The 58,004-nt window shown below is 37.8% G+C and overlaps 3 protein-coding genes across 8 annotated transcripts; 1 reads left to right on the top strand and 2 right to left on the bottom strand.

Moving 5' to 3' along the window:
- Nucleotides 1-7,375: 7,375 nt before the first annotated feature.
- Nucleotides 7,376-12,643, top strand: mmadhca (metabolism of cobalamin associated Da). Its single transcript, XM_056265865.1, has 8 exons — nt 7,376-7,436; nt 8,035-8,074; nt 8,167-8,311; nt 9,139-9,356; nt 9,447-9,555; nt 9,638-9,759; nt 10,554-10,640; nt 11,930-12,643. The coding sequence occupies exons 2-8, from the start codon at nt 8,066-8,068 to the stop codon at nt 12,146-12,148; spliced, it is 909 nt and encodes a 302-aa protein (XP_056121840.1). The 5' UTR covers nt 7,376-7,436; nt 8,035-8,065; the 3' UTR covers nt 12,149-12,643.
- cep70 (centrosomal protein 70) lies at nt 12,253-24,753 on the bottom strand. 4 transcript variants are annotated; one of them, XM_056265856.1, is made up of 18 exons: nt 24,655-24,753; nt 24,164-24,186; nt 23,641-23,740; nt 22,887-23,010; nt 21,595-21,775; nt 21,017-21,192; nt 19,848-19,907; nt 19,658-19,772; nt 19,497-19,585; nt 19,263-19,340; nt 19,093-19,195; nt 18,427-18,525; nt 17,905-18,063; nt 16,027-16,176; nt 15,781-15,949; nt 15,582-15,696; nt 12,639-12,718; nt 12,253-12,439 (listed from the first exon to the last, which is right to left on the bottom strand). In XM_056265856.1, the coding sequence occupies exons 2-18, from the start codon at nt 24,170-24,172 to the stop codon at nt 12,381-12,383; spliced, it is 1,866 nt and encodes a 621-aa protein (XP_056121831.1). In that variant the 5' UTR covers nt 24,173-24,186; nt 24,655-24,753; the 3' UTR covers nt 12,253-12,380. The 4 variants fall into 4 exon arrangements, with proteins under 4 accessions (XP_056121831.1, XP_056121830.1, XP_056121829.1 ...); XM_056265855.1 differs by having other exon boundaries at nt 12,253-12,718; nt 24,627-24,753; XM_056265854.1 differs by having other exon boundaries at nt 12,253-12,718.
- A 6,496-nt stretch (nt 24,754-31,249) lies between these two features.
- On the bottom strand, nt 31,250-57,509 carry adarb1a (adenosine deaminase RNA specific B1a). 3 transcript variants are annotated; one of them, XM_056265850.1, is made up of 11 exons: nt 54,835-54,935; nt 51,418-51,444; nt 47,263-47,331; nt 37,281-38,218; nt 36,318-36,432; nt 36,066-36,234; nt 34,825-34,976; nt 34,547-34,715; nt 32,070-32,251; nt 31,804-31,982; nt 31,250-31,685 (listed from the first exon to the last, which is right to left on the bottom strand). In XM_056265850.1, exons 1-11 carry the CDS (start codon nt 54,932-54,934, stop codon nt 31,509-31,511), a joined length of 2,277 nt encoding a protein of 758 aa, XP_056121825.1. In that variant the 5' UTR covers nt 54,935; the 3' UTR covers nt 31,250-31,508. The 3 variants fall into 3 exon arrangements, with proteins under 3 accessions (XP_056121825.1, XP_056121826.1, XP_056121827.1); XM_056265851.1 differs by lacking the exon at nt 54,835-54,935 and adding an exon at nt 57,477-57,509 and having other exon boundaries at nt 31,251-31,685; XM_056265852.1 differs by lacking the exon at nt 54,835-54,935 and having other exon boundaries at nt 31,251-31,685; nt 37,281-38,264.
- Between the last annotated feature and the right edge of the window lie 495 nt (nt 57,510-58,004).

Here is a 58,004-nt window from a genome sequence, read left to right as displayed (position 1 = left end):
TCTTTTGACAGTGAGAGAGACAATGTCGCGGTTTATGAATTTGCTGTCTCCTTTCTCGTCTTGTGTGTGTGTGTGTGTGTGTGTGTGTGTGTGTGTGTGTGTGTGTGTGTGTGCGTGCGCGTGTGCGTGTTTGTTCCCTGCCTGTATCCGTTTTCCGTGTGTTATCCCGTGTTCAGCACTCCATGGTTCTACACGCAGCGTCCCTGTGCTGCCAAGGGCTTCATACCGGACATTTACACACCTTAACTCTCCCAGCATCTGACCAGCTCTCAATAAACATATCTGTCATTTTGCAATTGAATCTTCTGATTATTTCCTAATAGACAAAGGCCAACCGCGACGAGAAATGTAACAAAAGAATACCACGAAATTCAGTGTGGTCAATATGACCGTCTATGGCCGAAATAGGTAAATATGTTCATTTGTTTTTTTGCCTTATGTGTAATTTATATTAAAAACATTTTAAATGAAAATACAGACACTTTTAGGAAAAGTCAGGTACCAGCAGGATTTTATTTATTTTATTGCAGTTATAAAATTCAAAACGGTCAAAATGACCGCCGTGGCCGTTCTAGTGTTAATTACAATGTAATTATACGTTTATAACATTGTAATACATTTATTAGTGTTATTATACATTTATTAGAGTGTTATTATACATTTATTACAGTGTTATACACATTTATTACAATGTAATTATATGTTTATTACAATGTAATTATACATTTATTACAGTGTTCTTATACATTTATTACAATATAATTATACATTATTACAATGTAATTGACCGTTCGCAGGCCCCTCCCCCAAAACGGCTATTGTCCAATCACACATCATAGCAACCGTTACTAGGTGAGCAGGTCCGTCAAACATTGACTCCAAGCAAGATGGTGAAGCGGTGCGCCCACGGCGTTTGTAAATCGGACACTAGATACCCCGAGAGATTGTCTGTAGGAGTTGTGTTCTTTCCGTTTCAAAAGCCGAAAACACAACGTGCGCGGTCCCTACAATGGATAAAAACAGTGTGGACGGCCCCACTCCCAGTTACATGTGTCGAACATGGTTAACTCGCGTGCAGCGTGCGTGAGACTGAGACAATGAGGTCAAAGACACATGGAGAAAGCAGATCAAGAGGATCCAAAAAGGAAGTACGTTTTCTAAAGTGTTGTTAACATGATATTTTAGGGGGGAAATGAGCAGCAGTCACTAGCAGTGCAGACGTTAGAGGAGTGCACGTTCGCAACGGGGAACGCATGAAGCTTACTTGACAACATCAGTTCATATCAATATCGTAACGAATAGAAATAATGGTTATCTGCATCTTTCCGTCTATTATGTATAGTTACTTTTTAAACACGAAAATCGCATTCAGCATGACACGCAAGCGGTTGCCGTGGTAATGAACAACCTGCTTGTTAAAGCGAATGAATAATCCTGTATCTGAGGCAAAATTACTAAATATGCAGCGCGAGTTATATATTTCTAACTCCAAACAATTAGCCACTGAAACAGCTTATAAAATCTTCTTCAAGGCTGTGCTGGTTGCATTTGAGGAAGCTGCTACAGGTCATGGGGTTTCTCAGATTTCGCTTGAGACCGGTTTGAGAGCTTGAGAGCATTATTAGCCTCGATAGTAGTCGTGTCTCCTTCATTGCGTATTTTTATATGTTGAATAGCATATCCCTCCACTGCATACTGTAACCCCCTTTGCCTCGATCTGGAGGATATCGCAGAGGTATTGCTCCAAAAAAGGTCACTGACGCACCTCTTCCCGTCATGGCAATCTGTGGCGCTGGTCATGTTTGACCATTTGTTTGACGGGCGTAGCAACAATAACTAGGGGGCGTGGCTTTTGCGAACGGTCAATTATACGTTTATTACAATGTAATACATTTATTACAGTGTTATTATACATTTATTACAATGTAATTATATGTTTATTACAATGTAATTATACATTTATCACAGTGTTCTTATACATTTATTACAATATAATTATACATTTATTACAATGTAATACATTTATTACAATGTAATTATACGTTTATTACAATGTAATTATGCATTACAGTGTTATTATACGTTTAATACAATGGAATTATACATTTATTACAATGTAATACATTTATTACAATGTAATTATACGTTTATTACAATGTAATTATGCATTACAGTGTTATTATACGTTTATTACAATGAAATTATACAAAAAATACAAAAATAAATGTTCAATATCTTCAATTGATGTGTCACAAAAAGTACATTTATCACAAACAGTATGACAGTATTACAGTGAATAATGTTTGAATAATGTTTATTTTGGGGAGTGGCCAGTGACCACTCAGTGTGCAGTGTGGAGGGGGAGTGGCCACTCAGTGTGCAGTGTGGAGGGGTAGTGGCCACTCAGTGTGCAGTGTGAGAAGGGGAGTGGCCACTCAGTGTGCAGTGTGAGAAGGGGAGTGGCCACTCAGTGTGCAGTGTGGAGGGGGAGTGGCCACTCAGTGTGCAGTGTGGAGGGGGAGTGGCCACTCAGTGTGCAGTGTGGAGGGGGAGTGGCCACTCAGTGTGCAGTGTGGAGGGGGAGTGGCCACTCAGTGTGCAGTGTGAGAAGGGGAGTGGCCACTCAGTGTGCAGTGTGGAGGGGGAGTGGCCACTCAGTGTGCAGTGTGAGAAGGGGAGTGGCCACTCAGTGTGCAGTGTGGAGGGGGAGTGGCCACTCAGTGTGCAGTGTGGAGGGGGAGTGGCCACTCAGTGTGCAGTGTGGAGGGGGAGTGGCCACTCAGTGTGCAGTGTGAGAGGGGGAGTGGCCACTCAGTGTGCAGTGTGGAGGGGGAGTCGCCACTCAGTGTGCAGTGTGAGAGGGGGAGTGGCCACTCAGTGTGCAGTGTGGAGGGGGAGTGGCCACTCAGTGTGCAGTGTGGAGGGGGAGTGGCCACTCAGTGTGCAGTGTGGAGGGGGAGTGGCCACTCAGTGTGCAGTGTGAGAAGGGGAGTGGCCACTCAGTGTGCAGTGTGGAGGGGGAGTGGCCACTCAGTGTGCAGTGTGAGAAGGGGAGTGGCCACTCAGTGTGCAGTGTGGAGGGGGAGTGGCCACTCAGTGTGCAGTGTGGAGGGGGAGTGGCCACTCAGTGTGCAGTGTGGAGGGGGAGTGGCCACTCAGTGTGCAGTGTGAGAGGGGGAGTGGCCACTCAGTGTGCAGTGTGGAGGGGGAGTGGCCACTCAGTGTGCAGTGTGAGAAGGGGAGTGGCCAGTCAGTGTGCAGTGTGAGAAGGGGAGTGGCCACTCAGTGTGCAGTGTGGAGTGGGAGTGGCCACTCAGTGTGCACTGTGGAGGGGGAGTGGCCACTCAGTGTGCAGAACACCAATTTGAAAACGGTGTCATGCGCGCACATATTACATGTTTAGTCTATAAGCCCGTAGTATTTCTTTACAAAATGACATCGCCATCTACTGGCCTGGCAGCATAATACAGCGTTTTTAGTCATTTTCGTGGATCCGTGTGAACGGGGATCATTTATCTAAGGAAAAACGTTTCCGTTTTTAGTACATCGTTGTTGTGTAAACAAGAAGCATTCAAGTGGCCCAGCTGAGACAGACAGCTGCATATTTCGGCCCAGAGGTGACCAGATGGTAGAACGTAAACCCTCATCAGCTGTGAACCTTCAACCAGCTCTACACACATCACACAAACACCATCCAAATCTCCCCAAGAGCGCAAGAGTTTCTTGTCAAGGGTTAAACAAGTCAGGGTGTGGAAAGAGAATGAGGAATGTGGTTCTTTTTCTTTTCTACCTTTCATCGGTGAAGCACATGTTGCTGAGGGGAAAGATTATAGTAAAGACTCGTTTCCTGTCAGTCAGCTTTGGTTCAAAGACCCGCTGCGGTTAAACTTTTATTCGGATGGGGTGAATAGGAATTAAGATTGCGCCGTTTACCTGTAATGACATGGAAAGTTGGTTTTCAGCCTTGTGAAACCAACATTAGTCCTATCCCGAAAGTTCTCAAGCAGCTCCGTGGTACATGTTTTGCTGCGACACATACAGTCGGTTCTCACAGCAAGCGACTATCGCGCTCCTCTGAGGGCTGCAAAAAATCAAATCAGGCGAGTTAATGAGGCTCCAACAGCCCCCTACCATCTCTCCTGAGAGAGAAAAAAAGAGGGAGGACGAGGCAGAGAAATGAAACGGCCCTGGAAAAGTGCTGATTCTTGGCACTGGGGCTCTCTGAGCTTGACAGCGCAGCAATAAAAAGCCAAGTTCTGACTTACTGCGTTTCTGCCACACTCCCCAGACCAGAAATACGAAGAGTTTGAAGTCAAAACTGTCAGAGTGACCTAAATACACGCTTTTGTCTGTGAGATCAGTCCATTTGGAAATGAACATACTACAGACATGGCACACCCATTTTACTTCTATAATGTGACATATTGTTGCATGAAACTGGATATTTATGGTGGAGAATGTAGGCATTTTAAAGTTATCCATCAGGATTGATTGGATTGTGATTATGTGGCCATTACAAACGAGAATGGACCAAAAACGACAAAGCTATCTGTTAACGCCTAATCTTTTTTTTTTTTATTGCACACAGAAGCAGCTAAATCCGTTATTCGTTTTATTTACAATGTCCTACAGCTTAAAAATGTCCTTCAGACTCCATAATGGAGTTTCTAGTGTGATGAGAAGGAAATCATATACAGTTTAATATCTGCTGCAGACAAATGCCAAGTAATTAAGATTCTGATCACGATTCAGATTTGAACTAGCGCTGCTCCCGTGTCGTGTGTTATGAGACTCGAGCACAGCAGGCGAAGGCTCTGAATTATATTATTTCAGTGATATTTTTGCTCTGGCCTTAATCTAGCCTTGGTATATCTTTTATTAATCATTTCTTATGTTTTTTCTTTCTTTTTGTCAAAATGTTTTTGCTCATGCTTGATAGAAGTTGGCATTTCTGATTAATTTTAATGAATCAGTTCATTTGTTTTAATGAATGATTCATTGATCATTGGACTCAAATGCTTTCCCAGAAGTCTCTGCACTGTATTTTAAGTAATCTTGCTTGCAACCACTTTGCGACAAGCCTAAGACTACTCAAAACAACTTAGAAAAAAACACAAAGCAACAAATCTGAAATTACTTTGAACACTTTAGCAACACGCACATTGTCGTAGGGTTTGCATGTGAAAATGGCCTTACATTTTCTTTAGAAAGAATAATTAATTACATAAACGAAAAAATCTTATATTGACACTGTACTCATGCTCTTACGCCACACAGCCATCTTCTCAAACAGTGAAAGACATTGCGGAGCAATGAGGACACTGGAAAAGTGCCGACAGACAAGACAGATTACTTCTGATATGAAACTAAGTCTCAGCTTTCATTACCGTTTTGACATTACCGTACACGTTTTGACCGTTTTTGCTGTAGCGCTAAGTGACACGTGAACCAATCCGTTTTTCTCTTTATTACTAGTTATAGCACTAAATAAACATGAATGAACATCAGAAACTACACTGTAAAATAAAGTTGCTTCCTTAAAGTTGATAAGTTGATTGTACTTAAAAATGTAAGTCATTTCAACTTAAATTACATAAAACTGACTTGAGTTGAAAATGAGTTGAATCATGTATAAAATTTCATTCTTCAATTAAATTAAATTCTTATAAAATTTAATTATTATAAAAAATTGGCAAGTTAAAGCAATGTAATGTTGTCAACCTATTGATCATATAATTTTTTACAGTGTATGTTGAAAGACACAGTACATTTAATGAATGTTTATATGAATAAAAGCCTAAATTCAATCTGTTCATCAAATAAAGTGATTGAGTCTCTTCAGAAAATTTGGACTAAACCGCTTGATTCATATGGATTAGGCTAGTTTTATGATCTCTTTATGAACTTTTTGAAGCGTCAAAGTGTCAGTGGCGTAGCTGTCAATGGAGGGACAGAAAGATCTCAGATTTCACCAAAAAGAACTTAATTTGTGTTCCGAAGATGAACGAAATGACATGAGGGGGAGACGGGGAGTAGCCTAATAGATGACAACATTTTCCTTTTTGGGTGAACTATCCCTTTAAACGAATCGTACTGGCTATGTTTTCAATCCATACAGTAGTTTCTAGCGAATATAAATTCACAATAAACGCAAAATGCTGTCGTGTGCTTTTGCATGTTGACCTTGCAGTGCAGCAGAGAGAGATATTCTGGTCACCCACCCGTCGCAAAGTAAAGACCTGCTGACCTGTTCGTCCCCGCGTCCAGATGCCAGATGGTGGCTGCTAGTGATGCAGATGCAAGTGTGTGTATGTGTGCAGACAGACAGACAGACAGACACAGAGAGAGAGAGAGAGAGAGAGAGAGAGAGAGAGAGAGAGAGAGAGAGAGAGAGAGAGAGAGAGAGAGAGAGAGAGAGAGAGAGAGAGAGAGAGAGAGAGAGAGAGAGAGAGAGAGAGAGAGAGAGAGAGCAAAAGCCTCTGGCCCAAACCTCACTCCATTTCAACTCTGTTGTGAGGACACGTCACAGTCGTCAGGAAGACACACGCTGCCCCTTCAAACAGGCCTTTTCTGCCCAGCTGACATATTCGCTCTGTAACCTTCCAATGCAGCGACATTCACCTTATATGACAGCCATTCGTTCTTTTCTTTCTTTCTTTTTTTTCTCTTTTGATACCTGATTATTTTTAAGCTGTTTTTGTCTGCAATTACTTGGTGCCATTGCCATATTAGAATTATATTTTCTGCCACAGTTGCAGAATGACAAGCGTGTGCTTGTACTGACACCTAGAGGACGTTATCGGTCAACGCATGCGTTATTGTGACTCAATCTTTTTTTTTTCTTTTCTTTTTTCGGTCTCCAGCCTGTTTCCATTCAATTGGCCTTTTGTTTTTTAAATAACAGAAAATATAAAAAATGTGTACAAACATAAACAACTCACATGGAAACAAATATACATATATGAGGAGTGTATAAGGGAAAATAAAAACAATTTATGCCAGGGGCAACAAAATTACAAGTTAAAGTGATGAAATGCTAAGTCGTTTTTCTGTTTAATATTATCTAAAGTAGTGAAGTAGACAAAGTGTGAATACATGAATGTTTTGCTGTACTGTTTATTTATTATAAAGCATATTATATTTATTCATATTATTCATATCATATATTTCTATTAGTACGTTTATAATTAAATGTGCTTAACATTATAGTGTTACAATATATATATATATATATATGTGTGTGTGTGTGTGTGTGTGTGTGATTTTATTTATATCTTTTGTTATTTTTTGTTGTTGCTGCTTTTGTACTATGCGGCGCTCCGTCATGACGTCATGACGCGGCTCATGGTGCGGACGTGATGATCAGCAGATCAGAACCTGGAAAAGACAAACGGGGTGAGTGAGTGGAACACGTTGTCCTTTACCTTGAAAACGCGGTAAAATGAACGACACATCACTATTAAACCTGTGTCATATACATCTGTAATAGCAGAAGAGGGTGTCGATGACAGTTTGACGCTAATGTCACGTGTTAGCTGTGCTTTAATCGAGTTTAAAGTGAAAGTGAGCGGATCATAACAGTGTTGGTTTGAGTTGTTTACAAGCTGATCTATGGTGAAAACAAACTAACAATTAACCTCTGCCATGACAGTCTGTACTCATATTCATGTGCATGTGATAGAGTTTTACATTTAACCTTAATTTATGAAGAGCATGTCATTAAAGGCAAGGAAAACAATGACTTTTATGGGTATTTTTAGTGAGTAATATGTTTAATACAATGACATATAGAAACACTCAAGTCTAAAATATTTGCAAGTTACCTTATTATACTTATTTAACCTTTTTAAAGCAGTTATGTAATTTATATAAATTATGTAATTTTAGATAATACTTGTCTTTGGCAGCCAAACGTTTCTTTTTACGTGTATAGATTCATTTATTGTTGTATTTTACATGACATATTTTTGTATTTGTTCATTATTACATATTTTAATATGAAATAAGTTCAGTCCTTAAAATGAATGTTTGCAGGTTGAAGTGAAGTGGAGCTGTGCACAGCATTATGGCGAGTGTGAGTATCATTCATCATCATATGATCATTCGATGAGTCTTGATGTGTGTGTAACGCTGTGTGTGTGTGTGTGTGTGTGTTGAATAATGCAGGCGCTGTGCAGGAGGGTTAGACAGGTCAGCCAGTCGTCTGTGGTTCACACACTGGTTCAGAGGATCGTGGCTGTCAGAGGGTTTTCAGCCGCAGGTTCGTCTGGATCAGATGAGCCCTATATATCTGTACCATCTCAAAACTCAGGTCATTATGAAGGTTTCTGTTACATGAACGTGATTTATATTTATGTATATGCTTGTGGAGGGGCCATTATACAATATATATACGGTTTCATGTTTCTTGCTCTTGAAGAAAAAATATGGTAATTTTAAATAATTCTAAATAAATTATATTTATTTATATATTTATGGTGTATAACAATGCAAATGTGATTTATTTTATTGATATGTCTATATCTATATTATTTACATATTTATAAATATTTTATTAATAAATTTAACATTAATTGTTTAGTATTATAGTGTATAACAATGTCAAATTTGATGTTTATATATATATAATATGCATTCAATTCTAATAAATCTCTTTCTACATCTATATATATTAATATTAATGAAACTGTTGAAATTGTTTATATGTGGTACTGGTACATTTTTTTTATATGCATTTGGTATGTTAATAATATATATGTGTGTCTGTGTGTGAATAAAATATATATATATATATATATATATATATATATATATATATATATATATATATATATATATATATATATATATATATAATGTTTTTAACATTTAATTGTTTAATATTAATTTATAACAATGTAAATACGGATATATCTTTACGTTTATATTACTATATTTATGTATTTGAAATCTATTAAAATGTTTTTATTTTAATATATTTTTGCTTGACATAAAATGTATATCTTGTTATTATATCTATGTGCATTTAATATATGTATGTATGTGTGTGTGTGTAAATTTTTATATTAATTTTATTATATTAATATATTTGTATTATTATATTTAACATTAAATATTTGTTAATGGTCTTTCTGACAGGTCCTACAACAATATGGCCAGATGAGATGATGGGTCCGTTCGGGCCTCAAGATCAAAGGTTCCAGTTGCCAGGCAACGTGGGTTTCGACTGTCACCTCAAAGGTACAGAGTTACAGATGAAAGTCCCGGTCCACCGGACAGTCCCGGATGTTTTAACCACCCCGTCTAGCGCAGAGAGGCACGAGTTCATACTCGCACAGTTCGTCAATGAATATCAGGTAAAAATCAGTTTAAAAAAATTAATTGGTAAAAATTCTTCAGTTTTGTTTTTTATTATTACAATGACTGAGTTGATTTGTGATGTTTAGGGTAAAGAAGTTTCTCTAATGGCGCAGAGAGTCAGTAAAGCTGAACACTATTTCAGTCAGTCAAATGTGGAGTGTTCCATGCATTCCTGTCCAGAGCTGCTGAAGAAGGGTACGCACTTGTAACATACTTGTAAAGCATCTTTAAAAGTTACTAGAACAGTTTTTTAATAACCAAATCCTTGTTTTGACAGAGTTAGAGCTATTTTTCCCAGTGATGCCTATGAGTCCCATCACTGTCGTCACAGTAACACAAAAGAACCAGAAGTTGGGAACAGAGGAACTGAACAGAGATCAGGATGAACTACTGGATCATGTGAGTTTGACTGGAAAATTACATATTGTTTTAAATTATAAATATAGACTTAATTTTTTATTAATTGAATTGTGATACATATTTATTTATATATTATACATTTGATTGTTTATTAATATATTATTATTATATTCATATATTTAACATTTTTTTATATTATAGTGTATACATATAGCATATTTTGTATGCTGATGTTAATTGACAATAATTTCTGTATTACAATGATAATCATCGATAAGAGTAAGAAAAAACAAGAAAAAAAAAAACAAGAGTAAGATATTGAAGATAAATATATAATACAACATTTTGGGGTAGGTAAGATTTAAAAAAAATGTTTTTGAAAGAAGTCTCTTCTGCTCACCAAGGCTGAAATTATGGCATCAAAAATACAGTAAAACCTGTAATATTGTGAAATATTTTTACAATTAATTTCCATCAGATCCATCAGAAATCATAATATGCTGATTTGATGCTCAAGAAACAATTATTATTATTATTATCAATGTTGAAAACAATTGTTCTACTTCATATGTTTGTGGAAATGGTGATACATTTTATCTGGCTTCTATAATGAATAGAAAGTTCAAGAAGAGCATTAATTTGAAACAAATCTTTTGTAACAAATGTCTTTACCGTCACATTTGATTAAAGCCCCCCATATATTGCATTTTGTTTTGGTGTAGAATATGACCTTGATGTGGTTATGAGAAATGTTCCCATTTCGACAGTAAACTGAATTATTCCTTGTGGCGAGTCTAACATGTATGGTTGACACATGTGACATCTTGTTGCAGTTTGTCAGCGGTGCTAAAGAAATCTGCTTCACGCTGTGGAGAGGAGGATACTGGGCCGATTTCATCAATCCATTGTCAGGGAAAGCTGTAAGTACCTTTATCTCTGTCGAAACAGATGCTTGGAACTCAGGGTACATTTACACGACAACGATGTCCTAAAAAACAGAACGTTTTTTCCTTTGCGTCTTTCGTGTACAGGCGACAACATTGTCACGGATGTTCACACGGATCCGCGCAAATGACTAAAATCGCTGTACTATTCATGCCAGGCCAGTGGATGGTGATGTCACTTTGTAAAGAAACACTACGCGCTTATAGACTGAACACGTAATGTGCATGACGTCACCGTTTTCATGAATTTGCGTTTTTGTAGTTAACATGGAGATAGCGGTATCGTTTTCGCTCCCAAAATGCCGTTGCCGTGTAAATGAACGGGCAAAACGCATAAAGTTTTACAGTGTTGTGTAAACAGGCCTTAAAGGGATACTCCACTGTGACTGCTGCGCTTGTTTAACTGAGGGAACGAGAGAGTGAAAGCACCGGTTGCGCGTGCCGTCTTCAAACTGTCTTGCTCGCGCTCTCTCTCTCTCCCTCGCGCATGTTTAAGAATTGAGTTGACTGAATATCTTTGAGAATACACGATGGTATTAGGTCGGAAGACCACATTTTTTTCTTTTCTTTCTGAACTATTGGTTGTGAATTGTGCTAAAATAACGTTGCCTTATCTTCTCTGAAAAGCTTTCCACGCATTCAGATCAGATGACATATAAACCACTCTTTCAATAAACCAACAAAATTCTATCTGGTGATGAAATGTTTTCTGTGTCGAGACCATAGACTGTAAAAAATAGGTCGAGACAAATCTCGTGCGATGTCCTAAACTGCCTGGATAATCACACAACGTGTGCCGTGGTCCGTTAATGACACGTCCGATTCGCGAACTAATGACTCATTTGAACCGATTCACTTTAATGAATGGTTAAAATAAATGATCTGTCCAACACTGAACTCAAGAGACATAAATTGGAAACACTTTACAATAAGGTTCCATTTATTAAAGTGTACATTTGTTAACATTCTATTAATTAGATTCTATGCGGATTTACTCCATGACAAAACCACCCCAGTCATTCTAGAATGATTCATTCTTTCCAAATAGAGCTATTCAAGTAATCTGGTGAAATTGTTTTTATAACACAATATATCGCAGAAAAATAAAATATCACAATGTCATTTTTTACCAATATCGGTATCGGCCATAACAGCAATATTAATATCGGTTATCGGTAACGGCCACAAATTTTCACATCGGTGCATCACTAGTTTGTGTACATTCATCTATAAGTTCAGAAAAGCATGTATTTTTCTTATTGCAGTTTTTTGGCGATCAGACGGCGGACTCGGTTCTCCAGCAGGATGTTCAGCGTCACGCTGGCTTTCACATCGAGGACCTGGCGTCTTGTACGGTCATACGTCACGTATCAAAGGAGACGCCCACTTTTGTGTTGACACTAATCACTAACGCGCCTTCCAACAGTCTGATCATGGAGAAACTTCTTCAAGGACACTCCAGCTCTTCAGAGGAAGCGGACTGATGGACGTTTTCTGCACAGTATTTCTACCCAAAAAATAGTAGTTTCTTAAAATGAAAGAGATTTTGAATACGAGATGTTACAAAAACCGTGCTGTTGTGAGCCGATTCAGAAAACACAGCAAAACTGCTAATTTATTTATAAAATATGAACAAAAAGTATTTTCTAATACACAGCAACACACTTAAATTCAGTTCTGAAACCACATGGTGCTTTACAACACATCAGCCTTTAGTCACGCCGCTGACTTGAGAGTGCGTACGGTCGGTAAAACATCATCTAGAGTCAAGACGTCTGAAACAGAGAGGAAACTGGAACTCAACTAGTGCCACAACACAATGTTAATGTCTGTCTGACGATGTTTTTTAGGAGAACCTGAGATCTGCGTTTTTAATGGTTGAAGTTCAGATACACTAGAATACAGATGTACTGTATGTACTTTTCATTTGAGTTTGACTGACTCTTGTTGAACATGAATAAAGTTTGGTCTCACCAAGAGTTTGCAGAAGTTCCAGTATAAATGAGTGGAAAACCGGAAAGAATTCCTCATGTTCCTTCAGCTTGACAATGATACTGTGAAAGACAAATGTCACTATGATGAAAACACCTGTTGTCTGTTGTTCACTTGCAGTTTCCAAATGAAGAAATGAGCCTTCCTGTATTTTGTGTAAATTGTTCCTGAAACATTCTCATGCAAATTGATATTAAATTGACCAAAACATTCAAACATTTTTAAGCAATCATGCTTTCTCAAATGAACTCAAATGCAAATTTAAGACCATTTTCATATTTAATTTAATAATTTTTATAAAACATTTTTACATAAAGGAAAGCAATAAATTGTCAATTTACGTGAAAGGTTGACAACACTATAATGTTCAATTCATTAATGTACTGGTTATCATAAAATAATGAGCTAAACTTACTTCATATCAATGTTCCCTCTAAGCTGCGCGCGTGCGCGGCCGCGCACTTCTGATGCCTCGGCCGCGCACTTCTGATGCCTCGGCCGCGCACTTCTGATGCCTCGGCCGCGCACTTCTGATGCCTTGGCCGCGCACTTCTGAAGCGGCGGCGCGCAGAAAAGAATAAAATGCCACGCAGATGACTGACGCGAAATGTGTGGGGAAATCCATTTGATTGTAGTTTAAGTGAGAAATAATTGCAGTGCTCTGGTCAACCGCTATAGAGTGAAAACTGGTGAATGCAGTTTACAGGTTTCATAGAAAGATGATGTGAGCGCGTGTGATTGGCAGTGAGTCGTGTGTGCGGACCAAATAGCTCAATACGAGAGGCAACGAGAAACTCATAGACGTGCAATAAAATCACATCATGATGTTTTAAAGAAGAGTGGTTTGATTAAAGTGGTGGAAATAACGGTTGATGAACACAGAACGTTAACACACCCACCCGCGTGCAAACTCAAAATACATTAGTTTAAATAGATGTTTTTGTGTGTGGGGGAGTTTCAGGGATGGTTAGATTATAAAAGAGTTCACATTCACTTTTCTTGAAAATATTTAGCTATTAGATCTATTTAAATGCTTCAGTTTGTTTTCATATTATAATAATATAATATGTAAACAAATTGAAGCATTTAAACTGATATATTATATCACTTCAAATACTTCAATTCGTTTTTTTATATTATATTATATTAGGCCTATATTTTATTATATTATAAGCCTAAATAAAGAATCTCACAAGGGTATTGTTTAGGGCTCCTTGCCATTAAAAGGTTTGAAACCCCCTGCTAAAGAAAATATTGGAAATTCATAAGCAATAAACAATCATTTAACTTTGATGATTTAATGCTTCCTGTACACAATTAATTCACTGTACAAAAACACTTTATGGTTTTCCCAAACCATCTCAGTGTAACAGCTTAATTTTCTTCCATACTATATTCTATTATTGTAAAGAATTGAACTGTCCTGCAGAAGATTTTGTAAATTATTTTTCATAGGATTTCTTGCTAAAGACTGTACAGTTAACAGCACTGTAAAAAACAAAAACAAATCAGGTAACCTAAAATGTGCTTCATTTAGTGACTTCTTAATTTGTTAAGAAGCTTGTTTTTCGAAAATATGATTTAATACCAATAAGTTACATCAAGGGTCAAATAACATAGAAATGGCACATTCAAGTTAAAAGTTACAACTGAATGTTGAAACCATTGTGTTTCTACGTATGCTGTACAGGTCAGGTATAAAGAATATTTTTGCTCAGGTGGCGAAAAATGTCCGCCCAATAGAAAAAAGTTTTGCTCAGCAAGAAAAAAAATTAGAGGGAACATTGCTTCATATACTTATTTAACGTTATAAATTATTGTATTATGGAAACAATATATTTATAAAAATAAATACTGTAAAAAGGTTTTCATTATTAGTTCACGATACCTAATGCATAAATGAATGTAAACAAATTTAAATATTATTCTTTAGATGGTTGATGCATGAAATTAAAGAGAAAATATATGCTTTAATATTTTTTTATAAACCATTCTAAAAATAAATAGAAACATTGAATGTCAGTTTGTACAAGAAGTTGCATAATGGATAAAAGCGTCTGCTTAATGTAATGTAAGAAGTTTGTAACACTTAACAAAGTTCAATTAGCAACAGTGAATGTATTATAAAATATTGAACAAATTTAGTTAATTACACTAAAAATGTTTTGTTCATTGTTAGTTCATGATACCTAATGCATTAACAAATGTAAACAAATAGAATATTTGTTGATGAATGGAATTAAATGCGAAAATTTATATTTAATCATTATATATATATATATATATATATATATATATATATATATATATATATATATAAAAACCATTCTTGCAGAAATTGAAACATTGCATTGAATCAATTTGCATAAGCTGAAAATCATTAATTTAATTAATTTCGTTAATTACTACAAAAATAAATGTTAATTACTTGATATAGATTTTTAACATTGCACATTTTATGAAGTAACGGTATTATAACTTATGATTTAACATTATAGACAACAGTATATTTATGCATTTACTAACTTAGATGAGAGTGAATGCTGTTAAAAGGTCACCTAATGCATAAACTAATATTAACAAAATAAACTTTTTATTCTTATGAATTTTCACGTTTAATTCCATGCATAAACTATATTTATTTTTTTAAGAAGCAATTTTACATAAATTAAAGCATTGAATAGAATGTCAATTTAGTTACTACTTTAAGTTTGATGAACAACATTTATCAATCGGGTTGATGTTTTGAACATTTCAAGTTGTATAAATTAAAAAGTAGAGTTGATAAATGACGGGAAAACGCTGTTTAGTTAGTTCATGCATTAGCTTATGCTAACAATCATAAAGTGTTGCCTGCCGCATAGTTTTACACACATTTGTTCTGCATTGAGCACAATCAAAAATTCAAACAAAACATGGACATACCTGTCAATGTCGCTGCTTTCCAGAAGGCTGTGGAGCTCCTGACTTGCGACGTTTCCTGACTGGGACACAATTGCGGCTACTTTGTTGACAACCTCGCTAGGGGGCGCTCTGTCATCTATCACAAGATATGACAACATTAATTCAGAGAGGATGAGGAAGCTCACACGTGTCATGTAGATATGCTCAGACATCTCAATACCCAATTCCAGAACATCTCTGAGGTTCCTCATGGCGTTGTTCATCTCGCCCAGCTTGGTGTAGACCTCATTCATGCGAGGATAGATTCCTGTCAGCGACGGGGCGTCGAAGAGTTTCTGGAAGTGGGCGACCATGGACTCCAGGGTGTGTCTGGTGGGACTCCGCAGAACCTGAGGAACGGCGAGAATAGCATCAGCTGATGGATTATTAAGAACGCTAAGGGGAGAGTTGAGTTTAGGAGAAGAACCTTGTCTTCTGATGCCGTCTCATCGAGAAGCGTGTCGACGATAAGCATCAAGTCTTCCACCCGGACAGAATCTGAAGATGTGGTAATGCTGCTCTCGGGCTGCCATGGCAACAATCTCTTCTCCAGTCTGATGAGGGCACGATGAAGATCCTAGAAAACCAAAGCAATCACATTCAAACCCAATGATTTCCTTCTGCAGTTAAGGTGAGGTCACATTAGCAATATTTCAGTGTGAGCGGTGCTTCATACATCGCTACACCGTTGACAGTCAACAATGCACCTTTTTTTAGGGATGCACAAATATAAAGATTTTGCCCGATACAGATAACCGATAATCATTTATATTTAAAAGCCGATAACCGATATATTGGCCGATAAATCTAAATCCAAATTTTTATATAATTTTGAGAGCTTGATTACAAAAACAAAAGTCTCACCATTAAATGTCATGTCCCAAGCACAAAGTTATAATGTTCTCATTATAATTGTATGCAGCCTATATGACTTTGTTGCACTTTGTATTTTCCTTGTTTAAAGGGATACTCCACTTTTTTTGGAAATAGGCTCATTTTACAACTCCCCCAGAGTTAAACTGTTGAGTTTTACCGTTTTTGAATCCATTCAGCCGATCTCCGGTTCTGGCGGTACCACTTTTAGCATAGCTTAGCATACATCATTGAAGTGGACAAGACCATTAGCATTTCTATAAAAAAAATGACCAAAGAGTTGATATTTTTCCTATTTAAAACTTGACTCTTCTGTAGTTACATCGTGCACTAAGATCGACGGAAAATGTAAAGTTGCGATTTTCTAGGCTGATATGGCTAGGAACTATACTCTCATTCCTGCGTAATAATCAAGAAACTTTACTGCCGTACCATGAGAGCAGCAGACGTAATGATATGACGCAGCGCCTAAAAATAGGCCACCTTCCGTCAACACAACAGAACTATTTTCAGGCGCTGCGTCATATCATTGCGCCTGCTGCTCTCATGGTACGGCAGTAAAGTTTCTTGATTATTACGCAGTTTTAAACTCTTTGGTAATTTTTTTTGATAGAAATGCTAATGATCTTGTCCACTTCAATGATGTATGCTAAGCTATGCTAAAAGTGGTACCGCCAGAACCGGAGATCGGCTGAATGGATTAAAAAATGGTAAAACTCAACAGTTTTACTCTCAGGGAGTTGTAAAATGAGCCTATTTTAAAAAAAGTGGAGTATCCCTTTAAGAGATCATATTTCAAGCAATTCAAAACCATCATGTGAACAGTGCACATCTTAAGTGTCTCAGCTGAAGGAAATAATAATAAACTGAAATGACTAGATTTTGCATGTGAAGAGTCGTCCAACGGTAAATTTGACCACACTTTTAGTTGAATAAAAATTTCGGCAAAGTTTTGTGGCCACAATATATACTGTCAATAGTGTAGCGATGTATGAAGTCACTTTCAAACCAAGTAGCTTTTCTGTCGGGGTGATTCCACGTAAATCTTTTCCCAATTTCTCAAAAAGTTCCCAATCGTATAGATTCCTATTGAAATCAATGAATATTTGCCAGTGAAAATTTGTAGAACAACGGTAATTCCCACCACACCATTAATTACATTTCTGGATTTTCATTTATTTGTTTTGCAAAAAAGGTACATTCGATAATGTCAATACAAACAGCTTTCAGGTAGTCAACACGGCAAATCCACATAACAAACTTGTACCCGTTGCGAAATCTTAGTGGGGAAATCTTTCACCCTCAAGCGAGGATTGTGTGGATTCCTATTGAAATGACTGAATTTCACCCACGAAAATTCACAGAACAAAGCTAAATGTGACCACACCTTTAGCTAAATTCATTGCCCAAAAGTTAGCCAGATTTTACTCACTGCTAGAGAGGTTAATTGTTTGCTCCAAACATCCAGGGTGGAAACAATCAGCTCAAACTCCGGCTCCCGGCCGAGCTCTAGGTTAGATTGAGCACGCTGCCTCAGCAAACCCAACGGAGCCCTCGGATTGGTCAGGACAGTGGTGATGTCATGTAGGATCTGCCAGGTAAATCAGATCATAATGTCAGAAAGGCATCGGCTACATTCCGAATGGAATAGTAGCGCACTGCATTCTATTTTAAAATAGTATGTTAAAAAGCATGCGTTATGCAAAAAACATTGTCACATGACCTCATTTACAGCACACCAGAGCTCATTCAGCAAGTTGCATCATTTTTGCATACAAATATCTTATCTTTCGCCAGTACTACTCCTGACTACTCCTTAACAGAATGGTTTTATACATAAAACCATATTCTATGCATACAGCATTCAGTATACCAAAGAGTAGTATCACAGTATGCCATTTCGAACTGTGATAAATGTGAGCAAATTCAGATACGAATCAGTTTTTAAGTTCACCTTCTCCAGTTTGGTGGCAGATTCAGCCTGTTTGCATCGAACTTTCACAGCAGAAATGAGATGATTGACATCCTGCACACCGAGTTCCGTACAAACATCCTGAAAAACAACCAATGACATATAAACCTCTAAAATCTGATTCAAAGCAGTTACTGTAGCAGTATTATTGTATTATTAAGAAACTATTATAGTTTTTATACATTTAAAAATGTTTATATTTTCTGTTTTCATTTGAACTAAAAAGTTTGAGCAATTTTGTAGTGTTTTTGTCATTTTTATTTTTTAATGTCTATATAATTTTTTTCAGTTATAGTTATTTTAGTACATCAAGTAAAACTAAATGAAAATGAGAAAAGCTTAAATAAAATGTTTATATTTTAACTCAGTTGACATTTAATTTTAAGATCTTTTATGGGTTTAGTTAACTATAAAACCCTGCTTTGCTGATTTAGTTGTGCATCTACTAATTTAAATAATAAAATTAATAAAAAAAAAAATTCACAATTACTGAGTGAGGACTTTTAACAATAACAATTTAAAATTTAAAATAAAAATCATTTGCAGGGTTACTTGTGTCCAATGACTTTCAGTTGTTCGCAATTACTAAACAAATTCTAATTTAAATAATAAATATACAAATAACAGTAAATACAAATCTTCACACACCGTAAGGTGTCTCTTGCAGTTGGATGTGTCCAGGTGCTGGATGCTGGTGTTATCCGTGTCTGGCGTCTCAGCCGAGTCCTGTGTTTTGAGTGCTTGAGATGACCTGTTCCACGAGTCATTCATTAGCTTGATTCATTAGAAGAACAGTGTTCGCTCACTGCAGATCTTACCTGATGTTGCTCTGCTGAATCATTCGGTCCAAGCGTCTCAACTGCTTTTTGCAGGTCTTGAGTTCTTTTATGGTGGGTCTAAAATATGTAAAAAAAAATGTCACCAAATAAACCAATTGCAACAGTCAGGTTCTGAAAGTAAAAACTAAATTTTCTCCATTGGGAAATTGATTGAAAAAGTAGGCGGACACTAATGCTACTCTATAGTAAAAGCTCCAAAAATGTGGTATCAACCTGGACTCCAGATCTTCCTTTAACCGCTGGATTTGGGTCCGGAGTTCTTCTCGTTGGGCTTTGGTCTCCTTCAGCTGCTCCTGGTATGACTGCAGTCGAACAGAACCATGTTTACATGTCAAGGCAGCGAACAGAAATCAAAATTTTATCATTAATCATACCTTTAAAAGGGTTTTATAGTTGGAGGAATAGTCAATGGCATCTTTCTCCACTGTGGGTCTGTTCTTCTGGGAGTTTGAGGAGTCCTTCTTCTCTCCTGAGCTGCTTTTATACAGTCTGCAGGAAAACTTGTCACTGATGTTTTGAGGAGCTTTCATCAATAATTGAAATTTAAATATTTCATATGCTTACATTAGTTCATTACGTAGCTGTTGTATTTGGGACTCGTACACGTCAATGACGTCCAAAATCCTTTAAAGAAAAAAAAAAGTGTCAGCTTGTGCAAGCCCAGAAACAAATTATTTCTTCTCTTGCAATTACTGTGTTGATTTTTTTAAATACTTTAAAAAATAAAAAATAAAATATATATATATATATATATATATATATATATATATATATATATATATATATATATATATATATATTTTTTTTTTTTAAGTATATATACACATATATATGTATATATTCTATATATATATATATATATACCAATTTATAAATGATTTTGGAAAATGTAAATTAGTTTTTTAAAAATCAATAGAAATAAGGTCATCAAAAAATTCTAATGTAAATAATACAAATATAATTTAAATAATAAATATAAAAATAATTAATTTAAAAGTGAAATTTATCATCATTTAAAAAAATATTCTATAATCTATTTAGGCTAATGACTTCCTATTGTTTGCAATTACTTGGTGAGAATTTTTAATAGTAATAATAAATAAAAGAAAATAGAGATTTATGAATCATTTTAAACAATAAAAATAAGCCTCCCCAAAATAAATAAATAAAAATAATTTGCAGTGGTACTTGTGACCAATGACTTCCACAATTACTAAACAAATTCTAATTTAAATAATAAATACACAAATAAAAATATATTAAAATAATAAAATAAATACAATCAATACAAACATAAGAATTATGAGATATAACTGAGCAAATTATAAATTATAAATTAAAATGCAATGTAATTCAAATAAAATCTAATTAAAATATAAATTCTATTTTTTTTAAATACAGAAAAAAAAACTTTTACAGTTGTTTGCATTTATATAAAGAGAGAGATTTATTAGTTAATTTAGAAAATTTTGTAAAATTCTAATTCTTTGAATACTTTTGACCAATGACTGAGTTGTTCACAATTACTAAAACAATTCTAACTTAAATAATATATTTAATAATAAAAATAAATGATGTGTGTATATATATATATATATATATATATGTATATATTAAATTTAATAAATTAAAATAATAATAGTCAAATAGAAATGTCTATAACATTTTTAAGATTGTATTAATTTCCATGACATAAACACACAGCCGATCCCATGATCCTCTTTGGCACTCACTGCTGGTCGCTGGTGGAGTTGTGTCGGGCTGATCTGCGATGGATCTGTTGGAAAGCCTGGTTCTGGCGGGTCACACGTTTCTCCTCGTCCTTCACAACGTACTGGAGCTTCTTCTGCAGATGAGACACTTGCTCCTTCTCCTGAGAAAGCTTCTGCTCCAGAGACTTACGGCGCTTCTGCACGGACACACAAACACACAAAACAACAGCTTTTAATGGCCAATACTGATAACTAAAAAGCAGATCATTTAGAGGCACAGTAAGCGATTTCTGAGAAACGTTATTAAAAGTGGATCAGACCGAGCACCAAAACACACTTGTAGCCAATCAGCAGTAGGGGGCGTGTCCACTCATGATGGGGGAGGAGAGAGAGTGAGAAAGTGAGATTTGAAGAAAAACTGTTAAAAAAAAAGCATTTTATTGCTTCGCTTCAGCCTTGATAACGAGACATCCACTCTTGCATTGTGTGTTTGAGCATTTTGGGGGAGGAGCAATGAAGGGAGGGGTGTGTTTGTTTGGGTTGATTTCAAATATCAAGTTTCTTATAAATCGCTTACTGCACCTTTAACGCATGAATACCTCAGCATCTCTCTTTTCCTGTTGAAGCTGCTGAAACTGGCCGTGCTGTTGGGCCGCTTTACTGATGTATGAGTCCTCTAGGTCTTGAACTTTGACCTTCACCCCATCCAGGATGGCCTCCAGCTCGACAGCCCTCTGAGACTGCTGGGCGGCTCGCGTCTGATGCTGCTGCACTTCCTCTCTGAAAATGACGAAAGCATCTTAGCATCTGCTAGTGTTTGCACTTTCAGTTGGCATAGATCAGCGGTGTTGTGGAATGAGCAGGGAACACGTCTGTCCTGTCAGCTGATCTCATATCCCTACACTCATCTCGGATTATATCACATTACAGCAGGTGGTCAGCACCACTATCGTTTACATTATTGAGCATGTGCTTGTCCAGGAGCCTCCCTGGAGAAACAACATGTGCTAAACAATTCAAATATTAAAGAGTCATTTGAATATCTATGATGAAATGCCAATCAAGAAAGGAGTGAAAAACATGTGTATGTAAAGTAATACTTAGCGTCAAGGTCACATTTCACCCCAAAATTATATTTTGCATAAAGAAAACAAAATCTACTTTTAAGAGACCTAGGATTTTTTAGTGTGACATTATTTTCATAAAAAATAAGCACATCTTTCTTTGAATATATCATCACCGCAATGAATTAAAAAAAAAACTGTAATATAGTAATGAAATTCTTTTTGGAATATATATATATATTTTTATTAGGGCTGTCAAATGATTAATCATGATTAATCACATCCAAAATAAAAGTTTTTTTACATAATATATGTGGGTGCACTGTGTATAATTATTTTGTATATATATATATAAATACACACACATGCATGTATATTTAAGAAAAAAATATTATTTATATATAAAATATTTATATTTATATATAATATAAATTATATATAAATCTATATACAGTATATACATGAAAATATTTCTTAAATATATACAAGCATGTGTGTGTATTTATATATATAAAATAATTATACAAAGTGCACCCACATATATTATGTAAAAAAAACTTTTATTTTGGATGTGATTAATCATGATTAATCATTTGACAGCCCTAATTTTTATTAAAATCAACATAATTTAAAGTAAGTACAACATATGTAACCATGATGGATAAAACCTTTTCTTGCATTACGGTAATGAGAATTGTCATAAAAATAACGTTGCAGTGTAAATTCACTGTACTAAACATACGTAATTTGTGTCATAACCCAATATATAAACATAATAAAGATATAATAGAGCATATTAATTATGCATCTATGAATGCTGGACTCACTTTAATTGGCTGTTGGACTGAATGAGCTCTTGAATTAGACCTTGTCTCCTTTCAGAATCCGACAGCATAGTCTTCAACATCATGCGGAAGTTAGAAGCAGACTTGCGCTCTAACAAAACCAAATCTAGACAACAAACAAACATCCTCACAGAAATGCACTGACACAGAAATTTTGGTCAATACTGATAATTAATATTTATTTATTTGGTCAGAAGCCGGAAAGATAACTGATATTATACATCTATACTGTTTTAGTTTGTTGTCGTTTTTAAATAATTTAATAAATTAAATTAAAACCCTATGTTTACTTCTAACTAAAAAAAACCCACTACTATTAGCCTTTTATCAGCACAAAAATATCTAGAATTTTATCATTTTCTTCAAAAGAAATCAAGCATCTAAACATATAATTTACATAGCCCTGATTTTGTCTGTCCGAATTTGCTGAGAGTCATTTATAACAATTATATAAAACAATTATATGACAAATTGACCAATATATAGTAATATATTGTGGTTCTCTAAAAACAATTAACAACTGTAAAAACAGCTAAATATTAAATAGACATATTCAATCACTAAAAAATAGTAAAATAGTCACTAGTAAAATGTCCTATTTTGTCCAAACAAGTATTATTGAATTATTGAGCTAAAAACAAATCATAATTAATATTTAATATATTTATATATAATCGAAATACATAAATATTAATATATCACACAAAGACATCAGTGATATTTCTTTAAACATTACCTGCAAGGTTCTTGTTCTCTGTTGGATCTGCAAAGTTGACAGGTTTGAACCCATGATGCTGCAGCAACCTGTTCACAGCGTCCCAATCTCTCTGCTCCTGCTGCAAAAGCATTGCAACATGTTATACTCACATGCATTATTACATGTGACCTCATGTCATTAACTAGTGCATGCTGAAACATCCGAAATAACTGCAAAAATATCTGAATAGTCTCAATTCTGCTACCTGAAACTGGCTGTAGGTCCACAAAAACACGTATGTTTTGTCCCTGGACTGCAATGCTGCAGTCAAAGCTTTTCTATCCATCTTTATCTATGGCAATCACACATGAACTATGAGCTACAACACTATTTTAAGCATCTTCGCGTGTCTTCCACCTTTCCTCAGACCTGATCAGCACTGCAAACCCCCTCTATCCAACCAAAGCAGGTGGAGGGAACCGACACAGATCGAATTACTATCCCTCCTATCAGAAAGAACAATAAGAAACACCCTGACATGGTGGAAAGAGAGACTGCTCACCTGCTCCATCCTGAGCTGAAACCCTGTAAGAAAACAGATGCATGTTTAGTTTGTAATGCACCTGGGTGGAACTGCATTTACACACATGCATTGATTAAAGTGACATTTTGTTTGTCAATTTGTGTCAGATATGGTATTAAACGCTAATACTTCAGGGAATACAATGGTATTATCATGGTTATTTGTGAACTAAAACTAGTGTTCAAAGACACACTAACAAAAAATCAACTGCAACCATACTACAGTATTCTTGGAAGTAAAGAAAGTTAGTACTATTCTTAAAAAAAAGTATATTATTTCAATACCATGGCAAAATATGATACTGCAATGCCCAAAACATGGTATTACCATGGTAAACACAAAATAAGCAGTATAGAAACACTGCAGGAAAAACGTTGTCTACAAATGCGGCTTGAATTACATTTAAGTAAAACATTTCCAACAAAATTAATTTAAACCATACCTTAAAACACTGATGGTTAATTACTAACCTATTACGCCTTCAATTTATCATTTTATAAACGGACCAACTCTCTGTTTATTGTTTCAAACCGGTTTCAAATAACAGCGGAAACTGACGGACGAAACACTTCCCGTATTTAGACCAATAGGAGGACAGAATGACTAAACCACGCCCATTACGTAGTTTGCGCCTCAGTACTGACGTTTCCCTCTTAAAAACTGGCTTGTACCTACTCGTGTCCACTAGATGGCTGCATAACCATTAAAAGCGATTTAAAATAAGGTAGGTATTATTTTATATTATGGAAATACATCGTACAATATTTAATTACAATATGTATATTGTTAATAATTCAATCATATTTAAAAAAGCAGTTGGAATCGGTTGGAATGTATAGGGGGAAATGGTATAGTAGTAGCTATCAAAATAGTAGCTATCAAAATTGACATAAAATGCAAACATGACCTGTTCCATAATCAATTTTAACAGACAGCATTTATTGAGCCTCTAATCTCATTGACGGATTCTGTGTGGCATTTCGTGTCGCTCCTTCTTGTAGTGTGCAGCCATGGTTTGGAAAGGGCAAACTCACCTCCGGGTGAAGGTCAGCATGCAAATCTCACCACTAACGTTATCTGAAAAAGAAAAGGAATAGAGAGAGAGAGAGAGAGAGAGAGAGAGAGAGAGAGAGAGAGAGAGAGAGAGAGAGAGAGCGGGGAGGGGGGCTTTCAAACAGCAGCAGCATCATCATAATATTATGTAGGAAAATTTCTAGACAAATATTTTCACATCTGTAAGTGTAAAGTAACATACATTTGTAATAACATAATTTCATATAATTATTTAATACAAATATAAATCAAATAAGAAATTCAGGTAAGATGGATATGTGTTACAAAGGTTAAAATTAAAGGCCATTACGCCAACATCACGTAAAGTTTTACAAACTGAAATGATGTTTCGAGACCATAGGTCGAGACGAACACGCGCAATGATATTCCCGCCTTGGAGGATTGATGAAGAAGACAAATTACGTAAGTAAAATACCTGCGTAAAATAATGGTTCTGATTAAGATTTATTAGATTATACGCGATATAAATTGTCAATGTGTTTAAAATATGATTTTTGTCAACATGAAAAACGTACGTATAGGCTACCATATCACAATGAGGCGAAAACTGCCTTTCCTGAGGCGAAATATGCTTTTGCCCCTGAAAATGTGAAAATTGCCAGGGTAACTACTCTATTGTCAAAAGTTCCAAAGTTATTACAATTATTATCGCTAGTGTAAAATCATAATGAATTAATATCAGGTATCCTTCAAACAGTGGATGGCAGAGATCCTATACACTATTGTATTGTTAATTTACTAATTTATTCAGTCTTTTTTTGTGCTATATGAGAATGAATCATGGTTTTATTGTAGCCTAGTAAGTAGTAAAAGTGTAGGCTAACCATGTTTTTTTTTTGGCGGATTGATTACCATTTGTATGACCAGAGCAGAGCGTTACTACAATACCATGGAACTATGGTCAGTGTAGCAAAACAATGGTTAATTTGTGGTTACCATGGTTTAACTAGGCTATAGTAACCATGTTTGTTTTTTGTAGTAAAACCATGGTAAATTTCACGTTGGATTCTACGTTCTTAGACAGAAGCACATTTCTTCATCCTGACATGTTGAGCAGGTAGATCATGTTTTCAGCAGCAGGTGAAAGATTCACGATGCTCCATTAACTCAGGTAAGATGGTGTCTGTTGTTCTCCGGTCTGTTGACATTAAAAGGCCTGGGAAGGTCCATTAAGTAGTTTAATGGCGGCACATCGAAGGAATAAACGGGCTGTGACAAATGAATCGAGGTGCAGAGGTTTCTGGAAAATTAAAGACACTGGCAAATCAATGTTATCACAACAGTGTAGGCCAACTCATTCATCATTGATTTGGTCTACAGCTTGACTAAGGCCAGCTGAAACTTAATGATTGTTATCGACTTATAAATGAAAGTTATTATAAATTTAACTGTTTATGGATTTTAACTATCAGTTTAGTTCTGCGAAATACAAATTGAACCAATATATTGAACTTTGCGTGCTTTGTCAATTTTCTTTGAGGTAAAATGCTTTCATCAAAAAGCCCCTGACATTTTTTTTCCACACTTCAAATCATCTTATCTCACATTTGAAGCAACCAAAACAACCGACATGTTGTGCTCGCATACAATGCCTTGAAATTACGCTCAACAAAAACTGTTTAAGTGGAGTGAAACGCTCCACTATGACTCCAACGACAAGGGCAGAAAGAGCACAGCTTTTCTCTTTTTACACACTTCACCTCCTGAAAGGCAATTTGGAGATAAAGGTTGAAGCTGGAAGCCATGAAAGGCGTCTAACGCTAATCCCGCCTCACCTCGAGTCTGATCGAACTCTGAAAATCATCCGCAAATCTCTTGTTTCTTCCCTAAACCGTAAATACATCCACACAGTTCACACAAACGGAGGGCAGCTTTCTTCTTCTCGCACTGGAAGTTCTCTGAAGCTAAAGATGGTGCCGACAGATGGTGGAAGTTTTTAAAGTTTTGATGACCGATAAGGTTACTTTATTTTGTTTGTTCAGGTTTCTGTGAAGCGCAGAGATGAGGCAAATCCGTGCCGGGATTATCTCCCACTTTCTCACCTTGCACAGGTGTGGAGAGCTGATATGGCCCAAACCCACATGCTCCCGATGCTCCATGGGTAGAAGTGGGACAGCTGTGAGAGGGAAGCCACAGGTTTGTACGGATTATCAGAAACCATTCTCTACTTTCATACAAAGGGCAGAGGAAAATAATTATCGCTTGAGAATATCTCTCCTGTCTGAACTTTAGTTCGTTTTGGATGCACATAGTATATGGGAAAATATTGTTCATACTTCCTTGTTAATCAAATGCAAAACTATCTTTGCAGTAAAATTACTTGCAAAAAAAAAAGTGAAAATGATTTTGTGCTTAAAATGATTTTCCGGATTTAGTCAAAATGAGATAATATGACAGCAGCCAACACAATTCTGTCTGGATTAATCAGTGACACAAACAAATAAAAAAAGACACAAAAAAAATATACCAATAATACTACTATTAATATACAGCTATAAATTCTATAGGTTAAACAGACATGTAGAGGTCAACAGAAAATGCAAAACATGTTTTGATAAACACAAACTGGACACAAAGTGTATTATTTGATACAATATTGGAAAATCATTGGATAAAATTAGTTGTAAGCCTGTAAAAACAAACTTGTAACAGGATACAAACATGCTTTTAGGACTCAAAGCTGATACATGTTAATGTAAAAAGAGAGAAAACACTCCAGAATTTGAATTAAAGGAGTCACGGATAAAAGCACTTTAGACGAAAGTGCCATTGTTCAAAGCCCAATCCGGCACAACAAGCCTGCGAGCTCAGATAAACACAATTTCACTCTAGTCACTGCGATTACCACACCGCTAATCGCTTCATTTTGCCTGTCGCTATTACGGGTAAACAAAAGGTCATAATTTAGTGGAATTAGAATTCAAGAAACGAATCCACTTGAAACTCTTTTGTTCTTAAGAACGCAGAACACTGATAATGCTTTTTAATCCCTAATTAAATTGTTTGGGTATTTAAAAACTTTCAAAAGTCGGTACCACACAATGCTATTTATTGGAAATTAAACACAACTTTCAGGATTATAAGAAAAACCTTTCTCAGTGTCCATTATGTTTGGTGTAATTTGGGAAACACGAAACAAAAGATTGACGAACAAAAATAAACCACGAAGATTGTGACAGTTTTATTTTCGTACAGTACAGCCTGTCCTTTTATTTTTTTCTTCTCATGTGAAAACTCATGCAGCGTTTGAGTCTTTGCTTGGATGCAGCACGAATCCATGCGCAACTCTAGTTCAGACAACAAAGAGCAACCTGAATTGCAGAACACTGTGGCATCATGGGAATTTTCCAGGACAAGTTCTTGTATCGACATAACTAGGTTGAGTTCTAGAGTTTATAATAATTCTAGATCTCCTGCTGAGCAGAGACAAACAAAATCCAACAAAAACAACAAAGGCCCGCTCCTAAATGTTGCTCTCAGTCTTCTGAGAAGTCCACACTTTGGTGATGCAATGCAGCATAGACTGTTGGGTAGAAACCCGCTGTGAAAGTTCACACCAGTGCTTTAAAAAAGTGTGCATTGCGGCTTCAAAACACTTTTCTGAATCATAAACGGTCTTGTGTACTTCATGAACACATGCAAACAAGAACACAAATCCACACAGAATGGCCATTTGGGGAAAGACCAAAGTAACCGATATGAAATCCAAAGCAGTTTTCTGGAATCTGTAACACCGTAATTTAGTATTTACATAATTACAATCATTGAAAAACATCTGATAATCAAATCCCTGTACCACTTTTTTTTTTAAAGACGGTCTCAATCCTCAGTCTCAATCTGAATGATCAAATTTCGGATGATACAGTGATTAGTGTCATTTAGCCAATAAAATAGCTTTGCATTCTTAACATTAAATGAGAAATTGGGTGACAAAATAATCCATTTAAACAGAAAACTAAATTGTTACATTTACAGTTAAGCGGAAACATAGTTTTAGACAAAAACATACACATAGAAATACATTTACAAATAAAATAAAATAAGAATGTTCAGCACTCTAAAAGACGCTGGGTTATTTGATTTTACCTTAATGCTGAGTTGAGCCTGTTGGGTAATTTTGTTCGATTATTTTTAGCTACGCATGGACTGGTTAATCAGATATTGGCCGATATATAATTATCTGAGTTATTAAACATCGCCTGATAATTTAAACAGACAATTTATGTTTTATCAATCGTAAGGGAAGCGGGTAGTTGCAAGGTAATTAATAGCACTTTATTTTCCTAATCGCAGTTTGACTTATTTCATAAAGCACCTTAAGTTAGCTAAATGTGGAAAAGATACTATAGAGAATACAATTATTAATTTGTATTTGAGTTATGTACTGAATATCAGGGTGTTTAAAAAGATGGCAGTACCACCAAACTATAGATATCAGATGTTGTTCTTATTTATCCGACATCGGTGAATACATATTGTATTGCACAATGTTCACAATGTTGTGTATTTTTATGCAACCAAGCTGCTGGGTTATGGCAACCATAATATTGATTGGTTTGTGTGATCAATCTTTCCTGTGGGGAACATCCTTTAAGGTTTGTGAGACAGAAGGGGCTTTCGCACAGGAGGAACCTTTTTATAGTTCCTAGAACTATTGGCGGAAGTACCCACTTTTTGGCGTGTTCGCACCACAGGAACTGGGAAATATTTTAGTTATAGGAACGTCTTTATGGGGAACTAAATCAGCTCCTCCTTCAGAGTAGGGTCTAACCCAGCACAATAGGAACTACCAGTGACGTAAGTACACACTGATTGGCCGAACACATGCGAAACACCAGCACCCGCCATTTAAAAAAAAGCACTATAAACATGGAAAACAGTGATAGATGGACCTCTCAACCTTTATGCTGAGAAAACCCAACGCGACTTTGAGAGGACCAAGTGAAACATAATTATGTATTTCTGCTGAGCTAGTGACATTGGGCATCAACCACACGACAAATCCTAAAACTTTTCAAATATACTGTCTACTTTCTTTGTATTGCAGTTCTATCTAATAATGTATTAGACAGGACTGTTAAACAGATCGTAAACTAATAAAGACAGAATGCGAGCGCTGTGTGCTCAGGCTCTGGCTTTTCTCTGTGCCGTCAAAATAAAAGTCACAACAACAAGCGCGGAGACAAGAGTTCCTACTGGCGGTGCGAATGCAACTGGGAAAATGTCCCTATAGGGGAACATTTCGTTCCCGGGGAACCACCCTGGTGGCTAGTTTCTAGAACTACCTGGTGCGAAAGCCCCTAGAAAAACTTCTTTGGTCTCACATTATACATATTACACACTAATACATATTTGTTTGAAAATGCTTCTTTTTCTCTCCGTTTTGGCCTTCCATCCACATGACGGAGCTTTTTGAAGACGCACTCCCAAGTGGATAAATTTGAAAACGCTGTTTTCGCGCTGTAGTGTCGACTGTAAAAACTGAGGTATTTGAAAACGATGACGCATGTTTAGTCATGTGACGCATATTGTACCCATAGATATCTATGGTTATACCGGCATTGTTGTGCCTGCTATATACTTTCATAGCGTTGCTAAAGAGAAATGTTCCTTTGTACAGTCTTCATACTGCATTCCTACAAAGATGACTGAAAATTTACTCGAAATTGTTGTCCTGCGGCAAAACATAATGACAATTGTGTTTTTGACCAAGCGATTTTGAGTGCAACCTGGACGCAACACTGAGTGGTGGGATATTTTGCTAATAAAATGATTGTGCCAGAAGAATAGCATGATAACTTTATTATGTCTGCTCTCTCTGTATCATTTTGTGAACTTTTAGTTCAGCAGTAAGGTGATTTAAGCATTTTCAGACGTTTCAATGGGGATGAGCAACTTTTGGAAAACGCTAGTGTGGACCGGGAATGAAACTCTTTGAAATGAAAACGTCGTTTTCAAATGTATCCGGATTAATGTAGACGTAGCCATAGTCAATAGAGTTAACTGTGTGGGTTTGTTTAGCGCAACATGTTGTCCACCTTTTACCCAGCGCCAAGTTTCCAGTTGGGTTCTTTTTAAGCCAGCCATTTTTTGAGTGAACATAAACATGTTATTATAGATAAGAAAATGAGCGACTTGCAATAATAACAGAAGCAAAAAAGTGACAACTGTGGAGCTTAGATTAAAACCTTGCATTCCATGTAAATGTACAAAAGATCTTTTGCAGACAATCCCTTTCTCTCGGTTTATCTTAAGGGGTGAGGGAAAACTGGTCTTGTTCGATGGGCTTTTCAACCCACGCTCCCAGTCCCGCTTTGTTGAAAGCTTTGAAGAGAGTTTGTTTAGCTGCGTGATACTCCACTGCCGCTTGTTTTGCCTCGTGGTAGGAGCCCGGACGAGATCCTCGGATCCGCAGAGTCTCACTGAGCTGAGAGAGGTAAATGGATATTGGCATTTTAATATACCAAGTTACCATATTATTTAAAAATGAATCCTTGATTGTTTTGATTTATCCATTATCATCCACCTTTAAAGAAATGCTTTACCTTGGCATGCAGACAGACCCAGCGACTGTAGAGGACATGTTTGCAGAGGTGAGACTGTCTTCCAAGGTCATCTTTCCCCGTGGTAGCGTTAATGATCTCCAACCCCTGATCTCCGACCGTCCAGTTGACGCTGAAGTTGGGAGCTTTCCCAGGTTGCCTTGCTTCTGTGTTACTAATACCTGCAGATGAGAGAAGAAACAAATGTGGTTGGGCAAATAGTTGAAAAACTGATAAAATCAACCATTTATTAATTCGAGATGATTTACCACTAAGAAGGGGTCTGTTAAGGGTGAACGGCTGGGGCAGATCTTCCATGTCTGCGATGCGCTGGTACATGGCTCTGGAAAGATGGTCGGCATGGTACAGACTTCCCAAAATTAAACTGGAAAAATAGATGGGTTCTGAAAAGTAACTCAGAAGAGATCCCTGCACTCCGATCACGTTCCATCTACAAAGGCAGAAAGAAAACCCGGAAATGTTATTGAAAATACAGGTGTGCACCTGGTGAACCTTGTTCATTGATGATGGAAGGAAACGTTAAAGTCTTCGTATGTAAGCGGTTCAAAAAGAGTCACCCCCTGTGGACATACAGCATGATACTTATGTTGCAGAACAAGCCACAAAGGAAAGAAACAACATCCTGATTTCAAGAAAAAGCACTAGCACAGAGACGCATTTACGGCAACCATTGAAATGATCGGAAAAATAACACCTGGGGTCTATAATCTCAATCACTGTAATTTCTTCAAGGCCTTTAAAAGGAGTTTTTTCCAAAGGTGACGCATGAGATCCGAGCTCTCGAAAAGCCTAAGTTCACAGCTGGATGATAACGACCGCGTTTAACTGGAGTGGGATTCTTGGCATCCAACATGAGGCATGCGGATGTGTTCACGGCAGCAGGCTTCCCTCAGCAGGACGGCTGTTTTTTGGAGGCCATAATCAGAGTCCTAATCAGGGTCCAAATGCCCCTGCTCCAGGGAGCCCCCCGCTCTGGAGAGAGCTGAAGTGATTGGGGTTTCAGAGCCAAGAAGACAGCCAATCAGCTGCTTTCTGAGTGCCGCTGGATGCATGCGACAGAATGCTAACGAGATGGACTCATTAAAGGTTGAGCGCAACAGGAAAAAAGTGAGACTGTCATTGGAAGAGTTCGACATTGAATGGATCAAGGATAGGTGTCGACACAAAAGTGGGCCACCTGATGTCAGCAGCTTTTTTCTCTCTCAATATGAATCATCAACTGAAGCTTCAGCCGTGTTTTACATAGAAAAAGTTGTCTAAACTGTGCATACTTCAAAGATAGAAATCAAAAAGAAACGGTTTTAGCTAAAACATGAAAAGGACAAATCAAATAGATTTGCTAAATAAAATAAACCCCCACTGAAGTTCATAACTATTGCAAAGACAAACTTTTAATTTGCATAATTATAATATTTGAAATATATATATTTAAATGAATCAATGCACATTATTTCACATAAAACATTATATATATATATTAGTGCTGTCAAACGATAAAAAAATTTAATTGCGATTAATCGCATTAATGTCATAGTTAACTCGCGATTAATCGCAATTAATCGCACATTTTTTAATTTTGTCATTTTATCTCTTGATTTCTTTTTGTCCCATTATTTTTTCTCATTTTAATGCTCTTATCAACATGGAAAAGTGGATCGGCTTGCTTTGTGCAAATGTTTTTTATTGAAAACAACATTGACAATACTGTGTTCAATTTCACACTAACATTCTCACTTGGAGCAAATAATCTCTCACACAATATAACACTGTCCATCAATAAAAGGGTGAAAGAAATACTGACGAGGTACTGATATTGACGAGGGGGCGGAGAATTCGCATCAGCTGTGTGTGTGTGTGTGTGTTAGTGTGTGTCCTTGGCCATCAAGTGCTAATTCAGACTGGATGTGCTGCGATGATGATAGCTCAGTTCACAACGACAAAACACACAGATCACTTTGGTCTCGTCAATGGAACCATTTGGCAACTTTTTAAAAGTAAACTTTCCATTCAGAATCTTATTGGCATCCATTTCGGCGTCTCGCGCTCGTCATCCACTCAAAACGAAAAGTTAACCTCAAGGAAATACCTCGCAAGCCGTGCCTGTTGTTTTGTTTCCAGTCTAGCTAGATCCGCTTGCGCTTTCAAAACGTCCTCGCGCGGCGCAACCCATTGAAATGAATGGGTTTTGTAGCGCCGCGCATGCCGCGTCCTGTTGCGAAAGCATGTGAAAAAAAAAAACTACAAAGTTTGCTAGGCCAAAAAGACCGCTAATCGCGCGATAAAAAAATTAACGCCGTTAAAATGGGTTTGCGTTACTGCCGTTAATAACGCGTTTAAATAACAGCCCTAATATATATATATATATATATACACACATACACACATTTATTTTTCAATCCCACCCCTTTAAACACACAATTCAAACATGTCCTGGTGGATAAAAACAAGTCCCACTTTTCCACTTGTGTATTATGGAATATTGCAGTATTTATTATAAATTAATCTGTGCACATCATCAAATCACAACCATCCAGTCAATTTCAAGACTTTGCCAAGCTGTTTCATTCGGATATAGGTCAAAATAAGGAAGAAAAATCACCACTTCTGTTTTATGCTGACTTAGAATAAATTAATTTAAGAGAAGCAATTGAGAACACATATTTTGTATTAAAACAATGTTAATGGTTCGCAGTTCTACTTAATTTCGCTATTGATGGCACCATACCTTGCAATCTTGTCGCTACATGACATAGTTAGCAGTCGCTCTCCTTGCAAGACTCCATCCCAGGTCTGAATGGTGTTAGTCGTACGAACGGGTATCGTACCTTCTCCAGACTCAATCTTGGTTCGCAATTGTCCACGTGCCTTGCGGTTTGGATGCCGATCACCCTGGTCTACAAAGAAAGAGAATAGAGTTTAGTTTACTACTTTTTAAAAGCCCGTCCTTATTTTAGTGCAACAACAAAATGTGGGAATCCATCCATCCGTCATAAAAAAAAAAACCTTCGGCAGCAGCCTCATGAGGGGAGAAAATCCGGGCGTCTCCACAGGGCGACGTGCTAATATACAGATGGAACTGAATATCGTTTTTTAGCCGGTAGCCATGTTCACTGCACCATCTGAATATGGATTTCTCATGTTCTTCAGTGCTGTCGCTATAGAGAAAACACACACACACACACACACACTTGTGTGATCTATGATGTCAACAGAGGCCATTAAAAGGGCTTTGAAATGTCTATAATTGAAAATAGGTCCTTGGCCCGACACCCATCTCATCAAATCTGTCATTTATTATTTCACAGTGAATAAAAGGTCATGTCTAATTGATTACACACACATAAAATAATTTTGCACATCCACAGGCTAGTGTGAATGATGTTAATACTTAATGATTACAAAATAAATCATTATTAGACAGTTTTGCAAGCACCCAAAAATTATCTTATAATATAATTTATGTATTTATTAATTATGTATTTATACATTTTTTACCACATTAAATTAACATTAAACTGACAACGTTACATAACAGCATGCAAATGTATATATTTGCATGCTTTTATGTATATAAATATATATATATATATATATATTGCAAATGTATATATATATATACACTACCGTTCAAAAGTTTGGGGTCGGTACGGTTTTAAATACTTTAAAAAGAATTCTCTTCTGCTAACCATGGCTGCGCTTATTTGATTAAAAATACAACAAAAATCAGTTATAGTATTAAATATTATTCCAGTGTAAATCAGCTGTTTTCTGTGTGAATATATAGTAAAGTGTAATTTATTCCTGTGATCAAAGCTGAATTTTCAGCATCACCAGTGTCAGTGTCTTCAGTGTCAAATGATCCTTCACAAATCAGTATAATATGAGGATTTGATGCTCAAGAAACATTTATTATTATTATCAATGTTGAAACAGTTGTTGGTCTGTCAGTTGTACAGTTTTTTTTGTTTTGTTTTTTAGGATTCTTTGATGAATAGGAAGTTCAAAAGACTTTTGTAACATTATAAATGTCTTTACTGTCACTTTCGATCAAATTAATTATTCCTTGATAAATAAAAGTATTGATTTCTTTCCTCCAAAAAATAAAAATAAAATTCTCACTGACCCCAAACTTTTGAACGGTAGTGTATATACACACACTTATATTTTATTTATTTATAAAACATTCATTCAATAAAAATACATTATTGCATTTTATAAGACAGAAGAGTGTGTGCGTGCGTCACCTGAGGAAGTATTCCAGCTGACTGTACAGGTATCTGAGGAGGGATCGGCGTGCGATGATCTCAGCATGGCAGTCGTTAAGAGCTAGTCCTCGATCACTCATGTACTCTCCGTTTATACACTTGGTTCCCGTGGTGACACAAATCACCTGAGCATCCTTCACATCCGTACCTGATAAAATGTTCGACGGGAATTAGCCAAAGAGAACATGTTTCTAGATCAACGTTCCTATCAGAAGTGTGCATTGTGCTTACCGGTTGTCATGACAACACCTGAAAGGACTTTCCGCCGTGCATGTGGAGACGTGAAGTTGTCTGTCAGCTCGCTAAACTTTTCCACAACTAAACGAGAGACGGCGTCTGCGAGGACCTGTGGAACCCACAACCGTAACTGTAGAAACATCTCTATCAAAATGTACAACGTATTTCTGTAAATTCCAAATTCTAAATACATGAAGTTGTTACTTTTAAACGGAGCACGTTCCATTTCAAAATGGCTGACAAAACGTGTCTTTAATGCTCGATCTCAAAAGAAATGAATTGCTTGACTGACAGACTTTTGCTGAAAGATCTCTTTAGACAGAAAGGTGAGAGTGATGCGTTTTCTTGTTTGAGAAGTGCTCCTGTCTCTGATTTTAATTAAGATTCTGTTTATTCTCTTCGGTTGTTATCAAGGGGGAATGGGAGGGATTGTGAACAGGATTAGCTAATGTGTAAATAATGCTGTGTACACTGGCGCACCGATTAAAGGTTTAATGCTTGACTTCATCTGAAATCCAACTGAAACGTTCGTGTGTAGATTCTGATTTAATTAAAATTGTTAAATGAAGACTGGCAGAAGCTTTATAAAGGACAAATGATGGTTAAGCAAAGCTACCCAAGCATAGCATTTAATCGCATTAAAATTGCTTTTTCAATATCAAGCTTGATAAAATGCATGACAGAGGTCCAATGTATGTGGTCTTATAGAAATGAACTGAATTCATTTATGGCGTAGTCAGTTATGTGCATCGTAGTCTTAGCCCATTATATGAGGTAGTTTTGACAGGTCATTTTGATATGGTAATATTTAAAAACAAATCGTAGACAATAAATGAAAAAGTTATTTCAGAAGAGTGACGACTGTATTTAGCTGGTGTGTGTTGGTCATGTCAAAGGGGAAAGTACTGTAAATAACAACCCCTTATAAAAAAGAAAAACGGGGTACACAGTTCTCACCTGAGGCAGGTGTAGCTGAAGTCCCTCTCTGGGGATTGGCTGTCGAGATGGCGTCTGGTCCAGTTGCATGTTAAAGAGACCTGACAATGCCGCTTGGGCTGCCCTCGATTTCGCCAGTTTTTTATTCCGGCCGGAACCTTGGAACATCTGCGTATCCACAGTAACTGCCATTATGAAGTTCTTGGCATGGCTTTCACCGCTCTCAGCCACGAACTCATACTTCAGTCCCGGCCGAAGCTCATTTAGAATCATCACAGCATTCTTGCCACTGCCTGTAGGGGGCGTTGTGAGTGCAGGGGGTAATGGGAGAGGAGGATGTAACCTGTTGTTGTTTTTCAGAGTCACATAGAGAGGGTATTTGTTTAGAGAGCAGAGAGACCCATTGCTGCCGAGACTCAGGTAGAAGGGTTCATCAGGCTTTGCTGGCGTCTCAAAACCGTTAAAAAGCATGTCCGGGAAATCAGCTTGATCTGAGGTGAAGTCTGCGTTAACGGTCAGCGTGCGACCCATCGCGAGATGAGCTTCGGATGCATTGGGGAACTGAACAAAAGAGCGCAGCGCTTTTTCGGCTGCATTCAGTTTGGCTTTCTTCTTTGTTGGGCCGGAGCCCTCAAACAATTGTCCGTTAACCTCGACGGTCATAACGAACACGGGTGCATGTACCGGCCCTGTCTGTGACAGAAGTTTATACTGCAGTCCCGGTTTGATTTCATTCAGTTGCATGAGAGCATTTTTCGGCAAGACCGGCCCTTGCGGTTTCCTGCGCTTCTTGGGGCGGAATTTGGAGTGTCCGTGGCCTTTATTGCCCTCCTCCAGTGGGCGTTTCCTGCTCAATCCCCGAGTGCTCCCATTGGCTACGTGAGGCCCCTCCCCCAGCGCTTCCTTGGAGGAGAGGTTGTCCAGGTTGCGGTTTTCTTTAACGTCCATGCTACACGAACCTGTGATGTCCAGAGAGAGTAACTTACAATGCCTTCGGTGCAGGACCTTGTAAATGTAAAATTTAGAGATTCTATCATCTTTCTTTGTAACTGGATGGAAATGATACAATCGTAAAAGTCAAGACAATATTAATATGGCTTTAAAAATATTAATATTGCTTTAGAAGCATTTTTAACTACAGATGGAGAGCTAATTACCTTTTTAATATGACAATAAATACATTTGTAGATCATACTTAAAGCACACTAAAAACTCTAGATATTTACACAATTTCCAAAAGAAAATGTGATAAATATCTATATAATATGTTACAGGAAAGAAGCAAAACTACCTAAACAAGTAACATCAAACCAACCAGTTGCCAAAGCTGATGGAAATGAGGGTAAATTCTCATTTATAACATCCTGCAGTAAAAGCACAAGTTACTCCATTTGGTGCTCAGGAAAAATAAATGTATAGAGAGAGAAAACAGAGACAAGAAACTACTGAAATACACAGTGCTAACAGAAGGTCAGTATTAGATGTCAGTGTAATGACCAAATTTCTGATTAGTGATGTGCATTCTGTGGTGATGCGAGCCTCAGATGCACTGGGAAACTTTAGGATACTTACGTAACCCCGGTTCTCTGATAACATGAGAGAGGTATCTCACTATGGGAACGCCTCTGAGCGTGACAGATCTGGAAGTACCAATCACACCACGTCTGTCAGTTGACAGACCAATCACGACAGTGATGCGGGAGTCCCACCTCCCTCATATAAACCACTGCCAGTGGTCCCTACTTCATTCTCTGCATATCTCTTCTCCGTGCACTGCAAGGAGGGACGTGTGGTGAGATACCTCACTCATGTTATCAGAGAACCGGGGTTACGTAAGTAACCTAAAGTTCTCTTTCAAACATTCGCTCGGTATCTCACTATGGGATATAGACAACTCCCGTATTGCAGATATGCTTCCCTGAAGCAGGCATGTCAACCAACTCAGTGATGTATGCGACATAACACTCCATAATGAGTGTGTGTGTGTGTTTTTTTTTTTGTTTTTTTTTACACACTTAAGACGGAATGAGCCAGTGATGGCTCAGTGACATCCATTCTATAAAATCGGACAAAAGTGTGAGGCGAAGCCCAGCTTGCTGCTGCACATATGTCCTGAACTGAAACGCCCTTAAACAGTGCCCATGAGGTAGCCAAACCTCTGGTAGAATGAGCCTTCAGCCCTTCCGGAGGACAGAGACCCATGCCATTATAACCTAATATAATAGCTTCCACTACCCAGTGGGACAGGCGCTGACGCGAAATAGGTTTCCCTTTATGAGAATCAGCCCATGAAACAAATAACTGATTACTCTTCCTTAGTGCTTTCGTTCTGTCCACATAATGACGCAACGCACGGACAGGGCACAAGCAATGAAGCCGCGCATCCTCTGACGAGGAAAAAGGCTGCGGATGGAAAGCCAGTAAATCCACCTGTTTACAGGCGAGAGCTGACTCGCTAACTTTAGGCACAAACGCTGGATTCGTTTTGAGAGTTACTCTCGACTAATCCATAACGAACTGCATACAAGAGTTATGAACCGATAGCGCGTGAAGTTCACTAACCCGCTTTGCGGTCGAAAGAGCCAATAATAAAGCAGCCTTTAGCGAAAGGAGCTTTAATTCAACACTCTCTATTGGCTCAAAAGGGGGCTGAGATAGTGCGTTAAGGACCACAGGCAGATCCCACGGCGGAATCAATGGCTTTGAAACCCTGTTCAAACGTCGCGCACCTCTCATAAACCTGCATACAAGCGGGTGTTGACCTATAGTGTTTCTGTCAACCCCCACATGACACGCCGAAATTGCGGCAAGATAAACCTTAACAGTTGAAAAGGCTCTGCCCTTATCCAAAAGTTCCTGCAGAAAACATAACACATCCGCCACAGAACAGAGAAAAGGAACAATGTGTTTTTGTGCGCACCATCGTTCAAACACAGTCCATTTCCGATCATATGCAGAGCGCGTCGAAGCCGCTCGTGCATTCTGAATTGTTTCAATCACACCCGGAGGCAAACCCGTCACTCTCAAGTTTAACCTCTCACGGGCCAGGCCCAAAGAGGCCCTAGAAGACGTAAACAGAGTCTGAATGGAACTCTGTTTCCTTTCTGAAAAAGGGATAAACAGCCGCGAATTGACCTGATGCGCTCTTCGGACAGAAAAGCTTGATAAAGGTCCGAGTTCAGTCTGAGACCCAGGTAAATTATCTCTTGTGTAGGCACCAAGCAGCTTTTTGTTTCGTTTATCTTGAAACCTAAGCTCTCCAAATGAGACACAAGCATTTGTGTCTCTCTCTCTGCCTGTTGCCATGACGGCGCGCACAGCAGCAGATCGTCCAAATATGCTGACACTCTTAGACCCATTATTCTCAGCGGTGTGAGCGCTGCTTCCACACATTTGCTGAAAACCCTGGGAGCCAGACACAAACCGAACGGGACTGTCAAAAACTCGTAGGCTGTGTCTCGATAGGCAAATCTGAGGAATTTTCTGTGCGCCGGGTAGATGCTTATGTGAAAATATGCATCTTTCAGATCGACTGACGTAAGCCAGTCCTTGGGACGAATAATTTGAGATAACGTTTTTAAGGACAACATTTTGAATCTGTATTTTCTGAGGTGTTTGTTGAGGTTCCGTAAATCCAGAATAGGACGGAGACCCCCCCCCTCTCTTGGGAATGACAAAGTACCGGGAGTAAAAACCTAGATGGCTGTTCTCCGGCGGCACAACTCGAATAGCTCTTTTGTTCAATAAAGAGGTTATTTCTTCCTCCATAATCTGAGCTGACTCCCCTTCTGCTGTTGACATTAACACACTGTTGAAAAGTGGAGGTTTTACAGCAAATTGCAGACGATAACCCCGGCTTATTGTGGATAAAACCCAGGGGTGTACTGCGCATGCGCGCCAGCTCTCTGCGTGAGCAGAGAGCGGGCCGCAGCAGCTCTCGTCCACTAGTGACGCAGCGGCGCCATCTAGCGGTGGAGCTGGGTACTGCAGCTCTGATTTGGAATTTTTTGTTTTTGTGTGTGTTTTTATTTTCAAACATTGCTGTGCCCTCGGCCCACTGCCTGGATGCACAGGGAACGTGTTTATTATTTTCACAGCACACATATCTTTCAGAAAACAGCCCTCTGCCCTCTGTTTTAACCCCGTGGGTGGAGGGAGGGAAACTTTTCTGTGAGGCACTGGGGGAACTGGTGCTTTTCTGTGAGGCACTGGGAAAACTGGTGCAAACTTCACAACTGAACCGGTCATAGGGTAACTTTTTTCTTTGAACAATTCCCGTGTCCGACGCCTTCTCTTGGCGGGAGGGGGAGAAAATGACCGCTCTCTTTGAGGGAGGATAACAACAGATACTCCGTGAGTGCTGTTGCTCATCCCTTCTTTCTGAACCTGATATAATATTAGGTTGCTCGCCGTTTCTTCCCTCCCTGAGGGTTTGCTGGTCGGTGTCTGGCTGCAGCCGCTGCAAAGGAAGGTTTTCCCCTCGGCTGAGCTGACTTAGACTGTGGCTCAGTCTGGTGAGGCTGAGAAGGTCTAGGGCCTCTGAAGTCTGACCGACCTCTCTGCTGGGGGGCATCAAACCTGGATCGTGGTGGTTGAGAAACCTTAACGGTGGATCTGCGAGGGAGGCAGGTTTGGAAAGCCTCACCCTCTTGTTTCTTTTGATCACACCTTTGTCGCATAGCAGTGACCGATGCCCCGAAAAGAGCTTTGGGCTCAACCGGAGCATCCAAGAAGTCAGCCTTCTCTCTGTCTGACAGCCCTGACAGCCCCAGCCAGAGAGCTCGCTCGCCGACCACTGCTAGGCCCATGCTGCGGCCACAGCTCTGGACCGGACCTCTGGAAGTTCTCAGGTTCAGATCTGCAATAACGCAAATCTCCTCCCAGAGGGCTGGGTTTGGTGTCCCAGCATCCATTTGCCTCCCCATCTCTTCCATAAGCTCTGCTTGATAAGCAGTGAGGAGAGAGGTGGCATTAAGAGCCCTCACTGCCAGTGCAGAAGAGCGATAAATCTTCTGAAACACTGAGGCTGTTAGACGCTCAGTGCGTCCTGGCAGTGAAGCTGAAGCCGAGGAAAAGGCTGCCCTGCGGTTAGGGTGGAGATGATGTGCCACTGACAGCTCGACAGGAGGGGAATTTGACATCCCTAACTCCTCCATTTTATCCACATCCAGCCTAGAAAATCCCTTTACAGGAACCCTGTGTGAAAAGGGCTTATCCCAGAAACGTTTCATTTCTGAAACGCACGCGGGGACCGCTGGAATGAGCTGTTTAGCTGGTAGGGCACGTGCCGGCAGTCTCTTGCCGTCATAGAGATCTCTCTCCGTCCCCTGGCCCGTCTGCTGCGACGGCCAGTCTATGGAGAGTTTCGCCGCCGCCCTCCGGCACATTTCCAGTAGGTCGAGCTCCCCCTGAGCCGGGGAGGGTGAACCTTCGCTTAACGCGCTGCCTGGCCGGGAGGGATTCGGCGGGAGGATTGCATCGTCGTCATCCTCCTCACCATCGTCCTCCAACAGACGATCGATGGCCTCGTCGTCCTCATCGTCCTCCTCTCTTACATCCGTAAAGGATCCAAAAAGGGGAGGTAGTTGGGGGGAGACCTCGTCCATAAATTCGCCCCAGCTGCATGACGCAGGGGGCTTTTTAGCCTCCTCCGCGGGCGGCGGAGAGAAGCAGGGATCTCCCTTGTTAGTGGCCGCGACTCGCACTCTTCTCTCTAGCACCCTCGACGGGAAGAGAGAACAGTGAGGACAGCCCTCGGGGTTAGCGAGGGCTGCCTGAGCGTGTCTAACCCCCAGGCATGCGATGCACAAAGGATGAAGATCCTTGCCTGAAATCATCGAACCGCACGCACACGGACGTGAAGTTTCTGCTTTCGGACCGCCGCTTGCAGAACTTGCAGTTGCCATAATAATAATAACCGTATCCAAGCTCACCACAACGTGTAACTCAGAAGAAAGGAATATCCAAGAGAATTCGCCCTAACACGTTAATTCTCGTGGTATACCAGACTCAAATAAAAAATCACCGTTACAGTGGTAAAAGACCTGCTAACAAAAAATAGCTGCGTTCGGTGACGTACCTCGACGGCTCGTCTTAGAACAGTTAAACAACTATTTTGAAGACAGGTCCAACTGAAGGAAAGCTTCCAATTTTGATCTTCACGGGGAAGAGATCGAAGAATGAAGTAGGGACCACTGGCAGTGGTTTATATGAGGGAGGTGGGACTCCCGCATCACTGTCGTGATTGGTCTGTCAACTGACAGACGTGGTGTGATTGGTACTTCCAGATCTGTCACGCTCAGAGGCGTTCCCATAGTGAGATACCGAGCGAATGTTTGAAAGAGAACTGTAAAGAGTGCAAGCATTTTCCGCTGCATTTATCTTGGCTTTCTTCTGCATTGGGTCTGGACCACCTCATCAAGTTGCGTCACAGAATGTTTAGGCCAGACCAAAACTTTCCAGGCTCTTGGAAAGTGGAGTGGACATGACTTTGGTTGTTCCTGGAATCTTTGGTGGAGGACGTACACAGGTAGCTACACAAACCTGTGATGTCCAGAGAGTGAGCAACTTCGGTGCAAGAACTTCAAAAGATTTATTCATCTCCCTGTAACTCGATTTAAATGTTGTTATCTTCTAAAAATCAATGGCAAACAACACTAACAATTATGCAGGTAAATGTTTTACATAATATTACACAATCAGGTCATATCATGAAAAATCAAGTTCAATCTACTATTAAGGCATTTTTGCTCACTCTGCAACTATTAAATGCATGACCGCCCACGATTACGTCAATGCAAATTTAGTATTCAAAAACTTGACCAGAAGGATAGTGAGGAACCGCAAGCTACAAAAATATATATATATATAAATCGCAACCAGTTATCATGCGGACATAAGCATAAACTTAAAACATCCTGCAGTACAATACTACTCGGGTGCTTAGGACAAATATAATGTGAATAAAAGACAAAAGAAAGAGAAAATGCTGCCTTAAGGTTTAGACTATTGAGATCAATCTAAGGAGTATCCCTTTCTCACTACCATAAAGACCCATTAGAGCATAGGTCTTCAACCCTGCTCCTGGAGGCCCATTGTGCTACAGAGTTTTACTCCAACCCTAATCAAACACACCTGAACCAGCTAGTCAAGCTCTTCAGGATCGCTGGAAAATCACAGACTGAAGCAGGTTTGATATAAACTCTGCAGGGCAGTGTGCCTCCAGGAGTAGGGTTGAAGACCTCTGCATTAGAAGACAAAAAGCTGTGTTTGCTGTGGCTCTGGCCACTCTCCACCAAAAGTTTGCACTTTAGTTTGATCTGAGACAACAGTTTGTACTTCGGTCCTCATCTCATCTCGTTCAGTTGCACAACGGCAAGACTGGCTCTTGTGTTTACCTGTGCTTCTTGAGCATCATTGTCGAACAATCCTGGCCGTGGTTGTTTCTAGTCTAATCCCCATGGATCCTATAAACAAACCTATGATGTCCAGAGAAAGTAACTTTGCCTTTTGATTCAGGAGCTTATAATGTTAAATCAGTGTCAGAAAGAGACTGACAGAGATCTACTGGAAGGGTTGAGGGTAGAAACGTATAGAAATCAATGGTAAATCTTAAGGTGCAATCCCATCTCCTTACCTTGAAGACCCTATTCGTAAACATTTAGTGCAATAAACAAGCTCAAAACAAACAGCACATGGAGACCATGGATGAATCTTCAAACAAAACAGTTTAAACACAACCAATAACCCAAAATAATGCTTCAAAACTCCACACAGGTATTCTGTTGGTAACTTGTCCTCCTGGGCACGGTGTTAACTTCCTGACCATGCCCCCTACAGACAGTGAACTAGTGCACAGTACCCTCAAATAGGGCTGGGCGATATGGCCAAAAAAATTATCACGATAATTTTTTTATATCAGTCGATATCGATAATTATCACGATAAATGTCAAATCTTTATTTCTTTCAAGTTTAATGGCAGATTTTTGCTCCTAAGTGAAAGTTGTAGAAACCAGTGTGTTAATTGTGGTTTTAAACTACTCTTTATTGTCAGAACATATCATGACAAACACTTGCCAAACATATATTTCTTAGTTTCTGCATGTGCTAAAGGGGGATATTGTTTCAAGTCTTGAAACAGGTTTGTGTTGCCTGACTTTGATGGCACGTATCTTCAGCACAGTTTGCAGTGCAGGCTGCAATATTAATATTACATGTTTTATCTCGAAATGCATATTTAACAGTGAGTTGACAGTAAATCTGCATCCTTACTCAAGCTAATACTATGTTAAATTTATGTTCATTAACAAAAACAGTAACATCTGTTAAAAAAAATTTAACAACCACATTTTTATTTGGTAAAATGTAATAATCTGTCTGTTTGAGTTTTATTAAAATTAACCATTGGTTACCCAGTATAATGCATTTAGATCATGATAACCACAGATAAAACCAGGCATAGACTATAGCACCTCACTATCATGGCAAAATTTAACTTTGTTTTTTTATGGTATTTGTATGAAAAACAGTAGCCTAAATACATGATTAAATACTGTAATTATATTCCATTAGTCCTTTAAATACATTGTCTACATTAATAATAATATAATACAATTCAATATGTATATCCAACATTTCATAGTGCAGCTAATATTACTAGGCTAACGTTACAGTAAATCCATGGTAAATGGATGCAGTATCAATTCAGATTGTCTGTATCGTTGCGAACAGTGTTTCTCCTGTTTGTCAGCGCTATCATCTGCCTTTAAACTGGTTTAAATCATAAATCACCGAGTCATTTGTGTTCTTCGCTGAATTCAAGCGCTTCTCACTGGATCTCGTGAGCGAGACAAAACGCGTCTGCTCTAGTGAGCTCGAGCTGCCGTTTGGACTTTGAGCCGAGCGGATAAACGGTCCTTGAGGCGCGCGCGGTTCAAATGAGTTTTGTTCCGCTTTTGGCGCATAAACATTATTGAACATTTATCGACCTCTTGATATCGTTTTATCGAGAAAAATTATATCGCGATAATTATCGTTATCGTTTTATCGCCCAGCCCTACCCTCAAAGACAACAATCAAGTGGAAAATACGTAACAGGATCTCACTGATAGAGCGGAAAACCAGCAGAAGAGAGCAGAATTCAAGGGCTGTCACTATTCGTGTACATCCGCTATTCTGTACATCCGCTGTTCTGAAATGCCTGAGCAAAGTCTGTCGTCAAAGTGGTTCAGTATAATTACCTCCCAGAACTGTCTCACACGACTGCGTTCCCAAACAGCAGGCATCCGCCTACGAAAGCATGATAACTTTATTGCGTTTCGTCTGTGTGGTCTGAGGTGGCAGTAATTTAGGGGAATTGCCAGTTTTACAGGAAATGACGATTTTATTCTCTTCGGCTCACTAGATGGAAACGGTGCTTTATTCGCTAATGTATTATGCGATATTCCAATTTTGCGCACAAGTTAAATTCGTAACTTTGGATAGAAAAATGGCTATTGACAAATATATTATTTTGTAAAATGTGTTGTCAGCACCGACGTTCCTACACGCGCGCGGGGGGGGGGGGGATTTGTGATTATCGTAATACCTTGTTGTCCCAGTTTTTCCCCAAAATATAAAGTATAGCAATACTATATATGACTGTTCACTCATTTCCCACATAAGCACCAAGTCTCAATGCACATGGAAAATTTGTGGTAACTGCTAAGCCACAGCCTTAACAAGAACTGATGAACGAAAATATACCATGCTGAACTTTTAGAGACAGGAACAATTAGAGACAGGAACATTTAAATAGGTCTTGAGGATACTCCTTCCCATCTTCCACTTAAAAACAAATGCAGTTTGTGCCAAAAATATTGGCGCCCTTTGTTTGCAACTCTTTTAATTACGCAAAATCAGAACATTGTTGAAACTGAAACATCTTTCCACATAAGAGAATTTATCCACATATAAATTTCCAGATAGATGGAGATAGATAAGGAAAAATGACAGAACACTCACTTATGCGTTTCTCCTCATCCACATCCAGACTGCAGAACTTCTGCTGGCCCCTGGGCCGCCCACTGGCTCCTATAACAGAGAATCGAAGGGAAGGACATTTAAAATTCATCTCTGATCATGATTTCTGCTTACTGAAGTCATCTGTTCCCACTTACACCCTCCGCCTGCTCCCTTAATGAGGCTAATTAACCGGCTTTAATGACGGGAGACATCTAATGTGCAGGTGCAATTATTGCCCAATTAAATGCTAACATTCCCCTAATGAATCAGGGAAAGAGACACTTTGAGAAAACAGTCACTTATAGCACTCGAGCTGAGGCAAGGAACAAGTTCTGAAGAATTAGACGTCTGTTGGGGAGGAACAGTTCACCGTTTATTGGATATAATACTTGAACATGCTTTAAAAACCGAGGTCATACCGGTTAGGAGCAACATCAATGAGGAAAAAAAAAGAATAGCAGAAGACATTTTACAATCACTTTTCTCTCATTCTCAAGCTTCGCCACATCTCTGTAGCAACATTTATGAAATCTTTTGAAACAAATATTGGCAGAAACAAAATAACCGAATCCAAAGGCAGGGAGATATGAAAGTGTCTGTGCGGATTGGCTTGAATGAGGATACGGCAGTCAGTATGAGTCTTTGAAGGGGCTGAGTGAAGTGGATACAGTCGATAAGAGACTCTGTGATAAACAAGCCCGAGAAGCTCGATAAATCATGAAAGCTATTAAAGCGAGTGACGTGTGCAGGCACTTCAACAGAAGCTTTTTAAAGCCGATATACCGACACTCAAGACATAAACACCATTTTATTTCCTGTCATCTCAAGTTTTCAATCTTTCTGAAATGTCCCATTTGATGCCGGACTGAGCTGAGAAAATGTTTTAGGTGAACAAACGCGAAATCAAAAGACCTTCCTCTTAGGAACCATTATGCATGCAAGAACTGGAATATAAAGTGTCGGGAGTTGGATAAAATCACATATTCTGAATGCGAAATTGGTCCACATTTCACTCTGAGATAAGTGCACCTGCTTGTTGATGGCGACCACCGATTGATGTTGACGAACGGTAAAATGCCATAAAAGAAGGGTTAGCTGTGGCAAGCCCGTGGAATAATAGGAAGCATTTCTCACAGTGTGACGCCTGGCACATTAGTGGTGTCGCTGAATTAGCCGACATCACTCACCATTCAACATCTGTTTTAATCTTGTTTTAATCTTATAATTATCGTGTCTTTTACCACAATTTTTCTTCTCGCTTTCAGTCAAATTGGAGTCAAACTGTATGCAGTGATCTCTAAACTGGCTTGTGACTCTGAAACTGAACTTTAGACTTGAACTTGTAAACTTCATCACTCTTAAAGTTGAAAAAACAACAACACTTGGCTCTCTTAACGGAGCGTTTAAGATATCAGCTATTAGCGAGAGGCATTTCTGAGTTGAAATGGCATCGCAGACACTTTTAGCATGTTGGAAACTGCATTTGGTGCTTTAAAACAGCACGGGACGTTGCATTAAATGCCACTTGTTCAGCACCATGGAGAGCTGCGGGCTAAGAAAGATGAATTCAGGACCACGGAGAGCAGCCGGCTTTAAATGCACAGCGGGTCTTTCTGAGTGAAGGGTAGATGTACGATCATAAGACGCAGCCTGAACGCGAGCAATAGCTCAGCTCTACGACCCTCCAGCTCATCAGGAAACACTATGGGAGTGAGAGAGACCAAAGGGAGAGCTGAAGAAATGCAGAAAGGGATAGAAAGAGAGATCTGGACAGATAAAGGTGTGTGTGTTGGAAGTGTAGTGCCAGATAGAGAAGTGCAGATAGAGAAAGACACTTGGCCTGATTCTCTCCAAGTGTCAGCAAAAGTAAAGAAACAAACTTTCAGAGTCAGCCTATAAGGTATTACGGTCCACAACAAATATGATTGGTCTTGGATTAAAGGTAAACCAAACAGAAATGCTAACTCCTTCAAACCAGTTGTCCATTATTCTGCACCAAACATTACTTTGTTTTGGCTCAACCAATGGTGTAAGTTTGGGGTGTGGCTATCTGTTTGGCTGACCAATGGCAGAGAGGTACAATGTTAAGAAAACCTGTTTGAAAATGTCATAGGTTTTCCGTTTGGTGACACGTCGGGTGAAAAACGTTTCCTTGATAGCCCAGGCAAAGTAAAATAAAACTAATTGTAAAATAATTTTTTTCAGCATAGATCATTTCTATAAGGTGTCCAGAACAACATACTAAAAGTCCTAAGAAATCCTAGATATCTATATATATATATACACACGGAAATATGTTTTATTCTCATCAATCCAAGATGTGTGCCAATAAAGACAACAATACTATTTTTTTCCTTTGCTCCTATCAAAATAAAACGTTATACAATGAAAGTATCCATGAAAAGTAAAAATATTTGTATTACAAGTTTCTTTGAAAATGAATTTTAATATGCAAATGAGCTATACACTAATCGAATGTGCCCAAAATATACCCAAATTGGATTAATTTTTTCATTGACATTTACTCCTACCACAATAAAACTTTACATAGTAAAAGTATACATGAAAAGTAAAACATTTTGTATTAGAAGTTTCTTTGAAAATGAATTTGAATATCCAAATAGCAATATACTAATCGAATATGCCCAAAATACACCCTAATGGGCTTATTTTTTCCTTTACTCCTATCACAATCTAACATCACACAGTGAAAGTATACATGAAAAGTAACATTTTTGTTTTACAAGTTAGTATCTTGTAAAACAAAAATGTTGTTAGTTTCTTGGTAAAATCTATTTTAAATATGCAAATGAGCTCAACACTAGGCCTTAGGCCACATTCATGTCCATTCAGTAAGTTAACCTATGCATAAACACAATAAATTTGAAGTCACTTGCCACACTTACCTGGGTCACTTGCCACAAAAAGACTTATATTGACCTTAAGAATTGATTGCGCAATCTTGCCTCCAGTTGCTTTCTAAATTATAATTTTTTTATTTGCAAAAAAGCCTTACCTAATGACATTCCCCCACAGATAACATCAGAAGAAAGTCAGAATAGCCATCTAAGTCATTAGTAACGTGGTAAGATTATATTTTGGGCTGGTAGATTTACAAATGATTGTTGGTAAGATTATGAGATTACTGGCAGAAGTCATTCTCCCACAGAAGACAGATGAAAAACCAGATAGACACACTTTCCAGACATTCCAGCTCTTTAAAATAATTTTGCCAGACACCAAAGCTTCTCTTTTTGTAGTTACCAAGTATTTCAGACCAGGTACTACCAAGCCAGGCAGTTTTCAGGTTAGAGGCCAGTCTAAAAGCAGCATTGCCATCATTGGCAGTAGGATGATTAGATGAAGATTGGGCGGAAGTATTTGTCATACATATGAAAGGTGTTTCTGCCTATGCAAATTAGGACATATTCAATAAGTGTGGAGCTCATGTGCATATTCAAATTCATTTCAAAAGAAACTTGTAATACAAAAAAAGTTACTTTTCATGTATACTTTTACTTTGTAAAGTTTTATTGTGGTAGGAGTAAAGGAAAAAATTAAGCAATTTTGGGTGTATTTTGGGCATATTCGATTACTGTATAGCTCATTTGATTATTATAATTCATTTTCAAAGAAACTTGTAATACAAAATTTTGTACTTTTCATGGATACTTTCATTGTGTAAAGTTTCATTTTGATAGGAGTAAAGGAAAAAAATAGCCCCATTGGGGTGTATTGTTGCCTGGCCTTATTGGATTGATGAGAATTAAACATATTTCCTCAACTAGGATTTCTTAGGACTTTTAGTATGTTGTTCTGGACACCTTATAGAAATGATCTAAGCTGCAAAAAAAGACTTTACAATTAGTCTGTCGTAAAACGCTACTTTGCCTGGACTATGAGTGGAAACTTGAATTCAACCCTACAAGTTATTTTTACAATTTCCTAGGTCACTGAAAAAACTGAACATATGCTTTGAAGTCTCAGAAAGCGGTCTTTAGAAATGTGTTGTGTTTAAAAATGCTGCTTTATGGCCAGAGCTTCTTTAAACAATAAAGTGCATCAAATTTAACATGCAATATTTGACAGATTAGTTTAAAAATACATGAAAATTGAACATATATTTTTAATAGACACACACTATATTTTCCCTACCATCATTCATTGTCTTGCTGAAGATCCCTGTGGAAGCAAAAATATATATATTAGTGACAGACCAACATCCGATTTAAATTTCATAATATGAGTTACTACATAATATTTTTTATTAAAATATGGTAGTAAGTAGCAGTGTTGCGGACATTATAATCTTTACTACATAATATACACACAAATTAAAACATATACTGTATATTTATATATATATATAGTTTTAATTTGTGTATATTAAAATTTGTGTATATGTTGTTGAATTATATATATATAATCCAACAACATTACTGATAAAGCAGCAAAAAATGATGCGTCCAATATAATGTCATTTCTCAGCTTTGTGAATGTGTCATAGCCTCTTTAAACTTGGAGTTTACAATGATAACTGCAAGTCATCAAATAAAGCTTGCCATCTTTTAGACAATTAGCATCTGCCAGTATTGCCATGTCTTCACCACAGGACCTGTAAAATTTTTATGACAGCATTCGTTTAGTGCCGACTCCATAGGGACTCGGCGGGCAGCGGCAGGGCTGCGTGTCAATTCGTAAAGCTAATCAAGCGATTTCATCATTTAACGCACATGTACTGAGACATACACGCCAACAATGAGATAGAAAGAGAAAAATGGAGTCAGACATACTGAGACAATGGTGGGAGTTTGGGGTGGCACGTGGCAGTTGCATTTTTCCGAGTTTACAATTTATCATTTCTACTAAAATTCACTGTTACATTCACCCAAAAAGGAAATTAAATTACTTCAGTCACCCTCATGTCATTCATTTTTATGTGGAACACAAAAAAAAACATTCTGAATTTTTTTTTTTTTTCTCCATACAAGTCAATGGGGTCCAGTGTGATGCTGTTTTGGACCCCATTGACTTCCATTATATGGACAAAAACAGTTGAAATATTGTGTTCTACAAAAGAAAGCAAGTCATACCGGTTTGGAATGCCATTATACAACATAACTTTTTTATGTTTGGGTAAACTAGGAGCGAACCTCTAAAAAAAAGTGAAAAGCCACCATTATCCTCAATGCATGAAGGAGCGTCTAAAGGAGCAAACACAGGTGCCACTGATGTTACAGATGAGAACAGGTGGGATAGATAACACACTTTATCAGCAAAGCTCCAGAACAGACCACATGCCACGGAGACGGATTTATCGCAAAGTCCATCAGAAGGGAAAAGGGGGAGAGAGGGTGAAAGTGAGAGGAGGAGACAGGTGGACTGGACACGGTCTCGGTTTCGGCTGGTCAAACCTGAATCGCTTGAGCTAATGCTGAATTTATTCCCCCCTCCAGTAGATTAAACTCACAGTCCGTCCCCCAGGACTTCACTCCACAACACTGGGTCTAGAGGAAATGGGTTTTTTTATCTCCATGTTTGAGCATGAGAGACGATGGCACAGGGTGTAGAAACGCTTAAGTAACCATGTTTATCTAATTTGCTGTGCCCCATTTCTGTTAAAAATTTCATATTTTCAACCAGGCATCTAAAAGCGAATAACTTCCCGGTTCATTTTGTGTGTGTGTGTGTGTGTGTGTGTGTGTGTATTTTCACCCAGCCGATGCCAGAATGTCTGCAATCCTTGCTTTAGGATTAGGATAGAGAGCAGTCAACCGATTGTCAAAAAGAAAAAAAGGTTGTAAGCAGCGTTTTCCAAAGAAATCGAGAACTTCTCATTCAAAACCATTTCAGTAAAAATGACAATTAGCAAAACTAAATAATAAAGTAATACAAATAAATGAGTAATTATATGAAATGTTATTTTAAAAAAAATGTATATTATTTTTAGTTGCTGCTAACGTTTTTGAAATTCTATATACAATAAATGTGAACGGGTCAATTCGTTTAGTAAAAATCATCATTGCACTTTATCCATTCAATTTGCATTTAGAACCGGAAGACTTCAAACCTGCAAAATTATTGAAAGATGTGAAATTCCCATAATCTGAAAACAGGCTTCTGAGGGTTATAAATGCAATAAGAATAAACATTTCCACATTCTTTCTCCCTCAAAACTACTAAAAGAATCATCGTTAAGGTATCTAAATCGTTCAAACGAATCAAAACATGCCATTACTTGTGATTCCCACTATCCCAAAGTAGTCAAAGAAGTCATTGCCATTGTAAAGGGGAACAAAGGCAAGATCATATCAAAAGGCAAAGTTAGTTTTATACTTAAACAACTGCTTATTAATATCTCAGGAAGGACTCCGGTCCATCAAAGCATCACATATCTGCGGAAGTGAATTAAAAGGTTATCTTTTATCTTAATTCGAACTCAATTGCTCATCTTTGGAGTCGCGGCTGCACTGGACTGGAGTGGCGGCGTAACCATGGTGAGAGATTAGCAGCGTGAAGTGGCCGTTCTAATGAGACGGATTAAACTTCACACATGAGGAGCTGTCTGAATTGAACCTGCTATCTTCCGCCTTCAGCGCCGACACGACAGTCTCAAGAAGAGGGAGAGAGAGAGAGAGAGAGAGAGAGAGAGAGAGAGAGAGAGAGAGAGAGAAACAGTACAAGAGCTTTTACCAACCTCGTCTAAGGGCAAGACGCAGGGGAACATAACGCTTGACAGCTAAAACACACCAGGTAGACATAATGCAAGTACTAGTCTGAGACTTGATATTGTAACTAAGAGCTATTTGAACTTCTTCAAACACATTTTGTCCAATGAATTTCCATGGCTTTTCCATTAGTACATGACTGGATTTTTAAAAGTCATTTTATGTTCACCAAAATAAAAAAATACAATAGCGGATTAAATGTTTAAGAGCCGAGCACAACTTAAAAACATTTTATAAAATTTAAACGTATTTATTATTTATTAAAAATGTACTATAGACGTTTCAGTGGCTTGACTATTTATATTAATTTAATAGAAATGTAATTGATAAAAAAAAAAAAAAAAAAATTCATGGCAGTTGGAATCAAATTTAACTTTTATTTGCGTTATTGATGCCGATATGTGCTGAAAGTAATAAACAACTATTTGTGGTACAAACAGAAATCAAGTATACTCAACTCAAAATAAATATGTTCGCTGCACAACAACTTTTTATTATCAAGAGAAAAACGATTTAAAATCATATTATTTTTCCAGCCTCGCAAATCACAATTTTAAACATTTCAAAACTTTCCTTGGCCCTGATCCTTGTTTAACTACATATCGGCATCGTTAACAAATCGCAAATAAGAGCGACGCAAACAATACTAATGGACAATTTCTGCAAACAGAAATCTACACATAATTTAAAGGATTATTTATATGTAGTTGAAACAAATAAATCTAACAAAACAAAATAAAATAACAAGTGCCAAATGTTTACAGTAAACATTTACGATTTAAGAACTTAGATCCAGAGCGGCTCAAAGTGATTAAGCTTTTGTGTGGAAAAACAAAGAGTTTACCTTTGCGTTCGGATCGTTTTTTGCGTCTTCTCTTGAACCTCCTGCGAACGAGGCAATAATACGCGCCCATGCTTTGAGAGCAGCTCTGACACTGAGCCATAGGAAATCACAGGATCTCTGTCTCTCTGGAGCGAGGGGTGAGACGGAGGGAAGGAGAGGGAGGAGGAGAGCAGGAGTGATGCTCTGTGGAGAGGGAGGGCTGACGGGACTGTTATAGGGCTGATGGTGGGATGTACCTGCTGTGAACTCGACTAGTCACTCCCTCGTGTCACTGTCAGTTCAGCTTTCAGCTTTTTTCCTTACAAGCTTAATACAGAACACCATTTACCTTCAACAGAAGTACCTGTTATTTGACCATTTTTATTATTAATAGTCACATTTTTCAATAAGAAATATGTTTTTAAGTAAGATTCATTTTTAAAAGAAATATAGTTTAATTACATTTTACTAAAATTAAAATAATTATAATAATTTATTTATTATTTACATTTAATGTTAATTAATATTATTTATTATAATAACATATACTAATATTTTATTTAATATTGTATTGATTAATTTTATTATACAATTAATGAAAAATAGTGTTAAGTAGTCATTAAATTAAATAAAACAATACAACAGTGTTCTTTTTTTAGACCATTATTTAATAAATCTTCAGTAAACATCTTTAATTTCACCAAGCTGGGGTGATTATAAAAAAATAAATAATACAATTTAAAATGACATTAAAATTAAATAAATGTAAATTAAATACACTTTTTACATAAATTAATAATAATAATAAATAAATTATTATTTACATTTAATTTTAAATACAAGGAAAAGTGATTGTATTTTATCAATTTCATTATAAAATGAATGAAAAAAGATATGGTTTCTTTGTTAACATGAACTAAGCATTAACAATACATCTACAGAATTTATTAATCCTAGTTCACGATATTTCAACATTTAATAATACATTGTTAAAATCAAAAGTTATTTTGTTAACATTAATTAATGTACTGTGAACTAACATGAACAAACAATGAATTACTGTATTTTTATTAACTAACATTAACAAAGATGAATAAATAATGTAACAAATGTATTGATCATTGTTAGTTCATGTTAATTATTACATTAACTAATGTTAAATGAGACCTTATTGTAAAGTGTTACCAAAAATATTATTTAATTTATTTTCATTAAATTAAAATGAAAATTACAATATCTTTTCAGACCATTATTCAATACATCTTTAGTAAATATTTTAAAGGTGCCCTATGTAAAAATTGAGGTAAAATTATCCAAAAAATGAGCTACACGCATCAAAAGAATGAGAAGAAATAAGTGCAATAATGTCATTAAAAAATTGACAAGTTATAGTGCTGCCGAGATATAAACCTAAATTAGCATGCTAAATTACTAGCGCCGGCCCGACTGGTGTCGTAATACCAGTTTCGGCCATGGGAGGCGGTATGCGGGCAACATACATAACCACCAGCCAAACTGCAGTACACGAATAACTCGCACGGCTTGTGGGCGTACTTGAACCTGATGTCAATCGCGTCTATATGAGACCGGGCATTTATAATTTAGTGTTGAGATGTTGTTCATTGAGTCTCTAATCTCTTAAAATATCCAAATGAACTGCGGCCTTACTATCGTGTCAATTGATTTGATTAATATGCGCGAGGGAGAGAGAGAGCAGGAGGACTGCGCTCGTGTTGTTTGAAGATGTGAGAGTGCGCGCGCGCGGCCGGGGCGCTCTCTCTCTCTCTCTGCTCGTTATGCGCCCTGTCAAGCGCAGCAGTCATTATATTCTACATCACTCACCGATCAAAATAGGCTTAGTTTGGCGGGACAAAGCGGACGATTTGACGGTTTTTAGAAGATTAACAAACCGAAACTAAAAAACAGACTAGAGTAGGCCAACTTTCTGGAGGTATACTGCCCCCATCTGGTATGGAATATGCGGAATATGAATTTTATTTTTTGGCAGACATTCCACATGGCACCTTTAAATTTAACCAAGCAATTTTTATTTATTTAAATTAAATATACTTTTACATAAATAAAAATAATAATAACTTATTATTGACATTTTAGATTAATTTAATCAAAAATTATTGTATTATTCAATTGTATTATAAAATGAATGAAAAATAGTATTGAGTAAAGTAATGAAAAATTAATAGATTAATAGCATGGGGGGGGGGGGGGGGTTGGCCTTTTTAAAGTTTCTAAGATATTAATTTGGATTTGTGTGTAAAAAAACAAAAAATCCCTGAAGAACAGAGAAAAGCGTTCTTATACTAAATGCTGAAGGTTCTTGCAAATACAGTCAAATAATTCAGTCTCTGATGTGTACACAAAGAGCAGTAGAAACTCGATCCACAGACACATTTTAAGGCAGAACGAGAGTAAAAGGTGAAGTCGGAATACCTACAAACTCAGTGCGATTAGCAACCCTCTGCCTCCCTCTGGTGGACATTCACTAAAACGCACCACAATTGATATCTGACACGCAGCCACAAACAGGATTACCTCCACTCAACTCACCAACAAATGCAACGTATAGAAACCAGGTAGCCTAATCAGAGCGGCAGATTACTGTATATTTTGCATATGAAGTTGTATAAACACATGAAACCCACCTGTACGTTTGCCCTCCTTTTCTGTACAAGCCAACCTGTAACAAAAGCACAGAGATATCAGCATGTTGACGGTACAGCATTTTTTTCATTACAGTTGAGGTTGACATTGACTTCCATAGTAGAAACAAAATACTATGGAAGTCAATGGCTACCGTCAACTGTCTGGTTTCCAACATTCTTCAAAACATCTTCTTTTGTGTTCAACAGAAGAAAGAAACTCATACAGGTTTTGTACAACTTGAGGGTGAGTAAATGATGACAGAACTTAAATTTTTGGACGAATTATCACTTTAAAGGGATACTCCACTTTTTTTGGAAATAGGCTCATTTTACAACTCCCCCAGAGTTAAACTGTTGAGTTTTACCGTTTTTGAATCCATTCAGCCGATCTCCGGTTCTGGCGGTACCACTTTTATCATAGCTTAGCATGCATCATTGAAGTGGACAAGACCATTAGCATTTCTAAAAAAAAAAATGACCAAAGAGTTTCGATATTTTTCCTATTTAAAACTTGACTCTTCTGTGGAG

The sequence above is a fragment of the Rhinichthys klamathensis genome, unplaced genomic scaffold (assembly GCF_029890125.1).
Source record: "Rhinichthys klamathensis goyatoka isolate OS25496 unplaced genomic scaffold, OSU_Roscu_1.1 h1tg000241l_1, whole genome shotgun sequence".
In the NCBI taxonomy this organism is placed as follows: domain Eukaryota; kingdom Metazoa; phylum Chordata; class Actinopteri; order Cypriniformes; family Leuciscidae; genus Rhinichthys; species Rhinichthys klamathensis.
The sequence above is the reverse complement of the archived record's forward strand: the minus strand, read 5'-3'. Positions and strand labels throughout refer to the sequence as shown.

Bases quoted from the DNA above. Each gene is read 5' to 3' on its own strand.
- mmadhca (XM_056265865.1), top strand. The intron at 9,556-9,637 runs GTACGCACTTGT...TTGTTTTGACAG, and splicing joins TCCAGAGCTGCTGAAGAAGG to AGTTAGAGCTATTTTTCCCA. The intron at 9,760-10,553 runs GTGAGTTTGACT...ATCTTGTTGCAG, and splicing joins AGGATGAACTACTGGATCAT to TTTGTCAGCGGTGCTAAAGA.
- adarb1a (XM_056265850.1), bottom strand. From the start codon at position 54,934: ATGGCTCAGTGTCAGAGCTGCTCTCAAAGCATGGGCGCGTATTATTGC. The intron at 36,433-37,280 runs GTGAGAACTGTG...TGGGTTCCACAG, and splicing joins TTCAGCTACACCTGCCTCAG to GTCCTCGCAGACGCCGTCTC. The intron at 31,983-32,069 runs GTAAATCATCTC...TCTCATCTGCAG, and splicing joins TAACAGACCCCTTCTTAGTG to GTATTAGTAACACAGAAGCA.
- cep70 (XM_056265855.1), bottom strand. The intron at 21,776-22,886 runs GTGAGTCCAGCA...CGTCATTTTCAG, and splicing joins CAGTCCAACAGCCAATTAAA to AGAGGAAGTGCAGCAGCATC. The intron at 12,719-15,581 runs GTATGTCCATGT...TGTCTTTCACAG, and splicing joins GAAAGCAGCGACATTGACAG to TATCATTGTCAAGCTGAAGG.